At 35.1% G+C, this 72,089-nt stretch overlaps 3 protein-coding genes and 1 long non-coding RNA gene across 7 annotated transcripts in view; all 4 read left to right on the top strand.

The window, feature by feature from the left end:
- Positions 1-34,804: 34,804 nt before the first annotated feature.
- Positions 34,805-38,603, top strand: LOC112749996 (uncharacterized). Of its 2 annotated transcripts, none has more exons than XM_025798470.3 (9): positions 34,805-35,082; positions 35,734-36,089; positions 36,527-36,560; positions 36,972-37,181; positions 37,471-37,560; positions 37,735-37,800; positions 37,920-38,011; positions 38,104-38,151; positions 38,344-38,603. In XM_025798470.3, the coding sequence occupies exons 2-9, from the start codon at positions 35,761-35,763 to the stop codon at positions 38,459-38,461; spliced, it is 987 nt and encodes a 328-aa protein (XP_025654255.1). In that variant the 5' UTR covers positions 34,805-35,082; positions 35,734-35,760; the 3' UTR covers positions 38,462-38,603. The 2 variants fall into 2 exon arrangements, with proteins under 2 accessions (XP_025654255.1, XP_025654254.1); XM_025798469.3 differs by having other exon boundaries at positions 35,069-35,241.
- Positions 38,604-46,189: 7,586 nt separating this feature from the next.
- On the top strand, positions 46,190-48,191 carry LOC140179483 (uncharacterized). Of its 2 annotated transcripts, XR_011872962.1 has the most exons (3): positions 46,190-47,562; positions 47,747-47,823; positions 48,053-48,191. It is a non-coding gene; the product is annotated as an uncharacterized lncRNA (long non-coding RNA). The 2 variants fall into 2 exon arrangements; XR_011872961.1 differs by having other exon boundaries at positions 46,190-47,823.
- Positions 48,192-57,834: 9,643 nt separating this feature from the next.
- Positions 57,835-59,920, top strand: LOC140179482 (uncharacterized). The gene is made up of 3 exons (XM_072218382.1): positions 57,835-58,323; positions 58,411-58,537; positions 59,657-59,920. Exons 1-3 carry the CDS (start codon positions 57,857-57,859, stop codon positions 59,804-59,806), a joined length of 744 nt encoding a protein of 247 aa, XP_072074483.1. The 5' UTR covers positions 57,835-57,856; the 3' UTR covers positions 59,807-59,920.
- A 9,838-nt stretch (positions 59,921-69,758) lies between these two features.
- LOC112749995 (ATP-citrate synthase alpha chain protein 1) overlaps positions 69,759-72,089 on the top strand; it is a 4,244-nt gene continuing 1,913 nt past the window's right edge. Inside the window, exons 1-8 of one of the 2 annotated variants that reach the window (XM_025798468.3) lie at positions 69,759-69,943; positions 70,436-70,546; positions 70,861-71,037; positions 71,153-71,314; positions 71,441-71,521; positions 71,635-71,686; positions 71,803-71,917; positions 72,031-72,089. The exon at positions 72,031-72,089 is cut by the window's right edge and continues 23 nt beyond it. In XM_025798468.3, coding sequence (XP_025654253.1) covers positions 70,448-70,546; positions 70,861-71,037; positions 71,153-71,314; positions 71,441-71,521; positions 71,635-71,686; positions 71,803-71,917; positions 72,031-72,089 — 745 coding nt within the window. In that variant the 5' untranslated portion in view covers positions 69,759-69,943; positions 70,436-70,447. Of the gene's footprint in view, positions 70,193-70,435; positions 70,547-70,860; positions 71,038-71,152; positions 71,315-71,440; positions 71,522-71,634; positions 71,687-71,802; positions 71,918-72,030 lie in introns of both variants that reach the window. The other variant, XM_025798467.3, reaches the window with a different exon arrangement.

Here is a 72,089-nt window from a genome sequence, read left to right as displayed (position 1 = left end):
GTATGGTGGCGCTACTCCACTAGTGCTGCTCCAGTTCACAACCCTTCCTTAACTAACTTGGATTGCACTCTTTCAATCCCTTTTTTCTCAAACACTTATCATTCGATTTAAACTCTTGTTAGAAAAAAGAAGAAACAAAATGATAACAATAATTGGTTCAAAACTCAACTCAATTCTGTTGAGTCAACTTGTTAGGCTTTATTTAGTCATTATATTAAAATAATGTTAAGATTGTAACCTCAAGTTGTTGAACATGACAACAATTCAAGACAACTAATTACAATGATCATAACAGGGTTTAGTTTTACAAAAGGGAAACTCTCCTAGAAATAGCAATTAGCATTAGCATATCCACCAGAAATGAAAGCATAGACTGTAGTGAATAGTTGCCATGCTCTTCACTTTTTTCAAAATAGATTACGCTTTGACCTAACCTTAACAATGATTTTGGTCCCTGATAGGCCCACTTATTGACCTAATTTCCATCAAAGCTAGCCCAAGAAGAACCCTAATTTTCATTATTGTTTGACCATAAATGCTTTTGATGAACAATCCAAATGATTGAGTGTACATGTTCTAATAAGTATCTTTGGGAGCTCATCTTGTGTGTTCCCTTGCACAGTTTTCATTTTATCAAATGTATGGTATAAATGATCACTACCTACTTTACATATTATTTACTCTTTTCTGAAAAAGGTCGCATTGAAATATGAATTGGTGCTGTGTATTTACTTTCAAGTATTCATTGTATTTGCCATTTAATCTTAATAATTTGATTGCATTCTTTTCATGATAGATGTGATTTTTAGTTTAGGCTAATCATTTGTTTGATTACATTGAAAATTTAAAATTATTCCTTTTTTTCTTGATTTTTTGTAGATTCTACTCTCTAATAAGTGTTAGTAGTTTGTATGAAGGTTTGAAAATATGCCTAGGAAACCGCACTACAACTGTATCCCCGATGCTGGCACTGCTGACAAAACTCAGCATATCAATGCTCAGACGTCCGAAAAAAAAAAGATCATTCCGTCCACTGCGTATTGAAACACGACTAGCTCCATCAACTCAGAAAGATGCTGGTGAAGCTTCCGCACGACGCACAGAGACTGAACATGTTGCTGAGCCTGCCTAAATATCTTCGGAGGATGAAGATTATGATCCCGAGGTTGATGAGGTTGAGTCATGGGATGACCATGTTGATAACTTATATGCCGAAGAAGCACCTGTACACCGTAACAAGCCCAATAGTCGAAAGGATACGGATTATTGGAGTGTTGTTGTAAGCGATAAATTTTTTTCCTGCAGTCTTGATTATTTAATTATAATTGGATGACTTTGGTATTCTATTTAATTTTTAGGCAACGATAATGCAACTAGACCTTGTAATTTGTTTCTTAGATGATGGTGTCACAAGAACGATGAAATTGAGCATCAAGGAGGCTATAGTATTTTCTCCTAATAGGCAAATTATTCTGGAATTTAATACATAGTTGTAACCTATCGGTCAAGCAACTGGATTATTAAGTGGGTTTTTAGGGAGTTTGGGTGCTGACTTTCAACATTTTTCCATTAATAAAGAGAGTTGGAAGACAATGGACAATGCTCTAAAGGAACATGCATACGACACAGTTAAGGTATAATGTTAAATTTTATAGCTTATTATGTTATGTACAATTAGATCTATATGTCCTTATTTTTCCTTTTGTTGACATGCATCGCATTATGTCTCAAATTTTTAGCAGACTTTTTGGTATAAAGAGGATGGCAACAAGGAAAAAAAGCGGGTAATGATTCAAAGGCTAGGAAATATCTGGAAGGAAGCAAGAAATAACTTATTTCACAAGTTTTATGACGAGACAGAGTTTAGAAAAAAATGCAAGCGTAAACCATCAGGAATAAATGCACAGTAGTGGAAATGATTCCTTTAATATCGTTTGAAGGCCTCTACGAAGGTAATTAACATTGAATTGGCACTCTATTTAGTGTTGCAATTTTAAACATTCTGAATACCTGAATAAAATGATTGATTGAAGGTGATAGAATTAAAAAGCCAAAAAACCAATCCAATAAGTTTCTAACCCTAAAAAAAATACCGGGGCACTATTAAGGTGTCATTAAGTTCTAAAATTCATTGCATGGTCAACTGTATTTGTGTCTTTATTTATGGAAAAAGTGTAGACAAAATGCTCTAAATCGGTCGAAGCAACTTTATACACATACTGAGGCTCTAAGACAATGGCAAGGCTAAAGGATGAAGAGATAATTATGTGTGTATTATCTTTCATATATTTTTTGTGGTTTGTGATATTCTTTTGTAACATGTATGATTGTGTAAATATTTAATGTGGTTATAGGAGAAAAAATAGCAAAGGCGCATTGGTAGAGGAGAGATATTTATTATGACTCATAAAAAAAGGATGGCTCGTATATGAATGTTCATGCACATGTTATTGGAGTAAGTATTGGTTAATAATGATTTACATCTCTTGTTCTATTCATGTTACTAACTTCAAAATCACAATAACCCAACTCTGGTATGTCTGTAGGAAGCGATTGCGAATATCGAGAGCCTAGATGGTTTCTCGAAGGAGATTTCACTTACTGATTCGCTTGCACAAGTCCTTGGAAAGAAGCATTCAGAACAAGTTTGGGGGTTAGGTTTCGGACCATGTCCAATCGAAATTATTCGTAATACTACACAACAATTGAACTTTGGAGTGCAAATTGAGGAGTATCAGAGGAAGATTACAGAATTGAAGGCAGCAGCAGCAGAACAAAAGGCAGAGATCACATAATTGAAGGCAACAATAGCAAAACATAAGGCAAGGAAGCAGAAGAGAAGGCAAAGAGACAGACCATGGAGAATCTGGTAAGATACATAATCCAATAGCAAGGAGACACTTTGCCACCTGAAATTGGTGCACAACTGAAGTCTTTGGGGAGTGGAGCAAAATAGAAATCTTTTAACAATTTATTTTTTTTTGTTTCCTTTATGAACAGTGTACTTTGAGGACAAATTATTATTAACTATTTTATTTTGTGATCTATATGTATCGTTTGGAATATCTTAGCATTGTGTTTTACGTCAATTATGTTTTTTTTTACTATAATTACAAACATAATTAGTTAAATTAATACGTAATATTTTCAAGTTAAAAGATTTTTTAAATGTTGATTGTGATATGAACCCAAAATTCAAATAAACTATTTAAATGAAAAAAACGAAGTTTAGCGGCGGTTACTATTGAACGCTGCAAAATCCAACTTTTTAACTAAATTAAATAGCAGCGGTTACCTAACCGCCGCGAAAAGTGTCTCAAATCAGTCCTGGAAAACAACAGTAGTCGTTAACTGCCGCAAAATATTTTCGCTGCTAAAATCAATTTAGCAGCGGTTATTCCGGCAGTAAAAAAACTGCTGCTAAAGGTTTACCGGCGCCATTAGTTTCAACGGTCATTCAATCGTTGCTGTATATTTAGCAGCAGTCAAAAAACCGCCGCAATCCTAACTTTCAACCGCCGCTATCTGCCGCTCCTGTTGTAGTGAGACTTTTTTCTTGCTTTCGCCTCATGGTTGTCGCTGTCGTTATGTGCACCTTATTCTTCCTTATGTCTCAGGCAAGGATATTATATTCTTTTTCCTTCACTAAAGTTTTTTTCTATTAAATTTTTTTAGTAAGATTTTAATGAGACATAATTCTAAATGGACATCCAATAGGGAGATTAATCATTTCATTAAAATTTAACTACTGGCTGGATGAATAAACAATCGACCAAACGTTTGGGTCACTTTGTCAAATGGAATATATTTTTCGGGAGTTATTTTATCAAAAATAAATGTTGAGGTCCCTTTTGTGAAAAGCTAAATCTTTCGGATACCAAAATAACTATTTACTCTAATATAAAAGAAGAAAAAGATTTTTTATTGAACCAAAAAAAAATCTCAAATCAAAATGTGAGCTGAGTTGGGATTAAAGCATAAAATCATTACCATTACATTGTCCTCTATTCATCTACATTTTTTAAATTTCATTATGATTACAATGCTGATAAAAATGCACATGAGACTAAAACAAAATGCAAATGATGAAACTCAAGAGACATAAACTTATTTATGTGTCTATTGTTATGATATGGATGTTCATGGGTGACTGAATGTTTTAATGTTAGGAGGCTCGTATTATCAAGAGAGATTGTATTTAATGAGGATTGAAAAGAATGTCCATTGTGAGTGTATAAATAGAGTAGTGTGGTCTGAGGCAAGACACACAACAACAATATATAAAACACTCATCTCTCTCTTTATATATACGCTGCAACATATAATTAGCGTATATATATATATATATATATATATATATATATATATATATATATATATATATATATATATATATATATATATATATATATATATATATGAATCATCTCTATTATATTGAGATAATAATACTGGTGAATATTAATACTAGAGTCCTCAATTTATACTTCTTTATTTTATATTTATTTCATCTTTCTTATTTTTTATTTTACAATACGTTATTAACACTAGACTCTGATCAAAATTTAGGAAGACTCAAATAATAAATTTTCATTACGTCAAAACTCTCTTGTAACACTCTCACTATCAGAAGTCATGCTTCCGGCTGCGCTACTCTGATAGTAAGAAGTATTACGACTATTTTACATACTAAATATTAAAAAAAGGAGCCTATGACTCGACACTGTATCGCTGATTTCTTTGAAAACTGGAAGTAAATAACTTATCTTAAAAAAAACAAGCAGACATAGATTCATATACAAGACTTCTTACATAATATCTTATAATATATATATATATATATATATATATATATATATATATATATATATAACACAACTCATATCCCTCTTACAAAATTGTAATAACAAAGGCGAGGGAAGAAAATAATCTAATTAATACAATAACATATAAACCAAACGCAGTATAACTCTTCTTAATGCTTCTTCATCTGGTTCCTGAAAAGGTAAAACTGTAGGGGGGTGAGAACCTAACCACACGGTCTCACCACGGAGTTTCAAAGTTGTCATAAGAAGATATTCTATAAGAAAACTGTTTTCAAGCTCAGTGATTACCTTTGCCTTATGAATCTTTTAAAAACCAATAGGTAATCGTTCAAAACCTTTTCAAAGAAACAATGTTTATTCTTTTAGAAAGCCGAAACTTTTCCTTTCTTATAAGAAAATCTCAATCAGAAACCAACCACGCAATCAAACAACACAATCATTAATTCAGCACCAAAATTCATTCTCAAATGTAGCACGCCAGAACAACACACAGGCAAGACAGATAAGGAAAGCACAAGTAGGTAGCAGCTACAGCAAATAGTTCAAGTAGCAGTTAAGAACAGTTTAGCAATTAGGCAAACCAAAACAAGTTCAAACTCAAGCAAAGCATACAAAGCATATGATGCATGCCTGTTCTATGGCTGATGAGGCTCATCTGTCGGTTATCCTGCCAACCCGACACGTCTGAATTATCCTTAGACTGTCCCCCGACGTGCATCCCCAAGAGTCTATGCATAGTTTTTTCTCAGATAATCAATATTGCTCAATGGAGTAACATTCCCGGGAATTTATATAGTGCCTGGTCACACTTACGTCGTAGGGTCAACAGAGTATCGAGTTTTCAACCTGGTACACGTGGTGGCAAGCCATGGTACTTTATCCAGGGAACCTCGTATCTCAGATAATTCAAATTCATAAGCCATGTGAATAATTCAAAATTCATATCTCAACATTCTCAACATCATAATCATCCATCAATCCAAACCTTATTTCCAAAATTCATTCAAAAACCATATTTCAAAGAAAATCCTCATCATCCTTCTTTCCATTCCATCCTTTAACAATCCCAATTCAAAACATAATTCTTTCTCTGATAAATAAATCAATCTTAAAACATATAACGTTTAAGAACAAATCTTTTTAATTAATTACTTCAAATAAAACTTCCAATTTTATGAAATTTCGGCAGCATCTCCTCTAAAACTCGGACACTGCCACCCTTTTTCGGGTCCCATCCAAACTTTTCTCAAACCTTTTCTCAACCATTTCCAAATCTCAAACATTTTTCAGAGTTGAACCAGTTCCAATATCAAATTATTTTCAAATCAAACCAATTCCAACAATAAAACTCTTTTTAAAATCAAACCAGCTCAAGTGTTAAATCATTTATAAAAGCAGGCCGACTCAAAATCAAATCACTTTAACTCCAAACTAAGAAAAACCACTTTTCATAATACCCAAGTAAATGACTTTTCAAACCCATTTCTTATCAACAACTGTACATCACTCAAGCAATCAAACAACCACATCCACAAGACAAATATAATCACAGAAGTATATTTTTGCATCAATATCTATTTATAACAACAATGTAATATAAAATAAATTTTAAGAAAACCCCTAACTCAATTAGCTAAGACTATAAACTAAACACGTCACCGAAACTCTTTTCCTCTCGGCCCGACATTGGTGACAACCGCAACCGCAGCTCCATGGTTTCCGCACCCACAACAGTAACTTAAATTCACCAACGTACAGCAACCGGATCTCGATCCTAAAACATTAACGTCGCAGAATCTTAACATATAATGGAACAACGACTGACAAAGTTTGAAATTGAAATAAGGAATAGCTTACCGTACTAAGGAGCGACTAAACCGAATAGCCGCAACGACAACAATACTTGCTACAACAAACTGCTCAGAGCAAAGACGGCAGCAGTGGAATGGTGGCTCCGACGGTGACGTACAACAAAGCAACTCGTGATAAACAATCCCTAGCATAAAAAACTTCAACAACAACTCTTATAGTAACCAGGATTGACCAACAGTGAGGGAAAACCAGAACAGGGCTAGAGTTTACCAAGAAGGCCCGGGTTCTGACGACAGTTTTCGGCAACCACACCCGTAACAGTGCATCTTCCAATAGAACCAAATAGAGTGGCAATAACCTTCGAGCAACTCCGATGGGCTTCATCAACAGTGGTAAGAACGGCGGTCCCTATCACAAACAGCCTCAGCAATAACTCATGGGAATGGAGAATTTAACGAATAGAGAAGCTGAGGCAGGGTTAAAGCTTACCAATAGAGGATTCAGAGAAGCGGCGCTTTCCGGCAGCAGAGACGGCAGTGGGGCAGCCGCAGCTCCGATCGTAACTCCCAGCGGCGAGGAGCTCGGTAACGGTTTCTGACAGTCTGAACGATAGTGGCGACGGCATGGCGGTTTGGCGCTGATGGAAACTCGGCGGTGACGCAGCAGAGGCCCCCTCCTCCACTGGCTCTCGCACGGTTCACAGCGGCGATTCACAGCCCCAGCGACGGTGACTATGACGCGACGAGCAACTTCTTTCCCGCGGTGTCTGGCTCCCTTCATGCTTGACGGCGTTCGATGGCAACGAAGGCATGGCGACAACGCTGTGCAGTGGCGGTGCGTCGGCGGGCTAAACGTGGTTAGGTGTGGTCTTCTTCGTCCTCTTCTCACGGATCTCTCTTTTTGTTGCAGCTCCCTCATCCCCGGCACCCTCTTCCTCTCAGATCTCCTTCTCCCTTGCCAATAGTGGTGGCGGCGGTGGCGGTGACACCCACCGCGCTGCCTTCCTCTCCTTTCCCCTTCTCCCTTTCCTGCGTCTCCATTCCCCTCTCTTCCCTTTCTTTCCTCCTTTCTTTTCTTTCTTTAGTTTTTTCTAAAGCTGATAGTAATTGGGTTTTGGGGAAAAAAAGGTTAGTGGCGGCGTGTAACAGTAAGCAAGGAAAAGAAAGAAAATTAATGATGAGGTCAAAGAAGGGAATTGATATTCAAAAGAAGCATGCATAGTGAATCATGGTTTAATAGTTTATTAATCTTTATTTTCTCTTTAACAGTTTAAAGGTTAGTAGTCTTTTTGTTTAATACACATAGCATATAGTATTTATATTAGATATTTATTAGTTAAAATTTATATAAATATATAGAAGAAAACAATTTTGGTATCCGTTATCTTATTAAGGTAGAAAAATTATGATTTTGTTTAGTTAAGGTTTAATTTGAGAATTTGGGATTAAATTGGAATTTGATGATAATTTTAATAAAATTAGAGTATATCATATTAATTTGAAATCCAATTTAATCCCTTAAAATTACTTAAAAATATATTTAACTATCAATTTGCTAAACTTTATTATTTAAATATAGAAAATAATTCGATAATTATAAAATCAGATAAAACCTTAAATTACTTTAAACTCAATCCATCAAAATTTGTTTTAATTATCTTTAATAAAATAATTTCTGAGGTTAAGGCATGTAATGAATAAATAAATCAAAATTAGTTCTTAATAAGATTTTTTTGAAATTTCTGGATCTTACATACTACCCACCTTATAAAAAATTTTCGCTCTCGAAAATTGATACAAAATAAAAGAGATTTCATATCATTTCGCTCTTGAACTCATTTAAAGAAAATGTAAAAGTCCTCTATATATATATATATATATATATATATATATATATATATATATATATATATATATATATAGTTTCAAATACCAGGATTTTCATATGGCATAAAGGTATAAAGGGTATAAGTGTTATGCAAAATAGAAGTTACAAGATAGGCTTGATGTACAAGGTGATATGTTCCAAACATGTGATGGTAAAGCAAGGCGGCAAAAGGTTATAAAACAAGCCGGGGTTAAAACGATGTGCTTAACGTCCGCATACTAATCTCATACCAACTTCAGAGTCTTAACTATTTAAACTTCAGCATAACTTATCTCCACCATTCTCAACCGTACTTCATTGAACAATTCATCCAAAGGTTTTTAATTTTGTCAAACACTTTGCAATCCTTACTACTGATCATAAGTCCCACATCAACAGAACTCTTTCACGTAAAATAAGGTTTCACAACTCCCTGTGACGTCGTACACTTACAAGTTTCACCCTTTTGCGTTCACCAAATGTGTCCTAAAGGACTAATGTGTCGTTTACTAAGTCTATCGGTCGCACAAGATACCAAAACTAATCTCGAGTATACTCAAAAGGATAATAGACCATAGAAAAGAAAGAAAAGCGACAAGGACCGCGTTCGTGAGAAATTGGAAGAATGAATGAAATTGCAGGTAAACAAGGATATTCAAGCAATGAAGTTTACCAGAAAGAAATCAATTGACAACTTCAAGGATAGCCTTTGGATCAAAGAAATTCAATAGGATCAATAAAAAGAAAATCAGCGCATTAGTTTAAAACAAATCCAAGCTGAGTTGAAGAAGTATGAGATTTCATAGAAAATGAATGATTAAAGACTATGGTGACGCATTACTGCGAAACAACTTCAAATGATCACGAGGGTTTCATAGTTCGTGGAGAAATATGGAATCAATAGCCATGTTGCAAAAGTTTTAACATAGTCAGAAGTGTAACCAGTCAAGATATGCGTAAGGTATAAATGGCGAAGCAAGGGAATTTAAATTACATTTCAAGAAAAGAGAAGGAGGAACGATACATCAAATTGAGTGGCACAATTTAGAACACCTAAGCCAATACAATATAATAAAAGGGGTACTTTACATTTTCAAAGATTTAAGGGTCGGCATCATACCCGGAACAATTCCAATATTTTGTCAAAGAGTACAAAATTCATAAAGAGAAGTATAATGACAAGGATAGACGTTCTTAAGAATTCAAATAGCAGTTTACAAATAAGAGACGAACGTATGGAGAGATTAAAGAACTTTAATGGAGACGATGAGAAGAGAACGGTGCATTCGTTAGTATTAAATTCAAGCTAAATCAAAGTACAAGATTCACAAGGAAGTGACCAGAGTCAAGGACGTCATTTACAAAATCCAAAGGAATATGTAGGAACGCAATCAAATGAAAGGTCCACAAGGAATAGATAAACTTAAGAGGAAGATCATCTTATCTAGGAAAAAGAGAAGATATGAAATAAACAATTGAGGGAACTGAACAAAGTATAGATGTTTGCATTACCTCGAGACTCCGCGACTCCTTATAACCTCGTACACTTACCAAATTCGCTTTCTGCACGCACAAATCGCGTCCCTAAAAGCTAACATATAAGAAATACTAAACTTGAGAAGATTAAAAAAGACACAAATGGTATTTGCAAGAAATCAGGAGAATATTCAGGTTCACAGTTGAACCAGGATGGTACTTTGCAAGGATTTGAAAGAATACGTGAGATTATCAACAGACAAGTGTATATATAAGCAATGAAGTGTAGTGTAAAGGGAGTTAATTCGAAAGCTTAAGAAGGAATTCTGAATCAAAGAGCTTCGACATGGGCAATAATAGGAAAGAGAGTACAACAATTTAGAACAACTTCAAATTGAACCTAAGGGAATTGGTTCATCTTTTTTTTTTTTTGAAGAAAGTATATAAATACAATATTTTTCAAAAAAACTAAACAAAGGTAAATATTATATTATACTAGATCAAATTCAAATTAAAATGATTTGTGTGAAGTTTATTAATGAAAATTAACTGAAATGAAAATAGAAATCTTGCTTTAGAAAATTTGAAGAGTTCGTAGATACATAATTAAGTAAATATATATGTATATGCATAAAAATTCGAATAATGTTGCAAGAGAATCAAATTATGTTCAAATGAGAAAATCTAACATAAAGTATTCTTGTAAAGATAAACAAAGACTAAGTAGTACTTTTAGATAAAAGCATGTGGTAACTATATAAGGAAATTATTTATTCTTTATAGGAAAATACTTATAAAATCAAAGGTTGTCGTATTCAGAATTCAAATAATGGTTACAATCAAAATCAAACAGAAAAAGAACCAAAATGGAACTATTTTCAAAAGAGATTCCAAGGTAAGAGTTGTAGAAAAAAACTACTAGAATTGATACATTTTATCAAAACAAGGTAAGTTTTTATTATTTTTACGAAGAAACACAAAACCAAATATTGTAATCCGAGCAGGATACACAATAGTTGCAAAACACGAAACAGGAGAAATAAATCGCATAATTAGTTTACTACGAATCGCGACTCTTAGAATTTCTAATGATTTAGGAATCAAGGATTATACGTTGCACTAAAACTAATTCGAGATCAAATCAACAAATACCAAATTTATGAACAGTGTTAAGGTTAAATGTTTCTTAAAGATTCAAGCAACAATTAGGAACATAATCAAACAAGGATATATATATATGAACGACAAGACATGGTAGAAAAATATCCAAAACACATTCCAAAAAGAAATCAAGAACTAGGGATTCCAATACAATTGATAAAGAAGAAGATAACATCAAGCACGAGCAAAGGTTATACGTCGAAACAGAACTAATCTCTAGAACTTAGTTTCTAACGTTCCCAAAACCCGCAACTCGCGTTATCTATAACTCGCATATCGTCTATGATAACCCATTAGTGCTTACATATACATAATTCACTAATGTTAAGCCGGCCAAACTTAATACCAGGAATTATGCAATGCATGACTAAAGGCATTAATCAATAGACCGTCATGTGCATAAAGCTCTAATTCTCGTTATTTAAACAAGACCTACTACATGACAGAATCTCAGAGTATGCAATTGAAGCATAATCAGTCCATTACCAAGGCTCTACAGGAAGGACCGCTCTGATACCAAAATGTAACACTCTCACTATCAGAAGTCACGCTTCCGGCTGCGCTACTCTGATAGCAAGAAGTATTACGACTATTTTACATACTAAATATTAAAAATAGGAGCCTGTGACTCGACACTGTATCGCTGATTTCTTTGAAAACTGGAAGTAAATACCTTATCTTAAAAAAAACAAGCAGACATAGATTCATATACAAGACTTCTTACATAATATCTTATAATTCAATATATATATATATATATATATATATAACATACAACTCCTATCCCTCTTACAAAATTGTAATAACAAAGGCGAGGGAAGAAAATAATCTAATTAATACAATAACATATAAACCAAACGCAGTATAACTCTTCTTAATGCTTCTTCATCCGGTTCCTGAAAAGGTAAAACTGTAGGGGGGTGAGAACCTAACCACACGGTCTCACCACGGAGTTTCAAAGTTGTCATAAGAAGATATTCTATAAGAAAACTGTTTTCAAGCTCAGTGATTACCTTTGCCTTATGAATCTTTTAAAAACCAATAGGTAATCGTTCAAAACCTTTTCAAAGAAACAATGTTTATTCTTTTAGAAATCCGAAACCTTTCTTTTCTTATAAGAAAATTTCAATCAGAAACCAACCACGCAATCAAACAACACAATCATTAATTCAGCACCAAAATTCATTCTCAAATGTAGCACGCCAGAACAAACACAGGCAAGACAGATAAGGAAAGCACAAGTAGGTAGCAGCTACAGCAAATAGTTCAAGTAGCAGTTAAGAACAGTTTAGCAATTAGGTAAACCAAAACAAGTTCAAACTCAAGCAAAGCATACAAATGCATATGATGCATGCCTGTCCTATGGCTGATGAGGCTCATCTGTTGGTTATCCAGCCAACCCGACAAGTCTGAATTGTCCTTAGACTGTCCCCCGACGTGCATCCCCAAGAGTCTATGCATAGTTTTTTCTCAAATAATCAATATTGCTCAATGGGGGTAACATTCTCGGGAATTTATATAGTGCCCGGTCACACTTACGTCGTAGGGTCAACAGAGTATCGAGTTTTCAACCTGGTACACGTGGTGGCAAGCCATGGTACTTTATCCAGGGAACCTCGTATCTCAAATAATTCAAATTCATAAGCCATGTGAATAATTCAAAATTCATATCTCAACATTCTCAACATCATAATCATCCATCAATCCAAACCTTATTTCCAAAATTCATTCAAAAACCATATTTCAAAGAAAATCCTCATCATCCTTCTTTCCATTCCATCCTTTAACAATCCCAATTCAAAACATAATTCTTTCTCTGATAAATAAATCAATCTTAAAACATATAATGTTTAAGAACAAATCTTTTTAATTAAGTACTTCAAATAAAACTTCCAATTTTATGAAATTTCGGCAGTATCTTCTCTAAAACTCGGACACTGCCACCCTTTTTCGGGTCCCATCCAAACTTTTCTCAAACCTTTTCTCAACCATTTCCAAATCTCAAACATTTTCAGAGTTGAACCAGTTCCAATATCAAATTATTTTCAAATCAAACCAATTCCAACAATAAAACTCTTTTTAAAATCAAACCAGCTCAAGTGTTAAATCATTTATAAAATCAGACCGACTCAAATTCAAATCGCTTTAACTCCAAACTAAGAAAAACCACTTTTCATAATACCCAAGTAAATAACTTTTCAAACCCATTTCTTATCAACAACCGTACATCACTCAAGCAATCAAACAACCACATCCACAAGACAAATATAATCACAGAAGTATATTTTTGCATCAATATCTATTTATAACAACTCTGTAATATAAAATAAATTTTAAGAAAACCCCTACCTCAGTTAGCTGAGACTATAAACTAAACACATCACCGAAACTCTTTTCCTCTCGGCTCGACATTGGTGACAACCGCAACCGCAGCTCCATGGTTTTCGCACCCACAACAGTAACTTAAATTCACCAACGTACAGCAATCGGATCTCGATCCTAAAACATTAACGTCGCAGAATCTTAACATATAATGGAACAACGACTGACAAAGTTTGAAATTGAAATAAGGAATAGCTCACCGTACTAAAGAGGAGCGACTAAACCGAACAGCCGCAACGACAACAATACTTGCTACAACAAACTACTCAGAGAAAAAACGGCAGCAGTGGAATGGTGGCTCCGAGGGCGACGTACAACAAAGCAACTCGTGATAAACAATCCCTAGCATAAACAACTTCGGCAACAACTCTTCTAGTAACCAGGATTGACCGACAGTGAGGGAAAACCAGAACAGGGCTAGAGTTTACCAAGAAGGCCCGGGTTCCGACGACAGTTTTTGGCAACCACACCCGCAACAGTGCATCTTCCAATAGAACCAAATAGAGAGGCAATAACCTTCGAGCAACTCCGATGGGCTTCATCAGCAGTGGTAAGAACGGAGGTCCCTATCACAAACAGCCTCAGCAATAACTCATGGGAATGGAGAATTTAATGAATAGAGAAGCTGAGGCAGGGTTAGAGCTTACCAATAGAGGATTCAGAGAAGCGGCGGTTTCCGGCAGCAGAGGTGGCGGTGGGGCAGCCGCAACTCCGATGGTAACTCCCAACGGCGAGGAGCTTGGTAACGGTTTCCGACAGTCTGAACGATAACGGCGACGGCATGGCGGTTCGGCGCTGATGGAAACTCGACGGTGTGATAGCAAGATGAATCGTTGTCGGTAAGGAATTTCTCTTATAGAAATAAGAATTTCGTTGTAAGCATAGCTCCAAACCAACAAACAACTCTCGCATCAAATTAAATTTTAGTTTGTCACAAAGAACAATCCCCAATGAAAATTTACCGGAGTATTTCGGACTCCGAGTCGTCTCCCTAGGAACCAACGGAGTGCATATGTATTGACTATAGAGGGGGAAAAGGGGGTTTTGTTTATGAGATGGCAAGAAAATAAGTAAATTGAGCGAGTAAGTAAAGAAAGCAAATTAAAGAACTCTTGGCTAAGAATTGGGTACTTAAGATCACAATCCTAGTTAATACCAATTATCGACAATTATGAGAGGCCAACCCATTAAGTCTACTTCTCGAAGCCTTAAGCACGTAACATTTACTCCTAGACTGGAAGTATGTCAAATAGGCCTAATCACATCCACCCATAAGTCCTAACCTCCCCACCAATTGGTTTAGTAGTGGATTAGCGTCAATGGGCTTCAAATTGATCACACAGGGTTCTCAAATTACCAATTCCATGGTATCCAAAACTCAAGATCACTTAAGTCCCTTGGCCTAGACCAAGAGTTGACAAAAATACTCAAAAACTGAAGAAAACATTTCATCAAACACCTAGAGTGCAATAAAAATTGACATCATAACTTGCAAGAATACTAAAATCTACCACTATTGATTGCAAGAAAAGTAAACTCACAGCTCAAATCAACATCAATTAAAGAGACATCAACATTAAAATTGCATTAAATGTAAACAAATCCAACATGAGATCATGAATGTAAAAGAGAGCATAAAAGTAAAATTAATGCTACAAAATCATGAGAATCAAGGAGTAGAAGTAAGAGATCATAAAAGAAATGAGATGATAACATGTAATTAAACCTAATTCTAGAAGAGATTAACCTAACCTAATTCTAGAGAGAAGAGTGAGCTTCTCTCTCTAGAAACTAACCTACATAATGCTATACCTACAACTAATTACTCCCCCCTTTTGCTTGGACTTCAATTTTGCATGAAATACACTCAGAAACAAGTTGGATTTGGGCTTGGGTAGCTCAGAAATCGCCCCCAGCGTTTTGCCATTAAGTGGGCCAAGTACGAGTGTTGGCGCGTGCGCGTTGATTGGCAAATCCCCATCCGCGCGGAAGCGGCATGTACGCGTGCGCGTCCTTGTGAGAGACCACTTTTGCGCGTGCGTGCTTTGTACACGTGCGCGTCCATTGGTTCCTTCCAAATCTTTGTTTCTTCATGCATTCTCCTCTTTGCATGCTTTTTTCCTCATTTTTTTCATCCGATAATTGCCTAATGAACCTGAAATTACTTAACAAACACATGAAGGCATCGAATGCAATTAAGGTGAGTTAAAATCACCAATTTAAGGCCTAAAAAGCATGTTTTTACAATTAAGTATAATTTAAGGGAGAATTACAAAACCATGCTATTTCATTGAATAAATGTGGGAAAAAGTGGATAAATTCCCCAAAATAAGCACAAAATAATCCACAAAATCGGGGTTTATCAAATCTCCCCACACTTAAACTAAGCATGTCCTCATGCTAAAATCAAGAAAGAAGCAAAGGGTATCACATTTATTCAATGCAAGCTACTAACTAAATGCAATCTATTTATGTGCAAGTTATCTACATGAATGCAATGGCTCAGTCAAAACAAGTCAATTTCCAAGAGTACACATGTAAGCACAAGGGCTAAGGTATTGGCAATCAAGCAAACCACAATTGGATTGAATCATTGAAAGAGTTCACAAACTTGCAAGAGGAGATTATTAAGGGTGGAAACATGTAATTGAGCGATCGAACCCTCACCGGTATGTATCCGCTCTAAGCACTCAAGTGTATGGGGTTGATTCACTCAATTCTCCTCTAATCATGCTTTCCAAGATTTGTTTTTCATCTAACAATCAACAATTAATTTATGCATGCATACAAATATCATGAGGGCTTTCCCATGGGTTGTAATGGGGCTAGGGTCAAGGTATGATGCATATAGTCAAGTGAGCTAGAGATTTGAATCTTTGATTAACTTAAACTTCCCACCTAACCTATGACAACCTATACAATTCTAAACAAATCTAACTACTGATTCTTCACTTTTTCGCATACTCATGCATTCTATTTTAAACACCACACATATGCATTGATTATTATTGAACCTTGAACCTTGGGGCATTTTGTGCCCTTTTTATTTCAATTCTTTTTCTTTCTTTTTCTATATATATATATATAAATTTTTTTTATAAAGTATATATACAAGTACTAATGCATATGGTTTTACATTTGATTAATACATGAGTATATACCCAATTCCCAAAATTTTTCAATAAAAATATAAACACACTTTTATCTCTATCCAATGTTCCCAACTCTCCCAAAATCAAATAATGAACACTCTCACTAGCTTAAGCTAATCAAAGATCCAAACAAGGGACATTTATTGTTTTTCATTTAGGCTTGTAATGTGCTACAATTAAGAACAAGTGGGTTAAGCGTAGGCTCAAAATTGGCTAACAATGGAAGATAAAAGGTAGGCTATTTGGGTAAGTGAGCTAATTGAACAATGGCCTCAATCATATAAATGCATGTATACGCAAATAATGGACATAAAGAATCAAACAAATCAAAGATTACAATCATAGAGAGAGAATAATTCACACAAGAATGAAAATAAGTGGTTATATATGATGTAACCACACGATTAGGCTCAAATCTCACATGCTTGTGTTCTTTGCTCAAAACATGATCCACAAAGTGTATACTTCAAGCAAGTTCTAAAAATTTTTTAACCAATTGGGGTGGTGCCCTAAAAATGAGTTTCTTGGAAATTTCATCATATTGATTGAGCTTATTCTAATGCAAAATTGTGATTTAGAAATTTTTTTTTTAAAAATTCTCCTAATTTACCCCTTTTTCAATCAAAACACATTTCTTATATAAAAAGGGTCAACTAGACTTTCAGTAATCCATTAATTTTCTAATCACAATCAACAACTAAGATGCGAAATATATATATCTATACTAAAAGTGTGCAACAACCAAAATAAGAGTATCTACAAAAGCATAAATATGTACAGCAATCCCAAAATGATCTAAAACGTAAAGTGCGAAATAAAACAAAATAGAGTAGCAGCGAATAGAAATAAAAGTCTGAAAGTTCACCATATAGGTGCAAACACCGGTCACGAACGGTGACCTCCCCACACTTTAGGATTGAGCATCATCCTCGATGCTACTACTGAAGCTCGGGATGGGGGTCAACAATCGCATCAGGCTGTGGCTCATGCTCAGGCTCGGGCTGTGGGACTGGAGTGGCACTGGCTGTGGCTCCGGAATGTCGTGCTGGACCTCAGGAGTCTGCTGGACCTCGGTGGTAGTCTGCATCACTGGTGGTGCCTCCTGCTGTGTCGGCTCCGCACCATGCTCCTCCTCCTGATCCTGCTCATCAGAGGCGGAAGACTCTGGAAGTGGAGGGAGCTCGATACCCTGTGATGCAGCCGCCTGGTCTAAGCGGTCGAGGCATCGCATAACACGACGCTCGAAGCGCTCCATGAAATGAAGAAGGTGCTGCACTAACAGATATGTCGGCTCAGGTGCTGATGGTGGTGCAGGTGCTGCTGTGGAAGAAGAGGGTCCAGCTGCTGTGGAGGGTGAAGGTCTAGCTGCCTCGACTACCGCTCTAGCTCGAGAACGGCGGCTAGTCGGGGGCTTCTCGTGCACCCATATACCCCAGGGAATAGTAACTTCCTTGTCATCGTCATTTGGAGGTGGTGGTGTCACGTCATCGTCCTCCCACGGGACATCAGCTAGCTCAGCTAAGCTAGTAACCAGTGTCGGGAACGGTAGCAAGCCGTGAATATGAGCTCTCCACATGCTATGCCTAATCAACCGGGGAAATACACCTCCTTCTCCTCCATGACACACCCAATCAAAACTAGCATATCCATCGGAATCTCTGAAAAGTGAGTGGTAGGAAAGACATAGTGGGCAAATATCTGCTGCCAGGTCTTAGCCTCCCTAGTCAGATATGCAAATAGCATGCCCTTGGGCTTTGTGTTGCTCGAATCCATCACCCAGGAAGCATCTGGTGTAGCAATCACGCGCCTCATAGTCAAAAGTCATGGAGAGGAGAGCTACTTCTGCCTGCTGGTAAGCACAAGTCTCAGGAGTACCAACTCTGCAGAGCAGTGCATCCCTCAAGGCATCCTCAGTGATCATAATCTCTCTACCCCTCAAGTGTACTGAATCCAAGCCTTGTCGGAAGAAGTTACAGTAAAATTCCTTGACCCACGAGATGTTAATCCGTCCCAAGTCTCTATCGACGAAATCCAATCCCAACTCAGAAATACGGGCATTTATGGCACGCCTCACATCATTGGGAAGATTCAGCTTCTTCTCAATGTTCAGCTTTATCTTTGCATAACGAGAAAGGCGTAGTTCGCAGTAGAGGTTTGGAAACTTGGTTGGATCAGTGGATGGAAGCAACTGATTTTCTTTTTCCTCATCATTTAGCGGATTCTTAGCATAGTTAGCATATGGTGAGGGTGTAGAGGTCTTAGAGTGCTTCCTCTTTTTGGAAGTAGTGGCTATAGCCTTTCCTTTATCCGACATCCTGAAAACATAGATAATATAATATAAGCCTATAGCCAAGTAGATACAAAGCACTCAAAGCAAAGCATATTCATGAAGTGAATAAGGAAAGAGGATTTCTTGGAACGTAAGAAACAGAATATAAAATTCAAACCAGACTTCAAACCAAGAATTAAAACCATGTTTTGCACATCCTTCGTTAATTGAGTTCAGAAAGCACCATATCCAAAAGAATGACAAAAAGAGTTAGTTGAAAACCAAAAGGAGTTAGTTGGTTAAATGAGTTAGAGTTAGAAATTAGTTTGAAAATCAGTGATATGGTAATAATCATCTCAATCTGAAAGGAATGCATAAACCAATGTTGTAAGCACGTTCACAATCATGAGTTGCAACAAGTCATTGATGATGAAATATGATATAGCTAGAAAACAGCTAATATGAAACAAACCATCAATCAATGTAAGGATCACTAGTAATGTCGGTGAAATCAGAATCTTGAGAAACAAGTAAATCAAACATATTTACCACTAACTTTAGCAATGCATACAAGTCACAAGTTCAAATGTGAATTGGAAACCTCATGGTCTATGTGACTTAATGAGACTATGTATGAACATAATGAACTATTTGGTCACATAGATGAGAATATTCAAACTTGTGTGTCTATTGCAAAACATGCACAAAATTTTAAGAAAATCACAAGTGATGGTCAATTGGAAAATTCATTCAAACCATTCAATGCCTAGACGCAAACCATCATGCATCACAAGCAAGGAGTTTAAGCAAGACCAAAACTTGTCCCTAAGGATTTTCCAAAACCATTTAAGCAACAAAATTCTAATTGAACAGAAATCATCAACTAGAATTTGTTACACCTAACCAACAAGGTTAATTTTAAGTTTATGGTTGAGAAAAATTTGGCAGCAATTCAGCAGCATATTGGCTAATCCCCAAATTCAGACAGACAAAGCAGATTCCATATGAATTCAACAACAATTAAGAACACAAAACCATACGTGAGTTCATATGGAGGTAGCAACCAGTCAATAGTTCAGCAACAAAACAATTCAAACAGCACAGAGGGCAAAAGCAGTTGCTTCAATCAACATTTTCTTCACCAATCCATCACAAATAAGCAGCATTATCAGAGTACATGAACACAGGGCAATGCAGCAAAATAGAGCAATTTCATATAGCAACAGAAATTCAAACAATGCATAAATCCACTACTTAGCCCAGATTCGCTAACCACCTAAATCAAACTAAACTAACTAACTACGCTAATTCTAACTACACTAACGTAATTAACAATAAGCAGTAAAATGAAGCAAAACAGGGGAGGTATGGAACCTGGTTGCAGAGACAGAGAAGAAGCAGAACGGGGAAGAAGAAGGTGAAGTGGAGTAGTGAGATGGAGAACCGGTCACAATGGCGGCTACGATGGCGCTGGTTGCGCAGAGGCAGTGAGAAGCAGAGAGCAGAGGGGCAGTGAAAGAGAAAGGAAAGAAAAGTGAGAGAAGAGGGAAAGACGGCGCGGTGATGGTAGTCGGCGGCGGCGACGGGATTGGAGTGCTCGCCGGAGGTGAGGTGGTTACTGGGAGAAGTTTGATGATGGAGGGGGGGTTGAATGGTGGGAGAAGGAAAATGGAACGTTGGGGATGGAAATGGTGTGATGCGTGAATGCGCTAGGGTTTCGCGTCTCTGGGGTAAGTGAAAATTCGAATCCACGCGTGCGCGTATGGTGCGCGTTCGCGTGGGTGGGCGAAATGGAAGAACGGCGCGAAAGCTTAATGCGCGCTTGCGCGTAGATGAAGGGATCGGAATGGGCGCGGACGCGCAAGGTGCGCGTCGGCGCGGATGTGCTGGGCTGCAGGCACAAAAGAGGCCCAGAGTTGGCACAACTCTCGGGTTTTTTGGCCTGGATGATGCCAAAATGCATCGACGCGCGCGCGCACTATGCGCGTTCACGTGGATGGCTTGAGCTTATTGGGTGGGCGCGGAGGCGTGAAGTACGCCAACGCGTGAACAGCGAAACAGGGAGTGACGCGGACGCGTACAGCGTGCGTCCGCGTGGGTTGAGGCATAGAGTTGGCCCAAAAGTGGCGCAACTCTCTGATTTTTGGCCCAGGAAACTAAAATATGCAGTCGACGCACGCGCTCACTTTGCGCTTGCGCGTGGCTTGCTTTTTGCTTTTTTTTTTTTTTTGCTTTTTTTTATTATTATGAGCGTCAAAAGACCTCATAACTTTCCATCCTTCTCTAAAACTCTAGCTAAGGTGTAAGATTAAGCACATTTTGAGACATAGGGGCATTTTCAAACAACTTGAGAAAACTTGCAATTCAAGCAAAAACTCAATTCGAAAATAAATTCATCCCTTATTAAAGCATAGAATGCATAAACACCTTAGTAAACAAAGGAAAATATACCAAGAGGTAAAGAAACTATATACAATGGAACCCAATTCATTCATTCATTATATCTACAGGAGAATGGAAAGAGTTTACCATGGTGGGGTGTCTCCCACCAAGCACTTTTAGTTTAAGTCCTTAAGTTGGACATTGGGAGGCTCCTCGTTAAGGTGGCTTATGCTTGTACCCATCCTTGAACCTCCAAAAGTGCTTGTCCTTCAATCGGTTGTCAGAAGTTCCAACCTTCTTCATTAAGCTTTGGTGAGGTTCTTTCCAAGACGTGAGCTCCCGAGAAAGATTATCATAGGATAATCCAGGATCCCATATCTTGTCCTCGCACCCATCTTCTAGTTGATTATCTTGACTTTGTCCGGGCAACGAGAAAATAGAATTCTCATGGAAGCACCACACTACTCTCCTAGACCCATTTAGTTCAGCATTACACCAATCTATGCTCTCTAATTCCGAGCTTCCCACCATAATGAGCCTAGATTTAGAACGCCAACCACTAAACATCCTCCTCTTCCGCTTGATTCCACAAAGCGCCCTGAGTTGGCCATCCGTTTCAAGCAAACCATACTCAAGTGGGATAACACAGCTGCGAGTTAGAAGTTTTACCACTCAAATGGAGGATCGGATGACGAACTAGGTAGAGGAATTCCCAAAGATCGTGATAAAGCATGCTCTAATCCCGTCCATCCCCTTCTAGAGGTTTCCACCACTTGGTGAGGTTCTTCAAGTTCCCCCTCATGCCAAGCCTCCTCAAGTTCACTTTCCTCTTCACCAATTTCTTCTATTTCTTTCTCATCGCTCTCATCGTAGATAGGAGGTCTAGTGAAGTCTACTTCATCATCAAGTCTAAGCAAATTGGGGAAGGATTCTTCAAACTCAAAAGGATCATATGTTGATTCGGAATCATCATAGGTAGGAGGGTTTGTTGCTTGGAGCACTTCTTCCAGTTCTTCACTTGCATTAGGCTTTGGAGGTTGCAAGCTCTCTTCAACTTTGCTTTCCAATGTACTGGGGGAGGGTTCAACAGGATCGTTAAGGGAGTTGATCGAAGTGGGCAAAAAATCATTAGAGATGGAATCCACTTCTTTATCAATTTCCTTTAACTCATTGTTTACTCCTGCGACATTGCTCTTTTCTTTGATATTCCCTCCACATTCCTTTGAGGAAGTTTCCTCAACTCGGGATTCCTTTATGTACTCAACATATCCTAAACATCCATCCACCACTTCCTTTTGTTCGCTAATCTCTATCTTCTCTTCTTGTTGCGGTTCTTGATTCAATTCTTCTTCCTCACCATGGAGTTCCATGTTCATATCCTTGCTAAGCTCCGGGGTTGCTTCTCCGCATCCAACAATGGAAGTACTTATGGCGCATGAGCTTAGGTGAGATGTTAGGTGACCCACGGCTTCTATTATGCCGGCCACCCTTACTCTTAACTCCTTGAACTTGGTTTCATCTTCCTCTTGTCGCCTTAAAATACGAGATTCAAGGTCTCTCAGTTCTAACATGAAGGCTTCATCAGGAGATGGGGTTGGAAGAGAAAATTCATCAGTTAGGGAAAAATTGTTATAATCGGAAGGTAGTTCATGTTGGTGAAGTTTTTGAGGTGGTGTATGTGGAATTTGTGGTTCTTGAGAGTATTGGTATTGGGATGGTGGTTGTTCTACATGTAGTTCTAATGGTGGTTGATATGGTGTGTATAAGTTATGGTCATATGGAGGCGAATGATGGTATGAGGCTTGTGAGTATGACGTGTGGCTATGTTGAGGATATGTCTCATAGGCATATGGTGGTAGTTCTTGGAAGTCACAAGGAAATTCACCATAGCTAGTGAATTGATATGCATCATAGAACGGCTCTTCTTCATAGTGCATTGGTGGAGGTTGTTGCCATGGAGGTTGATCAAGTGTTTGAGGCTCCTCCCACCTTTGATCTCCAGTTCCTTGATGTACATCCTCATTGAAGCTCTCATCTCCTACAACATAGTTTGAGCTACACTCATAGCCAAAGTGAGAATTCATAATGATGTGGAAAATAAAAACAAAGAGCGATAAGAAATGAAGAAGACTAAATCCTAAAATTAGCAAAAATCAACAAATAAACCAAAGATAAAGCTATTCACAATATTTACAATAGTCAATAACATAGCACCATTGGCTCCCCGGCAACGGCGCCATTAATTTGATAGCAAGATGAATCGTTGTCGGTAAGGAATTTCTCTTATAGAAATAAGAATTTCGTTGTAAGCATAGCTCCAAACCAACAAACAACTCTCGCATCAAATTAAATTTTAGGTTGTCACAAAGAACAATCCCCAATGAAAATTTACCAGAGTATTTCAGACTCCGGTTCGTCTCCCTAGGAACCAACGGAGTGCATATGTATTGACTATAGAGGGGAAAAAGGGGGTTTTGTTTATGAGATGGCAATAAAATAAGTAAATTGAGCGAGTAAGTAAAGAAAGCAAATTAAAGAACTATTGGCTAAGAATTGGGTACTTAAGATCACAATCCTAGTTAATACCAATTATCGACAATTATGAGAGGCCAACCCATTAAGTCTACTTCTCGAAGCCTTAAGTACGTAACATTTACTCCTAGACTGGAAGTATGTCAAATAGGCCTAATCACATCCACCCATAAGTCCTAACCTCCCCACCAATTGGTTTAGTAGTGGATTAGCGTCAATGGGCTTCAAATTGATCACACAGGGTTCTCAAATTACCAATTCCATGGTATCCAAAACTCAAGATCACTTAAGTCCCTTGGCCTAGACCAAGAGTTGACAAAACTACTCAAAAACTGAAGAAAACATTTCATCAAACACCTAGAGTGCAATAAAAATTGACATCATAACTTGCAAGGATACTAAAATCTACCACTATTGATTGCAAGAAAAGTAAACTCACAGCTCAAATCAACATCAATTAAAGAGACATCAACATTAAAATTGCATTAAATGTAAACAAATCCAACATGAGATCATGAATGTAAAAGAGAGCATAAAAGTAAAATTAACGCTACAAAATCATGAGAATCAAGGAGTAGAAGTAAGAGATCATAAAAGAAATGAGATGATAACATGTAATTAAACCTAATTCTAGAAGAGATTAACCTAACCTAATTCTAGAGAGAAGAGGGAGCTTCTCTCTCTAGAAACTAACCTACATAATGCTATACCTACAACTAATTACTCCCCCATTTTGCTTGGACTTCAATTCTGCATGAAATACACTCAGAAACAAGTTGGATTTGGGCTTGGGCAGCTCAGAAATCGCCCCCAGCGTTTTGCCATTAAGTGGGCCAAGTACGAGTGTTGGTGCGTGCGCGCCATGTGCACGTGCACGTTGATTGGCAAATCCCCATCCGCGCGGAAGCGGCATATACGCGTGCGCGTCCTTGTGAGAGACCACTTTTGCGCGTGCGCGCTTTGTACGCGTGCGCGTCCATTGGTTCCTTCCAAATCTTTGTTTCTTCATGCATTCTCCTCTTTGCATGCTTTTCTCCTCATTTCTTCCATCCGATAATTTCCTAATGAACCTGAAATTACTTAACAAACACATCAAGGCATCGAATGGAATTAAGGTGGGTTAAAATCACCAATTTAAGGCCTAAAAAGCATGTTTTTACAATTAAGTATAATTTAAGGGAGAATTACAAAACCATGCTATTTCATTGAATAAATGTGGGAAAAAGTGGATAAATCCCCCAAAATAAGCACAAAATAAACCACAAAATCGGGGTTTATCACGGTGACGCAGCAGAGGCCCCCTCCTCCACTGGCTCTCGCGCGGTTCACAGTGGCGATTCACAGCCCCAGCGACAGTGACTATGACGCGACGAGCAACTTCTTCCCCGCAGTGTATGGCTCCCTTCGTGCTTGATGGCGTTCGATGGCAACGAAGGCATGGCGACAACGCTGTGCAGTGGCGGCGCGTCGGCGGGCTAAACGTGGTTAGGTGTGGTCTTCTTTGTCCTCTTCTCGCGGATCTCTCTTTCTGTTGCAGCTCCCTCATCCCCGGCACCCTCTTCCTCTCAGATCTCCTTCTCCCTTGCCAATAGCGGCGGCGGCGGTGGCGGTGACACCCACCGCGTCGCCTTCCTCTCCTTTCCCCTTCTACCTTTCCTGCGTCTCCCTTCCCCTCTCTTCCCTTTCTTTCCTCCTTTCTTTTCTTTCTTTAGTTTTTTCTAAAGCTTATAGTAATTGGGTTTTGGGAAAAAAAAAGGTTAGTGGCGGTGTGTAACAGTAAGCAAGGAAAAGAAAGAAAATTAATGATGAGGTCAAAAAAGGGAATTGATATTCAAAAGAAGCATGCATAGTGAATCATGGTTTAATAGTTTATTAATCTTTATTTTCTCTTTAACAGTTTAAAGGTTAGTAGTCTTTTTGTTTAATACACATAGCATATAGTATTTATATTAGATATTTATTAGTTAAAATTTATATAAATATATAGAAGAAAACAATTTTGGTATCCGTTATCTTATTAAGGTAGAAAAATTAGGATTTTGTTTAGTTAAGGTTTAATTTGAGAATTTGGGATTAAATTGGAATTTGATGATAATTTTAATAAAATTAGAGTATATCATATTAATTTAAAATCCAATTTAATCCCTTAAAATTACTTAAAAATATATTTAACTATCAATTTGCTAAACTTTATTATTTAAATATAGAAAATAATTCGATAATTATAAAATCAGATAAAACCTTAAATTACTTTAAACTCAATCCATCAAAATTTGTTTTAATTATCTTTAATAAAATAATTTCTGAGGTTAAGGCATGTAATGAATAAATAAATCAAAATTAGTTCTTAATAAGATTTTTTTGAAATTTCTGGATCTTACATCTCTCATCTTGAATTTAATGCTCTTGATATATCTGGAAACAACTACTTATCATGGATATTAGATACCAAAATTCATCTTGATTCAATAGATCTTGGAGATACCATTAAGGCTGAAAATAAACATCCCAGAAGGATAAAGTCAAAGCCATGATCTTCCTTCATCGTCATCTTGACGAAGAATTGAAAAATGAATATCTCACACTAAAAGATCCTGCAGATCTGTAGAAGAAACTTAAAGAAAGGTATAATCATCAAAAGACAGTGATATGTCCTCAAGCCTGATATGAGTGGACACATTTGTGTCTACATGATTTTAAATCCATAAATAAATACAATTCAACAATATTTCGAATTATCTTACGAATGAAATTATGTGGGAAAAAGATAACTAATAATAACATGTTAGAGAAAACTTTTTCGACATTCCATGCCTTAAATGTGCTCCTGCAACAACAGTATCAAGAAAAAAAATTTTAAAAAATATTCTAAACTAATTTTTTACTTTCTTGTCGCTGAACGAAACAATGAATTGCATTTAAAAAATCATGAAGCACGCCCAACCAGCGCTGCCCCATTTCTTGAAACAAATATAGCAAATTATAACCAGAAAAGAGGTAAATGACAAGGCTTTGGTAAGAAGAAAAATTATGAAAGGAAGAAAAATTATGTTTATAAGAAAGAATCTCACTAGAAGTGGAATAAAAAAAGAAATAATGGGCAAAATAAATCAACAAAGGATAAATATTTCCGTTGTAGTGGAAAAGGGTCATTGGTCACGTATCTATCGTACTCCAAAGCACTTAGTTGATCTTTATCAAGTATCCTTAAAAAAATTTGACAAAGGAAAGGAGACAAATTTTGTTTCAACAGATGTTGCTGAAAATTACACCACTCATTATGAAGTATCTGATTTCTTTGAGGATCTTGAAGAAAATGTTGGTCATTTAATCAATGATAGAAAAATTTAATATTTGGGTTCGTTAAGTACTTATGTAAATAAATAATGTAAGAAACTTCTTGTTAAGTTTTATTTCCTATATATTTGAATTTCAAGTATGATGTATATAAATAATGTTTAATAAAATATTAATGTTTATGTTGAAGAATTTCAAAATCACTAAATGTGTCAAATTTTATAACAACAACAACAACAACAACAACAACAATAATAATAATAATAATAATAATTTATTTTTATGTATAATGCTTCTTAGAAAAATAATTCCAATCAGGAATACAATATTATTGCGCATGTACTTTTACTCATTTTATTATTATTATTTGTTTTTGAAAAAAATAGTAAGGACATATAATGAAGATGTTTGCCTTGTGGATAGTACAAGTTTACATACCATTCTCAAAAATAATATATATTTTACTCATCTTATACCAAAAGAATAATGTGTTAATACCATTATTGGCTCAGACAATGTGATAAAAGACTCCAGAAGAGCTATAATTTTGTTTTCTCATAATAAATAATGCACTATTGTCTACTAAGTCTATAAGAAGGAAAAGTATAGGTAAACAATGAGAACATTAAATAATGTGAATAATGTATATGTCGGATATTCAATTCAATAGGTATATAGATGATTATGTTCATTATTTTTAATTGGATGGTTATTTCTTTTGATTCGATTTACTCATGCACAGTTAACAATGACTAGAAGTTCAATTCACTAGGTGTGTGCAGATGGTTATCCTAATGTTAAGGTTTAGTAGGTAATTTGGGAGTGGAGTATTTTTTTTTTACTTTATTGGGTCAATTCTAGAGCCATTGTTCACATTGTTTACAAAAGTCATTGTCTACCTAGCAAAACCGCTCTAAAAAACTTGTTAAGCTTCAAAGATATTTGCCGAAATAGATATCGTATTGAAATAATGAATAAGAAAAATCACGAGTACTTATGTATCACAACTCATGATTTAAATTAAAAGGTTATATTAGAAAAATTACCCTCACTTTCTTCTGGGTTATATTATACTAAAATAAGTGCAATTGAATCACATGCCATTGTAAATCAGAAGTTTACTAGCCCAAATAAATTCATAATTTGGCATGATCGATTTGGGCATCCTGGAACAATCATGATGCAAAAATTTATTGAAAATCCTCATGGACATTCACTAAAGAACCAGAAGATTTTTAAATCTAATGAATTTTGTTGTGCTACATGTTTTCAAGGAAAGCTAATTTTAAGGTCATTATCAGTAAAGATTGGATTTGAGTCTCTTGAATTCCTAGAAAGGATTCAAAGCGATATATGTGGACCTATTCATCCACTATGTGAATATTTTAGATATTTTATCGTCCTATTAGACGCATCTTCAAGATGGTCATATGTATGTTTATTATCTTCTCGCAACCTGGCGTTTGCGAGATTACTTACTCAAATTATTCGATTAAAAGCACAGTTTTTAGAAAATTCAATCAAGACAATTCATCTTGATAATGCTGGTGAATTCACCTCTCAAGCTTTCAATGCTTATTGTATGGCCAATGGTATAAGTGTTGAACACCCAGAAGCTCATATCATACACAAAATGGACTAGCAGAGTCACTTATTGAAGGACTCCAATTGATTGCTAGACCTTTATTTATGAGGAAAAATCTCCCAATCTCTTATTGGGGCATGCCATTTTATATGTTGCAATACTTATTCGCTTAAGGATAACAAGTTACCATCAATTTTCTCCTCTACAATTAGTTTTTGGCTAGCAGCCAAATATTTCCCATTTGAGAATATTTAGGTGTGCAATATATGTTCTAATTGCCCTACCTTCTCGCACCAAAATGGGACCTAAAGAAAATTGGAGATTTATGTGGGATATGATTTTCCCTCTATAGTGAGGTATCTTGAGATACAAAAAGGAGATATGTTTAAAGCTCGATTTACAGATTGTCATTTTAATGAATCAATGTTTCTAAAATTGGAGAAGAGAATAAGCCACTTGAGAAAGAACTTAATTGGAGTGCATCATCATTAATGTATCTAGACCCACGACCAGAAAAAATGTGAACTAGAAGTTCAAAAGATTATACATTTGCAAATAATAGCAAATAAACTGTCTAATGTATTTTCTGATACAAAAAGGATAACTAAATCCTATATACCAGCTGAAAAATACCCCAATTCGAATTGATGTCCCAGTCAAACAAATGGCCACCGAAACAAATTCACGTCAGAAGTGTAGTAGGCTTGTTGGTTCCAAAGACAAAAATCCTAGAAAAGGAAAAGAGGTAAATACTATTCCTATTGAAAAAGATAAAGACATAGTAAAGACACCTGCAGTTGTCCAAAATTTTGATATAATTTTAACGGCAAAAGATGTTCAGGTACCTAAAAATTCTGAAAATTATAAAAATGATGAGATATTGATAAATTATGTCTTTACAGGAGAAAAATAGAACTAAAATAAAACAATTGTCAATGAAATATTTGCATATAATGTGGTATTACACATCATACATGAAAGTAAGGATATTGAGTCAAGAATAGTTGAAGAATGTCAACAAAGAAATGATTGGCCAAAATGGGAAGAAGCTATGAAGGCTGAGTTAGACTCACTTGCAAAACGTAAAGTCTTTAGACCTGTAGTATATACACCAGAAGATGTAAAATCTGTTGGATATAGAGGGGTATTGTGAGAAAACGAAATGAGAAAAATGAAGTTGTATGCTACGAAACTCGACTTGTGGCACAAGGTTTTTCACAAAGGTCCGGTTAGATTATGAAAAAACATATTCCCCTGTAGTAGATGCAATAGCATTGCGTTATTTGATGAGTTTATCTGCATACCATAAATTACATGTGCATCTAATGGATGTGGTGATAACTTATTTATACGGATCATTAGATTGTCATATCTATATGAAAATCCCTGAAGGACTAAAGATATCTAAACCATCTAATGAATATTTGGAGGGGTTACACTCAGTTAGATTGCAAAGATTTTTATATGTTCTAAAGCAATCTGGATGAATGTGGTATAATCGTCTTACTGCATATCTGGTCAAAAACGGATTCAAGAATGATGATATCTTTCCATGTATTTTCATAAAGAAATATGTATTTGGATTCATTATAATTACTGTGTAGGTTAATGATTTAAATATCACTAGAACCCCTGATCCCAACAATTATAAAAGCTCTAAAGGAAGAGTTTGAGATGAAAGATCTTAGAAAGACTAAATTTTGTCTCGACCTGCAGATCAAGCATACAAACAATGAAAGTTTTATTCATCAAACAACATATATAAAAAAGATCTTGAAGAGATTTTATATAGATAAGTCACACCCATTAAGTACCCCAATGATTGTAAGGTCTTTGGATATGGAAAATGATCAATTCCGTCTTAAAGAAGAAAATGAAAATATCCTTGGTCCTAAAGTACCATATCTCAGTGTCATTGGAACACTAATGTATTTTGCTAATAATACACGACCTGACATATCATTTGCCATGAATTTACTAGTAAGGTATAGTTCCCCTCCAACCAAAAGACATTGAAATGGAATCAAACAAATCTTTCGATATCTTCATAGAGCAGTTGATATGAGACTGTTTTATCCATATGAATCCAAGTCACTATTAGTTTGCTATGCTGATGCAAGATACTTGTTTGATCCACACAAAAGAAGATCTCAAATAGGATACCTATTCACATATGGTGATACAGCTATATCATGGAGGTCCATGAAACAGATGATAGTAGTAATATTCTTTAGTCATGCTGAAATACTAGCAATACATGAAGTAAGTTGCAAGTGCTTTTGCCTTAAGAGTTTAATCCAGTATATTCTATCATCATGTGGATTGACTGATAGAAAAATAGCTCCAACTGTTCTATTTGAAGATAATACTACATTACTCAACTTAAGGATGGATACATCAAAGATGATAGAACAAAGCATATTTAGACTAAATCCCTATAATGGTCCCCGAGATTGACGCCGTGCACCAAAATTGTCCCTGAGATGCCAATTGCACCAATTACGTCCTTGAGATTGGAAAATTTGCACCATAGTGGTCCCTGACCCGTTTTCCGTTAACGGCGCGCTGACGTGGCTTGATGACGTGGATTTTTGGTGACACATGTCACCTCATGGTTTGGCCACGTGTAACGATATGATGATGTGTCGGTCAACGACACGTGGCAAGCTGACATGGATGGGTATGCCACGTGTCACAATGCTATTTTGCCACGTGTCAGATTATGCCACGTGTCGCAATGCTATTTGTCCACGTGTCATTCACGATGTCATCGTTACATGTGCACCAAATTGATCCCTTACTTTGCATCTAATGACTCATTTTAGTCCCTGAAATTGAATATCGTGCACCAAATTAGTCCCTTCATCAGTTTTTTCTCATTTTTTTTATAAATTTAAAATTTTTAATATTTTTTTATACACTAATTTTAATTATATTTTTTATTATACATATTTTATAATAAATTTTTTAATTAATAATGTTAACTTGTATCATTGGTGTACATGTTAACTAAAACCAAAACTTTATTATTGCCTCTTGTGTTTATTTGTATCTGTTTTAATATTGTTCAAGTCATAGTTATAATAAGTACTTATATTAATTAATAGTGTAATATATGAAAAAGCCGCCTAACAAGTTATAGATAAAATGAATTATTATAATCGACAGTATAAATCTATCTTATTAATTTAGTGAGAAGTTAATTATATAGAAAATCGGACATTCTTAAAATGGATGGGAATAATAAATTTATATTAGTTAATAAGTGTCTTATCAAGTATTCCTAAAATATTTATTAAAGTGTTAAATATTAAAAAAATTGTATTAAGGAATATTATTAGGCAACTACTCCCATGAAAATACCAAAAACATCTTCTCATGATGATCCTTGTTTAAAAAGTGTAACTTATTTATTTAGCAACACTTTAAATAAAGGTAACACTTTTACTTCAAATAAAATCAAGCCCTACAATCTATCATCCAATGGTCAAAATGATGTATCTTCACATGAAGATAATCATTAAATCTTCATTGGAGTAGATACCATATTATTAAACTCTTAACTTACACTCTTTATTAAATCAATATCAATATGTCACATAATTATTTTAATAAAATATTGTAGAAAAAAATTGTATAATTAAAACTAATATTTTAAAAATATTTTATAAAAACACTTGTATTTAAATAACTTGTGAAAAGATAAAATTAAAATTAGTGTATTCAAATATATAATGAGAATTTTAAATTTATAAAAAAATGAGAAAAAACTGATGAAGGGACTAATTTGGTGCACGATATTCAATTTCAGGGACTAAAATGAGTCATTAGATGCAAAGTAAGGGACCAATTTGGTGCACATGTAACGATGACATCGTGGATGACACGTGGACAAATAGCATTGCGACACGTGGCATAATCTGACACGTGGCAAAATAGCATTGTGACACGTGGCATACCCATCTATGTCAGCTTGCCACGTGTCGTTGACCGACACATCATCATATCGTTACACGTGGCCAAACCATGAGGTGACACGTGTCACCAAAAATCCACGTCATCAAGCCACGTCAGCGCGCCGTTAACGGAAAATGGGTCAGGGACCACTATGGTGCAAAATTTCCAATCTCAGGAACGTAATTGGTGCAATTGGAATCTCAGGGACAATTTTGGTGCACGGTGTCAATCTCGAGGACCATTATGGGAATTTAGTCAGCATATTTACCTCAAATTCTTCTTCACTCATGACCTTCAAAATCAAGGAATAATTGATGTCCAACAGATCCGCTCAAGAGATAATCTGGCAGATTTATTTACAAAATCCTCCTTTAAAAGATTGGTACATCAGATTAGGATGTGCCGATCTCGAGATATTAAATAATATTAAAAGGGGGGGAGGTTGTGCTCTTTTCCCTGGTCAGGTTTTTGTCCCTATTGAATTTTTTTTGACAAGATTTTTAACGAGGCAATCTCATCATAAAGGATATTATACTCTTTTTCCTTCATTAAATTTTTTTTCCATTGAATTTTTTTAGTAAGGTTTTAATGAAACATAATCCTAAATGGACATCCAAAGAAAAGATTAGTAATTTCATTAAAATTTAACCGTTGACTGGATGAATAAACTATTGACCAAACGTTTAGGTCACTGTCAATTGAAATATATTTTTCAAGAGTTATTTTATTAAAAATAAACGTTGAGATCTATTTTGTAAAAAGTTGAATCTTTCTATACCAAAATGACTATTTACTTTAATATATATATAAAAAAAGTTTTTTTATAGAAAAAAAACCATCTCAAATTAGAATGTGTGTTGAGTTGGGATTAAAACATAAAATCATTACTATTATATTGTCCTCTATCCATCTACATTTCCTAAATTTTATTATGATGACAATGCTGATAAAAATGCCCGTAAGACTAAAACAAAATACCAAAAATAAAACTTAAGAGACGTAAATTTATTTATGTGTTTATTACTGTGATATGAATGTCTATAAACGGTTGAATGTTCTAAGGTTACGAGACTCATATTATCAAGAGAGATTGCATTTAATTTAATGAAATTTAAAAAGAATGTCTATTGTAATTTGTAAGTGTATAAATAAAGTAATGTAATTTAAGACAAGACACATAATAATAATAATAATAATATATAAAAATACTCTTCTTTCTCTTTAACATTACAGCATATAATTAATGAATATATATATATCAATCATTTCTATTATATTAAGATAATAATATTAATAAATATTAATATTAAAATTTTTTATTTATATTTATATTTTATATTTATTTTTTCTTCTTTATTTATCTATTTTACCATATCTATGTCTTTTAATTTTGTTTTATTTTTGACGTGGTGTTTTCAATCCTTACATACGGTGATTTCGTGGCAGTTTGTTGTTCACTAGAAATAACAAGTTCAAGTATGTGTTCTCCATTGTCGCCATCCCCACACGGCACACCCAAACGCCAACCAACCAAACTTTCAACACGTAACCATTTCTTTCTTTTTCTCTATTTTTGGTATATTAAAGTTTGTTAAAAAAATTTTAAAATTATTTTTAAATTTTATTTTATTTTAATTTTGTCTTAAAAATTTTTTATTTATATCAAATATATTATTAATGACTAATTTTTAAAAAAAAATTAGAATTAATTTAATAACAATTGTACGAAAATAATTTTTAACACAAATAAATTAAACATAATTATTATATATTATTATCAAATTGGTTCTAAATTTTTTCAAAATTTAACTGTTAAAAATATATTTAATATAAATTTAAAATTTTTAAAATAAAATTAAAACAAAATAAAATCTAAGATTATTTTTAAAATTTTTAACAAATTTTTGAGACAAAAAATATACTTTATTTAATTTTACTTTTCATCTTATGTGTATGTATCAATTATTCATAAATAATATTGAGAATCTTAATTTATTTTCTTAATTATTTTTTAATATTTAAATGAATAAAAATAATATAAAAAATTAATTATTGTTGTAATATTTTTTATTATCAATTATTAATATCAAACTCTAAACTATAAACTAATCAGAAGAATTTTATAATTAAATATAAAGTCGAAACCAAACTCTAATGAAATAAGAATCATTTGACAAATCGCAACCCACTGACAAAAAGGTCACACGATCGTTAATTATTTTATCCATTTTTATTAAGTAATTTTCCGGTTATTAATGGAGCACACGAAAGGCGTGTTCTTTATTCTTCTCTTCTGAATCAAAGGGGAAGAACCGAAGGACCTAAGCATCTTCTTTGATCACTGGATTGGATTCCTGCACCCTCTTACTTCTACACTTCTCATAAGTGAGTGCTGCTGCTGTTTACTCCTTTCTTTCTATTCTCGATTTTCAATTATCTTTGTTTTTCTTCATTTTCACAAGTTCTGAGCTTTTGTTGGTTTTGGTTAAAACCCATCTTGGGTTTCATTGGATTCTGAGATTGATGACCAAGCTTGTTATTCATGTATTGTTGGAACAGCTCTTCGTTTCTTTAGCATAATTGATAATTCTGTTTCTTGACTGGAATTTAGCTGTGATATGAGTTTGAATTGTTAATCTTCCAAATAATATCATCATATTTTATGAATGTTGAGGATGGACTTCGGTGATCTTTGTGTTTTTCTACCTCAAATTTGGGGTTTCTTTGGTGAATTATCATTATCTTCAAAAATGTACTAAGTTACTAAAGCAAATTTTTAGTTTTTTTTTTTATTAATGGTTTGTGTTTGTCTAATTGCTGTTACTTTGTCTTTCTTTCTCTCCTCAATTGTACACCAGAACATTAGTAGTATCTGTTAAAAAATTTTTCTTAACATTAACTTTTGTAGTTAAACTTTGTCAATCCTTCACTCATGTTGAGTGCATAGAGAGCTTTGTAGAATATGCTGGGAACGAGTGTTTTCTGATGCTGGTATAAATAACTCACAGTTTTCTTAACATGAACATTGATTGACAGGATCCTTCAGCCACTCTGCAACCTAGCATGGCAGAAGATACGAATACCTTAAGTTATTGGTTGAATTGGAGGTTCTTCCTCTGTGCACTATGGATTTTGGCTGCTATGGGCCTAGCATCGTTTTTGATATGGAGGTATGAAGAATTCAGAAAATCAAGGAATGAGAGGAGAGAAAGGCAGCGGCGGCGAGAAACGGCTGGCTCTCTGTACGAGGGTGAAGCGTGGAATACATGTCTTAAAGGAATACATCCTTCTTGGTTGCTTATTTACAGGATTGTGTCTTTTCTTGTGCTTCTGATTTTGCTCATTGTTAATGTGATTGTTGATGGAGGTGGCATATTTTACTTCTACACTCAGTAAGCTACATTACTTGTATATTCTATATTCTGCTCTTGTGTGGAACTGTTCAGTGATGGCTATTTAGATAGATTATTAAATTTATGCTTATGCTTTCCTGAACTTAAAAAGATAAGATGCCGAAGCCTCTTAGAATTAGCAAAATTTGCAGCTTACTTAGCAAAAAATGGTGCTTGTCTCTTTGGATGGTGAATACTATTGGACTCATAGTTGGTACTAAACTTTCTTGCATAGTTCATTTTCTTTTGAGGTCTCATATGTGCATGGTGAAGATTCTTCATTAAATTCGCAGTGCTTATGATGATATATTGCATGTATTGGGTTGTCAATACTCATGGGATAAAGAAGTATAGGTGGAAATGGATTAATTGTTATGAGTAACCTTTTCTTGGCTATACATATATGATGTTTCTTTTTTTTTTTTCTTTTTGGACAGGTGGACTTTCACTTTGGTCACCATTTACTTTGGGGTAATACTTCATAATGTCTAACTCAATAGCATTTCTTTGATCTGTCTGCTTTTACAGAAAAGGGAAGGGATGGTCAAGGGACTCGATCCAATGTTAAAATTTCTGCATGAATTTTTTTGTAAATTTTCACCAGTTATCAAATTCTTTCATGTGTTGTTGTCTAGCCCCCAACCTTCTTTATCAACAACCGAATTTCACATCAGGGTGAAAACTTACACGCAATCTAGTCATGTGAGATTTTCACAGGAGAGGATCTATTTCCAGAAGGGGGGTGTTGTTCTAGTCATCTTCAGAGTTCATATCCTCTCTAGATAAAATAATTGAACCTATAAGTCAACTATCTTTTTCAATGTTTTCAGTTCATATCTTCTAAAAGTGAGTAGTGACCTATGCTATCACTTTCTTTTTCAGCTTGCATCTTGTTTCTCCATATATGGATGTTGTTTCAACCACAACAAACTTGAGGTCAACACAGCAGATTCTGAACAAGGAACTTATTCGGCTCCTATACTTGATGGGGCGGTAGAGCGTAACCTGATCAAGAATTCACACACTGATCAGGAACCTCACACTTGGAATCCTGCTGGTGCATGGGGTTATATGTTTCAGATCATTTTTCAGGTATGTTGCTTTTTTTCCTCAATGATTTTGTTAACATAGATCTCTTCATGCATATACATTATTATTCATTTTTTGTTTTTACTATTCCAATGTCCCTGTTCTCTTTTACCTTTCAATATAACTGCATGTTTTTACCTTTTATCAACAAGTACTTTTATAGAAGGCTGAGATGCAATTTCTGCATTGCACTCGTGTGTTCTATTTGTTGTTGCCTTATGCATCCTGAAATTTATTTTCTTATTAATTGGGTAGAGGCATTCTATTGATTTTCATTTTCATTTATATATAGACTTCTGCAGGTGCTGTAATGCTCACCGACTTAGTATTCTGGCTCGTTATTTATCCGTTTATGACAGCCGCCGATTTTAGGCTGCACTTTGTAAGTGTTATCTATTTTGTTTTCAGTCTATCATTTATCCTTGTAAGTTATACATACGGGATTAAATGTTAAAATTATTAAGTCAATCAGGATTGAATATCAATGTTACTAGGGATCTGTTCTTCCAAGATATTTTCCTCTCTACTCAAGATTTATGCACTTGTCAATTTGCAGTTTGATGTTTGTATGCACTCTGTTAATGCTCTTTTCCTCCTCGGTGACACGGCATTAAATTGCATGGTGAGTTCTTGTTATTTTTTTTTCTGTTTCCACCCTGCATTTTTGGGTTCTGCAGTTTATAATTTTTGATTTAGTTAATCTTGTTCAAATTTACAACTATTTCTTCTGAATACATGCAGAGATTCCCAATGTTCCGGTTTGCATACTTCATCTTGTGGACTGGTATATTCGTGATTTTTCAGTGGATCATCCATGCTTGTGTTTCACTTTGGTAAAAATACGTATCCCAGCTTTCGATTTTTTGCATTTCGATCGACAAAATTTTCTGCTGTTGATTATTAATATATCTAACCTTTATTGCAGGTGGCCTTACCCATTCCTTGATTTGTCATCGCCATACGCACCCTTGTGGTATGTTCTTAATCTCAAGTTCTATTTCTCACCATCACTCAACCTTAAAATTTGTTGCCATAGTCTTAACTCTTTCATATGTGAGCATATCTCTATATTTCAAAAGCTACAACAATTTTCTTTTAATGATCTATTAAGTTGAATAACTTGCTAGCAATTTGGCATGAAGCCCTAATGTTGAGCTTTTTTTAGGTACTTTGCTGTGGGTGTCATGCACATTCCGTGCTATGGCGCCTTTGCTTTGGTCGTCCGGTTGAAGCACTTGTGGTTGTCAAGAACATTTCCGGAGACCTGTCAGTTTATCCGGTGATACTAAACTCCACTCTACTCCCATTCCATAATCCCCACAAAATTGTTCATGGGATCTTGTTATTTTTATTTTTTATTGTGGGGGATAGATACTTGTATGTAAGATTCAAGATTGAGTTTTCATATAAAAGTTCTCTTCTCTATTTTGTAAGCTCATCTTTATGTTGTCTTGCTTCTGTGTGAAATATTCCACCCAATCCATACGTTCATCAAATTAGAATAATTTTATTAATTAAAGGTGAAGGGGAGCTTTGGAGCAACGTTTAAGTTAATTCCGTGTGACTTTAAGATCACAGGTTCAAACTGTGGAATCAACCACTAAGCACTAGTGTAATTATCGAATTAGACTATTTGCAGGTACAAAACAAAGGTAAACTAACGCATTGTGAACTCTCGAGTTAGACTATTTTGTCTTACTTCACTTATGATGGTCATTGATATGGTATAATTAATAGTCATAATCCATAATAATCATAAATTGGTAAATAAAGAGGGCAGTGAAATGTATTGGCCAATTTGCTAAATCTAGTCAACCTAACGAAGGCTGCTATATATGGTTTGACCAGCTGCTTATTTGCCTCTCTACAAAGACTTTTTTGTGGTAGGTGATGTTTTGGTTATTTTCAGAATTTGACCCTTTTTATTTAGTTAAACAAAAAAACAAAGCTCTAATTCCTAAACCATCTATCATTAGTTATAGACTTTAAGTGGAGTCAATATCGGAGGTCAGTGTTAGACATGATATGAAATTAAGACAAAATCACACATTTCATATATGTTACCTACTTCAATAAAATTATCAAAAATATCTTTCCATGAAGTTATTTATTTAGTCACATTTTAAAAATGTGATTTATAGAAAAAATAATGATTTAAAGAGAACAACATAGAGCATCAGGGACCATGATCCATAACTTGGGTCTCCCACTCTCCCCATTGTAGAAAGCCACATCTGTGGATTCAAGAAAAAAGAAGAGTTGCCACTTCAGTTGTAGTTTATTATTGGCTTCCACCATGCCTCTAGTCTAAGGTATTGATTTCAACGTGGAGTAGCCTCCTTCAAACTTTTACCTCAATTATTTATCTTCTTCATAAATCAATAGTACCATTTTATATCAACAAGCATTTATTGTTTCTTATTAAATCAATAGTACCTTTTTCCTTTCTTGCGCCATGATAAATTTGTTGAAAACAATTGACACAGACCAAAATGTTCACCACATGTACTAGGTGTTATCCCATTTACATCATCTTTTTGTAATTTAATATATTTTTCATTCTCTCTTTTTTATTTTTTAAAAAAAGCTTTTATTGTTACTTTTTGTACATATTCAATTAAATATATTTTTTAGATTTAAAAATATACTAAAAACTAACAGTAAAATAAAAAGAAAAATGCATTATAGTAGTATGATATATTGATATTGATTCAACAACTAGCTGATAGATGGGACTCAAGAACAAACGGAGAAATTTTTATTTTAATTTATTTTATTTTTTTATTTTATGGAGATGATAACTATAATTGATCAACCTGGCTTAGCAACTTTGTTTGTTATAAACTTCATGAATAAGCAAGACACGCTTGACGCTTAATATATCAACAACGAAGGAAATATTTAAAAATAAAATAAAAAGTAGGAATAAATAAATTAAATGACAATATTACATTCATCATTGTCGTCCCATAGTCCCTTTGTCATTTCATATACCTTATGTAATCTAATGCTACTTTAATATTTTATTCGTGTTCACTTAATTCAGTATGTATTTTGTATTTCAACGTATACTTTATATCAGTAATTGATTTTGATGATTGATTTTAGTGTATATATAATATAATTGTATAAATTATATTTATGTATACAAATTTTAACAAATATAAATACAAACTATATATTTTGTGTGTAAACGAGTTATAACTCAAATGACATAATCTCCACATACTCATCTAAAATGTCGTGAATTTGAATCTCTGTATCTTTGGTAAAAAAAACTATATTTTGTGTAAATAAATTTTTATAAATTATTATTAATTAAACAATTTAAAATAATAATATTTATTAGACATATAGAATTACAGTTAAACAATGTGCATTTTTTAATTTTTCGTATGGGAATTTGGGTTGTGATAAATTTAAGGCAGATGTTACAGTTTCACCTAGTTTTGCATGAGTTTGCATGAGTTGAATTTAAGGGAATGTCTTTGGTGGAAAAAGTATAACCAAGACCTTGATGGACCAGGTAGGAAGATGTCAATTCAATGGCCAGGATGAATTCCGTACGGCAATTGTTGAAAATTATGTATTTTACCCAAAGTTTGATCAATTTGCAAATCGGTTTAGCTTGGTTTGGTTCGATTTGAGTTATAAGACCCGATTTATTAGTTTTTTGGATGAAATAAGCTACCTTTTTTTGTTCATTATGATCTCTGGAACATGGGCTACCCTCATCCCCCCAAAAAAATGTGCAAAACGAAACCCAGACCCCAAAAAGCACCCGTAATTATCGCCGACGTTCTAATGGTCGTCTTTCTCAGGGCACCGATGAAATGGAGACTAGATTTGGCGAGTCTTCGGCGCAACGGCGACCACTTAGGGAGAGCTCCATATGCTCAGCAACGAAATGCGTTGCCGCCATGAGGGTTCGAGGATGGATGATTGAATGGCGAAGGTGTTTGACGGTCTTCAACAGCGGCGACGACACGTAGTGAGCGTTGCAGATACTGAAAGGATGCGGAAAATGGGTCGGCGATGGGAGTTAGTAGACAAGACAACCGTTTCCAAGACACATCGACATGATGATGCTGCCATCACGCGAAATGGTGTTGCTAAGAAGAAGTTCGTAAGACGGTGGTGAAATAAGCGCCAGCGGTAATGGAGGTGGAAAGGAATATACAACACCCGCATGGAGGAGGGTGTTGTATTGGTTGGGAATCGGGTACTTGTTGGTTTATGTTCGGGTCCTTGTAATGGGCCTGGACCACTGGCGAAAAAAAAAGGCCGATACAACTTCATATTTTAATAATGTTACCCCAACCCTCCTGTACAGAACTAGTCAAGTAGCACTTCTACATGGACATGTATTTGGAAAAGCTTGATGGAGATGCAAATGTTGTTATGTTCAACCGTAACTTTTTTCAAGATTAACGTTAATGTGGGAGTTGGTGTATGAAAAATATCAATTTCACCAATTTGTCCCTTTTAAGTTTGTGTAATTACACGAAAGTTTGAAGGCATAGAATGCAGAGGATTAATAACGGAGAAACCTACTGAAGTAAAATAGTACTAGTTAGTGTAATGTAAGAAGAAGGTTGTAGATGGAATTCAGTTTGAGTGACTAAGGTGGGACGCGATTTAGGGCATAGCAGCAGCCATGAACATTGTACCCAAACAACACCCCTGCGACAGGTGGTTAATAGTAATAGTGTATCGAGAAACGTAGTACATTGTTTGAGCAGGAATGAGTAGATTAGGTAATGGAGTTCTCAAAAAGTGTTACACCAACATAATCCACAAAATACAAGTCTGATTAATAAGATGAGGATAGCAAAAATCAAGAGCTCCCAGCTTTGTTGCACCATTGGACCTACAGTACTATGACTGTCTCAGTTGAGATGACCTCGAAGATCCCTACACCTCCAGGATCGAATTTGCACAGGGTAGCAAAGTATGACCATCCTCCGGAGATGACTCCGAAGCTACCGTCACGTCTCCCACTAAATTTGGTGTAGGTGGCCTCCACCTCAATGTGACCATGTGCAAGGATGAGTGTGTGCCTCTGACCAATGAAATGGCTCAGATGAGGGACATTTGACTGATTGTAGCATAGCAACACATCATTAAAAGAGATAAACTACTGATGAAGACACGTACAAGAAAACTAATTGGTGCAGGTAAACAAATGCTGGGATAGTCGTATTTAAAGAACAGGTTGCATTTAAGTTGCCTTACCAACAGGTGGGAGGACAAGACACGGCTAGTGAGGTCCATGATAAAGAAGGGCCATTTGGTCTTGTGTTTTTCAGCTATCTCTTTCGCCTTTTCTGAGGAAGGATTATTGATACAGTGGGCACGCTGGTAAGTACCTTTCTTTTCGTACGGCGGTTCCTCGGACGGTTGGGGTTGGTATGTGTTTTTGCAGCCACCGAAGTCGAAGATATGTACCTGGAAGTCAGACTTGCCCTTGTGTTTGAAAAGAAGCATGGAGTCTAGATTTATTTGGTACGTCCGGTAGAACTCTGGCCAACCTCGGGTCAATGTGATGCTGCCATTTTGCTGTTCTTTCCAGAAGCACCGAAAGCTGATATCCCTTCCATCAGGAACCACCAGATTTATGTAGGGAGTCTTGTTCGGGATTTCGTCTGGACCGATTGGGAGGGCCCGCGAAAGAACAGGCAAGTATGGTCAACACATTGATCATTCAGTAAGTAATAACATTGGGTGTCTTGTGATGTACGGGTCAGGGGAGGTGCCTTACTAGTTTGAAGCAGGCGGGCCTTATGATTGGCTTCAGAAAATGCAGTCGCAGGTGTTGCTGGTTTCGTTGAGCGTCTGTTGCAGGTCGCTTGCCCTTGTTCCTGGAAGAAGACATGTTCACCTAATACAGAACAAATAACAACCTTGAAGGTGGTAATGTAGTTGAGGTGAAATAGTATGACAAACAACAACACACAATAGTGGAGCTTTGTTATTGGATTTTCAAATAGACAAATATTTGCACAGCACGCGAAACAAATTGAACGAACCGAAAACATCATTAGGATTTAAGGTTTCATCTGAGAAGGGAAAAAATGGAGCGAACAACAGAAAACATGCGCAGAAGCTTTGAAGCAGAAATTAAGAGGTTCTGGACTGAGTCATTTTTTCTGCGATTGCAACTCAGTGGGTCTACACAAGAATCGCGAAGTAAAGCAAACGGTCAAGCTCGTCATGGGAATAAGGAATGATAAATAACCATCAAGATTGCAGTTAAGTGAAACATGCAGAGAAGGTAGCAAACGCAAGATAGTGGATGCAAGGTAATTGTTCCACAAATAGTGCACCCCAAGGAAGGAGTGTCACCAATAAGACTTATTAGGGTTTTCCCTACGGTCAAAACAAAAGGTCCATGTAACAAGAGTCATGATGCAAGGGTCCTTTTTTTTTTGCAGGAAAAAACATACAGCATGTACCGACGAAGTTGGTGGTTGATGATATTAGTTTCACACAGTCCGATAGCGGGACTCCATGAAGAAATTAAGAGACGGACTAAATCAAAGCGGAGTAAGGGAATCGGAACAGATTACCTGGCTTGTCTTGGTGGTTGTGTTTGGATTGAAAAAACTTCGTCCGGGAGTCTTCCGGGAGACGTGTTGGTGGTTGGATGCAAAACGACGAAGGAGTAAGGGTGTCATGGTTTCGAAATTGAAGGCCACAAGTAATTTCAGTTAGTGTATGCGAAGAAAACTCCCAGCGTGTCTCTCTTTTAATTTTTCTTAGGTCACGGACCAGGGGACGTCCAAGGACATCAGAACCACCAGACTCGTTTCTGGTGGGTTTTTTGTTTTAATTTTTTTTAATGCCAAGGCATGAGAGCTGGGCCCGGGTGTAATGACATATATATATATATATATATATATATATATATATATATATACACACGTAATCATATTATATTATTTAGGATAACATAAATATGTATCTATATTTATATATATTATGTTGTATTTTTATATAATATGTTATAATATGTTATATTTATATATAATATGTTTGGTAACTTTCTATCAGAGCTGAGTTTTTTTTCTAATCTTTTTTCACATAATTCTTTTAAATCATCTGAAAAATATAATATAAATGTTAGATAACAGAATTATTTATATATCATGTGCTATAAGTATTATGGACGAAAAAGAAATAAACATTAATCTAAAGGTATATTTTATTATGAACTTCAAAATACAAGTATTTGAGATAAAAGAAAGATATAAATTGAAAAATTTTGTATTATCCAAATTTTCTAGATGTTTTATAGAATTAAAGATTAGTTTGAGATCTTACTGTTTATTTTAATCAAAGGAAACACAGTTGCATGCTTGGGCACATTTACTTCGCTCTATGTTATGTGATTTTTTCTCATACTATCAATAGATTTAAAAAAATCATTGTGGTTGCTGGATTTAACATGAAAGAATATATATTACATGAATGAAAACAAAATAAAAACATATATAAACTAGAGTACTTATGTTGTTTCCCATTTGATTGTTTGTACCTGATTAGAAAATATGTTAACTTCATGCAGGCAACCGTTGTTATCCTTCAACAAAGTTACCAAGGATTGAAAACTCAGCTACTTTTTATCAGGTTATGGGTGAATGGAATGGTTGGAAGGGCAATTGGTATAAATAGAATTATTTATTGTGTTGGTTTTTGTAAAACAGTGTGCTAGAGTCAAAATCACTCATTATAGTGGTTTCTATATCTGACACTATGATGGTGCCTATATTACATTGTTTGAATCAAAATCACTCATTATAGTGGTTTCTATATCTGACACTATGATGGTGTCTATATTACATTGTTTGAAAAGTGATTCATTTCACCGTCTTTCTCTTTTTTTATGCCATTCAATGGGTGTAACTTTGTACAATAAAAAATCCAAACATAATTGATGCTATCAATTACTAGCATTTTTTTTTGTGATTGATTCCAAGCATTTGTAATTGAGTAGGTACATATAATTTGTAGTACTTGTGCAAAAACATAAACAATATATGACTCAAATAATACAGTGACAAAATTCAATGCTCCAGTAGTTTAATATTTTTGGTATGGTCCATAGTAAATTATAATTTTGATTCTCACAAACTTTAATTTTTTAATAAAACAACCTTTAAAAAAAGGGGTATTTTAACTTTCCAAATATGATCTTAATTTAATAAAATATAACATTTTATTTTGTAAGTGAAAAATAATACATACATTTAATCCACTTTTTTATACGTTAGAATATTAGAAGATCCATTAAAGAATAAATATAAAAAATTATTCCCTATATCAAGAGTAATAATATATCAATATAATAGTATGGTATTGATTTAATTACATATGTCTTGATCCTAGTCAGTGCCAACTATGATCCACAATAAAATGAATGTCTGTATTAATGTCTTTCGCCTCTATCATGTCTGATCATATTTCCTACATACGCATCCATATCAATGAATCAATAGCTAATGACAATTTTGATTCAATTTGCTTTTTTTAATTCGAAAGTTTTATACCATTATTATAACTATATGTTTTCTTTAGAGTAAATTATGATTTTTATTCTCATAAAATTCAATTTATTGATAAAATAATCTTTGAAAAAAAGGGCATTTTGATTTTTTAAATGTGATCCTAATTTAATAAAATTTAAAAAAATTCACTTTGTAAGTGAAAAATAATTCATATATTTAATTTATTTGTTGGTTTGTTGATAAATTAGAAGATCTATTGAAGAGTAAATATAAAAAATTATTCCTTTAATCAAGTTTACATTTTTTATTATATTATAAAAATTATTCATAAGGCATATATAAAAAAATTATATTTAAAAAATTTTATATTTTATTGATTTTTTTCATCTCTAACAACATTAGAACCCATCACATTCCTTTTATTTTTGTATATTTTAAAAAATATTCAAAAGGCACATATAAAAAACCAAAAGCCAACGCCTCCCCCCTCCCCCCCGGGGCAAAAGAAAAAAGGAAACAAAAGCTAATCTAATGACCTTTCGTCATCTCTCTGTGATGTCTCACCTTACTCAACCAAAAAATTCTAACACCCAATTTTTCCAGAGTCAAACCCCATAACCTCCTAGCACATACGAAGCCGTCATCGACTACAGTGCATGCCGGCGCCTCCGATTCGTCTGACAGCAATGTCCCGGGCAACTTCTTTGCAAACAAACCTTTTTCTTGCCCTGTTGATAGATTGAGACTACAAACTTCGTGCCATTATCAACGGACTCGAGCATGCTCTAAATCATTAGAAAATCGAACAACAAGGTGAGGTTTTTCCCTAATAGTTGCACTCCCAACACACAATCTTTTATTCACTTTTTCTTCTTTTGCATGTCTTTTCTCTTTTGGTAGCTTTTCTTTCATTAATTTGATTAAGTGAAGTTTTGGGTTTTGAAAAGATTGAGTTCATAAGTTGATGTTTTGAGTGTGAATATGTGGAGTCCAAACATACTTTGTGACAAGGTGGAATCCTGATTTTTGAAATAAGTCATTTATGTTGTTACTATTATTATCACATTTTTGTTATTAAAAAGTTAAATTAATAAAAAGTTACCCTTATTCCTTTCTTTCTATCTGTTTGCAAAGAAAATAAAGAAATTTTTTAAACATTGTTCTCTCACCATGAGTGTTGTTGCATGTAGAAGTGATCACAAAAGATAGATATTACATTATTTGTGTCTACTATTAATGATTTTTTGTTATATGTATTGTAAACATACTGAGTGAAACATTGACCAAGTGATAAAGAATTCAGAATAAAATTTACTGCATACAAAGGACGGGTACACATTTAAATTAATATATGCTTTGTGCCTTTTTTTTAGTAACTATGTAAAAACAGATAAATTACATATAACCCAAATAATAAAATCTATCATAATAAATTAAATATCTATGATAAGTCTCTCTTTTTTTTTTAAGGTGATGTGTTGATTTTAGATATAATAATTTCTAAATATAGTGCCGATGTGGAAGATGAAATTGTGCTAATTGATCACCGTGACAATTGTATCAAGCTTAAAATGAAAATCCGATAAAGAAAAATCTGGATACCTTCACATGAGGTAGAAAAGTTATTTGCTTTCTATAACTTCAAAAGCATGGTGTGGATATACTTAATGTATGTCACAAGTGGAATATTTTTTATGCCTCCTGTGAATAAGCAAAATGATCCAATCTATGTGCATTTTTATGAATGTCATTATGTTAAAGATATTATTGGGATATATTTGTTAAAAGTTATTCAAGATAAGTTAGGGTTAAACTACTTTGATGCATTGGAGGATGTTGCTTATAGAAGATAATGTGATACATGGGAATATGAAAAGGTTAGAATTTACAATTTTTTTAATTATTGTTAATTTTGTACATGTTATATTTTAATTATCATATTTATTTTCAAATTTGTCTATAATTCATTGTATATTATTTTGTTATTTGCTTCTTCGGATGTCTGGCTTTTTTCATTATTTTTAAGTTTTTTTACCTTTTTTTTATTAATTGCACTTGTAGTCCTGGTGTGCAAAAAATTGTCAAAAACAATTCAAAAGAAAGTACTGTCCAGAATAGATCAACAACAAAAAAAGAGGGTATGTTAAATTTTTTCTGATTTAATATTATACTAGTGTTACATATGTTTTAATTTTGTCACTCTCGGTATAAACTAATTGGTAGTTAAGTTTGTTATAATCAAAATGTATTAGGTAGAAGAATTGCTTTGCATTTCAGAATATTTTGTATAACATCATCTTACATCTTTGATTGTTGTCATTTTTAGTTTGATGACATTTTTTTATTTGTTATCATTGAAATAAACAGCTATATTGTTCTACATCATTGCAAGACATTGACTAAGTATGATGTCAAGGCTGATCAATTTGTAAGTTTGTATAGTGATAGTTTCATACTTATTGGTTACTTTAATTTTTTTATGGAATTAATTGTTAGTTTTTTTTTACACAGTATATCCCGTATCACTTTGCTAAGTTACTACTTGATAGTAGACGATTAGAAAATTGAAAGTTTGTTGTTGAGGACTCAAAGATTACTACAAATTTTGGAATGAATGTGTTGAAAAGTAAACATAGAGAACGAGAATACAAAATTGGTCTTAAATGGAAAGATTTTGTGAAAATGCATAAACTTAAAACCAGATATTCATGTGTCTTTAGGATGGTTTCGAAAGAGGATCAACTGATTCGAGTTTCTATAACTAGAAAGTACTTATTTTGGTAGTTTGAAACTTTCTGGTGTTACTTTTGGATATGTATTACATTTTTGGAACCTAAATTATTCATGCTCTAAAATTTAAAATATATGCAGTGTGAGAACTTATTACTTAATCTATATATTTTTTTACTATATGGTATGAATAGTTGTTGTAAACAAATGTGAAGTATTTGACTATGTTTTTTCTTCTCTTTTATGGAAAATTAAATTATTATGGTATTTTTTTAACTATAATATTAATATCAGATATGATTCTTTGTCCAAGATATTTTGGGTATATTGAATAATTTCATTTTTTAATATGTTGATAAAATTGTAATTCCGTGCAAGTGCACGGGTCCTCACGCTAGTATACATAATATGTTATATTTATTTATAGTATTATATATATATATATATATATATATATATATATTATAATACTTTAATATTTTACTCTATTCTATTTTAGATATAGTGTCAATACAAAGAGCTTCTTTGTATCGAAATTTATGTTTCAATATTATCCTTAACGAGAGAGACTTATTATTAAAATAAATTGTCGTGTACAATTGTCAATTACTGTATAAAAAAACTGTTCCCCCAAGTTAAACAGCAATTTTATGGAAAGTAAGCCAACTTAAAGAATAAAAGTTGGCCAGTTTAAAAGAATTTTTTTTCTCAAAATTAGCGAACAATGGAAGGTTATATATTAAAATGATAAACAAAACATTAGGGCTGCGATAATGGTATGGTGGTAACCGATTGCGGTCGAAGTTATCAGACGAATAAACAGAGGTTGAGAATAATAGAAGGCAACATAATAGTGAAGGTGAGACAGTAGTACTTGTATAAGTAAAAAGAATGATAATGGAAAAAATTAGTGTATAATAGAAATGGATGATATTATCAAAATAAATTGTTAATAATTTCGAAATATTAATAAAATTAAATATACTTAAAGTCTTCAATAAACTGTAATCCACCCTCACACACTAACATCGGGACCGTTAAACCTGAAAACCCAAACTATAGTCACCATAACCTTAAGCGTAATCCATGAAGGCTAAAAACCAGAAACTAAAAGATACAACGCTAAGGCTGAGAACATATATTTTTAATTATTTATGTAATCTCCCATTTATAAACTCTGATATACCGACATGCACTAAGTCGTACTGTTAAAACCAAAACTGTTGGAATTCCTGAACATGAAACCTGAACTGTAATTACCATACTCGTAGCGGTAAGCCACAAAGACCCGACACGAAGAAACTAAAAGAAACAGCGCTTAGCCTAAACGAATGAACCTGGAACCCTAAACCCTCGAAATGTTTAATACGAATCATGAAACCTAAACACTCAAAACGAAATCATGCAACCGGAAAGCCGAACCATTCTAAGGCATAAACCCCGAGCGAGTGGGAGAACTACTAAGTGGGTTTGAGTTACAACCTCCTTCCTATTACCCACCTAATCCAGAGTGAGCGGAAGAACAACTACCACCGCTACTACCCATGTGGGTGCTTAAAATCTCAACCTAGAGCGTAGTCGATTAATCCACTACTGCTGCAACTACACAGGTATCAAGTGGGACGAACTTGAATAAGGTGGATCAGGTGGGACAAACCTGAATCCTTGCCACTACCCAAGTATCATATTCAAAATTTATTGTTACTTTCGTTATCATTTCAATTGTCTCATATTGCTTTAAAAGTGCGTAATTAAACCCAATAAGCTATCCAGTCGGATACCCTAAATTTCGAAATTGTAATCCCTGCTACCGTCAACCTTCATCTTTTATGTTATTTAGGTAAACTCCCATTTGTAAATTGTAATCCATCCACACCCAATAAAGCATATCTTTGACACCATACCTCAAAGACATTAACCAAGAAACATGCACTGTTAAGGCTATACCCCAACTGTCACCTGTGAAGACCAAACACGGAGAAACTAAAACCTAAACACTTGCTGAGGGTTCACTCTACCTGAGAACTGAAGCGCACTAACCCGTCAACCCCGGAACATTGACACGAATCCGTAATCCATGCTTCGGTAAACACTAGTCCGTATTCCCTGAAACGTTGAGCAGGAACCATACGGAAGCACAACGGTGAGCCCTGAGCCTTGATACTGGAATCCTGAGCCCGAAAACCCAAACCGTAACCCCTTAGGGTGTGTGTGGCAAACCCGTATGGAGAGAAAAAGCACGTTTAGACCAATTAAAGGCTTCAATTTCTGGTCTGACATACCTTCTTAATTCATCCGCCGCAGAACTTGCTTTGTATTTGAATTTACGTTTACATGGGACCACAGTACCTTAGTCATCCATTTAAGGCACCTAAAATAATAATAAAAATAAGATTATTGAGAGTATTTAAAAAGAGTTTTAACATATGTTGTGGTATGTTATTTTTAATAAAAATACTTAAAAATTTGTCAATTTTTATATGTTATGTTTAATTTGTAAAATAAATATTAATTTTTATTACAATAGTAAAAAATTATAATACACTAAAATAGAGTATTATAAAAAATCCCATATAAAAAATACTAAAAGAAGTATATAAAAATATTAAATAAACATACGAAGATAGTTTTATAATTTAATATTATATTTTCTTAGTTATAACTAATTATTACTTACAAAAATATACTTTCGGGGCCGAAGACCGTCGTTGCGGGGTTCCAGGTTACTGCTGCCAAGCCAGAAAGCAACGCTCAAAGGAGCAGAGAACAGAGCACATCTGCAGAATGCAACGTCGTCAACCTAATTGAGGGCCCCGACGAGGAATGAACAGTAAGAGCTGGTGGCGAGATCTGGTTCCAAGTTCCTACCTAGTTTTGCTGGGTACTGGAACGACAGGACCATCATGTTTGGGTTGATGCTCCACCAGGATCTTTGCATGGCATCACAGTTGACTCCCCAGACCAAGAACGTAGCGGCAACACATGTCCCGTCCTATAGCATGACCTATGCCAGCCCCACCACCTTCGGGAACATAGGACAAGTAAGTGAAACCGAGATGCTTTACTCTTGTCTGGCACAGAACGTCAACTACTACTGTTGTTACGACCTTATTTTTCTATTGTCTTATGACGCTATCCAAACCCTTTTTTGACAGGGCATGATTGGTTCCACCTTCTGAAGCGGGTCTAACATCATCAGATCCGGATCGGCAATTCCGTCTAAGTTCCTTAGAATAGGGGAAGTCCCCGACGACATGAAAACACCATCGAGAATGTGCAGGAACCCAAGACAACAGAATAGCCAAAGCAATGCATCCTCTATAGCAGTGATCTTTCCGTTGGTAAGGCCCATTTGCCCGGATAGTTCTGCGTTAAATCGTACTCAATCTGTACCAGACTTAACCCTGGACCCTAACCTTTTTTATTTCGTAGTACATACATGCCGGCTTCAAGTTAACTTGTCAGATGGGTTTCCCACTAGAGGCGGCCCAGGTGATTGCCTACATATTCGGCGACTCTATGAACCCTTAAAAGAGGCTGTTTCGTCGTGGGGATCGCAACCTGGATTGCGAGTCGTTCTCGTCGCTGCTACTTGGAAATGAACCGTCAACCTACGTACTGGAGCTGCTTGCGCTCAGGACCACGTGGACCTACTTACTACCTGGGAATGAACAGCTGAATTCGTCGTCTTCCTCAGCCCATGACACGTCCCATGATCTCTGCTTGCAGTACATTGTAACCTCGAATGAAACGCAAGTGCTCGTCCTCTTGGTGGACACAACTCTCACATTGCTGGCTAGCATCAGCACCTCCCGAAACAGTTCGAAAACCTCTCTTGTTTAAACCATCGCTGTGAACTGCTAAATGGCTTCGAGTTTTGTTTTTACTACAGGTTCACCGTATGCAGACCTGTAGTTTGCCACCAATTTTCTTCTTCACATGAATTCCAGGTAGTGTTGGAAGTACTCCACAAACTCCCTCAGATTGTACCCATTGTGTATAAATTTCCCAATCTGCATATTCAAAGCCTTGCACCTCGACGTTGTCTTCAATCCTACGAAGAATTTTCCCCGGATGTGCGCATTGGACCATGAATGCTTCCTTGCATACATATCAGCTATCCACGGGTGGTTCTCTAACCCGAACTTTGCCACGCTATCCATCCATATTCTCTCAAATTTATCAACCTCTAGATCGCTCATCAAGCATAGACAAAATTTTCGAAGAAAAACGGGCCGTCCAACTCTAGTAGTGGCATTCCTTAACAAGTGTCAGCTACACAACCTGTGATGTGCACTGGGAAAACTGTACTAACCACACTCTTCATGGCAAGATCCCCGTCTGTCATGACAGATTTTGGTTGTTTTCCTTTCATTGCCTCAAGAAATAACCGCAATAATCACACATAGATTTCTTCACTCTCGTTGCTCAAGATGGCGCAACCAAACACAACCGTACTCATATGATGGTCCACCTCTGAGAATATTACCAATGGGCACTTGTATTTGTTATGATCGTACCTTGCGTCAAACCCCAGGACATCCCCGAACACACTGTAGTCATAACGACTAGTACCATCACACCAGAAGAAATTTTCCAGCCTTTTCTCACCATCCAGAGAGTACTTCCAGAATATTCCACAATCGGTAGTCCTTAAAGTTGCCAAGAACTTCAACGCGGCCTAAGCATCTGTCGCGCCTGCCCGCCTTTGCTTCTCTATTGCATTATAGATGTCCTTTATCTCGAACCCAACAATCTCGAATCCCCCTTACTGATTAGCAAAGGCTCGGAATATCGTCGGCACTCGCAACCCAACTTTCCTCATCGAATTGATTTAGCGCAAATCACCTTCCTTGACTGTTCTGTATGACTGCATCAGACCCCTAAACTTCGCATCCAGCATGGGATGATTATGGTTATCACAAAATTGTTCAACAAACCATCGCCCACTGGTATCATCAACGTGCACCTTAATTCAAGCTTCACACCCGCATCGTGTGATCAGTCGATGATCTATCTTCCTCTCTCCCCGCTGCATGTGTTTCCCATCTCGCTCTCCTTCTGTTGAGCACACGAATATCTGCCAAATGATTTCACACTCCGCCCCCTGCTTTGTTCTGCGACCCACCTTTGACCACCTCACCGAGAATCCCTTTATGCGACCGTATTCGTTGTAGCAGTCATAAGCTGCCTGCAAGTTTATGAACTCAGTCGTTAGGATGTCCTTCGCTGTGAGGGCTGAAAATTTAGTTGCGCAAACAATACTATTCCGTCAACAATCCTCACTGATGCTTTTACATCTATGTCTGTATCTGCGGCGGACAAATTCATCGCTTCTGCTTCCTTTACCAGCACGGTTTCGCCGATCATCCCATCCCCCGCATCCTGCAACAAACAACATACGGCATCGGTGACAACAAGCGGTGGGCCACATCAACAAAAACCGGTCCACAGAAAATTCATAAAATGAGTAAAACACAACATGCGGTGTACGGACTCGGTCAAAATTAAATAAAAACTGTAGCTTCGCTCCACAAATCCATTCGCCTGTCACAGTTCAAATATCGCACTGAGTGAAAATTGGCATTATCAATCATAACTACAAACACGCAACTATATCCCACACCCCCTAAAATAATCCTGCACATAAGCCAGATCTAACTAAAATCTATTCAAGTATATCGACCAACCCCAATTTCGACAAACATTTTAATAAGTAACAATTCAAATTCGTCCGTGTGCCGCTCTAAACGACAACCTCTAAACATAAAAAACTTATAACTGTTGGAGACACGATGGAGGCACGGGCCCCCAATCGAAACCCATTTCTGGAGCATACCTCAACAACCTCCCCTGGCATTATCGAAAGGTAAATAACTCAGTAACATCGACACAACGTACCTGCAAATCTAGTTGTCCCGTGGGGTCCATTACCTTCCCTTATGGTAAACCTCAAGTTAGCCAGATCTCGATCTATGCTTCCGCGCCATTCAGTCAAGCGTTCTCTTCCGCCTTGAAGCACCGTCTCCGTCCACGTGGTCCAAACGAAGCTTCACAGTGACCCCAACACAACTTACACCTACCTATTAATGGAGCTTGGAACTTTCATTTAATAATGGATTCTCATCTCCTCCCTCCCTTTTTCCTTTTTTTTTTTTTGAAATTCATCCCCAACCGCTACTTTTACCTATTTGTGACCCCCCCATTTTTTCATTAATTCACTTTATTACCTGGTCCATCAAGGACCAGAAAATACTTTTTCTACTGAAGAAAGCTCCATTTAAGAAGATGATTGTCATGTTGGGAATTTAATTGGACCTCATATTTGATATCTTTCTCTAGTTATTCTCGTTCACCTGTTCCATACAGATGAAAAGAAAAAAAAAATACTCGAATTAGAAAAAAGAAAAATGGGGATCACTTAATGTAAACAAAGGGAAAAAGTAGCAGACCTCTGTTCCTTTTGAATTTATTTCATCAAAAGGCTAAAATAGTAGGATTTAGATTCTCTAAATTTTAAATTTCACTTTAGAAGATAAAGTGTGATCTTTTATCATTTATTTCATAGGTTGGATCAAGAAAAAATATGAGAGAGAAACTATTTAAAAGTGAAAGTTCACACTTTACTCTCTCAAGTGAAAATTCAAAATTTAGAGGATTCAAATTTAAAATAGTTGGGTATTTTGTAGTCGTTTATTAGTGAAAATCTTGTGATGAATTTATAATTTTTTTTAAAGAAAGTATCATGTATGTTTTTGTAAAAATTTTATGATGAATTTATAGATTCTTGAAAAAAAATACTTAATAAGTCATGGAAAAACTATAATAATAGATTTATAAATTTCCAACAAAATGATATAAAAAATAGAGAAAATAAATCGTATTTAACATTATATTTTTTTTAAAGAAAATACTAAGAGCAACTCTAATAAAATCAATTTTAGGTATCATTTTTTACTTCTATAGTAACTAAACTGATTTAAAATTAAAATTTGTATTGGATAAAATGATACTAGTATCAATAAGGATATACTATATTATTTTAAAGAAAGATAAATAAAATGCTACCACTTGTATAATTCATTAAATCCATGAAAAAACATTGTAATATTGTTATTGTAACGTTGTAACAAAGACTCAATCAAAATAAATCCAAATAAATAAGATGTAATTAGTTGTACTTCTATATTTTATTACTCTATTTCTTTATTATCTTCTTATCGATTTGGTAGAAAAATGAAGCTAATTTTTTATAATATGAAAAGCTTATTGGTGTTTTTAATGGAAATGGGTGCTTTTGGTGTATTGACAGATTGGTGGACATGTCAGATGGCAGCTTCAACACGTGGGGGAGTGCTGACTCAGCACGTGGGAGGCGTGTTGACGACGTGTCGCTCTCTTATTTGATGGCGATGCAATACGTGATCTGCGTGTTGAGTGCTCTCCCTATATAAGGCAAAGTTTGGTACCATTTTATTATAAAAAGAAGAGTTGTTTGAGTGTGTTTCTGGTGTGATGGAGGGTATTGCAAACCTGGTAGCGTATCACAATGGTGGGATTATACGGAATACTCATGAAGGAGTAAGCTTTGTCACTACAAGAAAATACGTATTTTTCGACGCAAAAAATCGACGGCTATCTCTGCCATCGATTTTTTTCGACGGTTTGCTGTCGATAATTTTAAAAAAAGAAATTTAAAAATAAAATAATAAAATCGACGGCTTTGTCGTCGATTTTTTTTACGCTGCATTAAACCTTTTTTACTATCATCATATTATCGATGAACCAGGGGTTGGAAATACTTTTATTTTAAAATCGACGAAAATAGCGCCTATTTTAATATTTAAAATATCGACAACATTTCCGTTGATAAATTTGAACGGTCCAGATTGCTTTCTAAAATCGAATAAATGGTGTAGATTTAATGTATAAAATAGACGAGAAAGTCGTTGCTTTTTTTCAAATTAAAATAGACAACACCACTGTCGATTTTTATTGCTGAAAACATCACCCCACGCCCACTTCCCGCCTCCAAGTTCAGAAACACAATTTTATCCCAAATTCCTCATCAACCCTCATTTTACCCCAAATTCACCAACCCTCATTCTCCACTGCCGGCGTCACGGTTGCGCCGCCGTCACGCTCTATTGTTGCCGTGTCGTTATCGCTCCCCACTTCGCTCCTCTTGCTCGCTCCGCTGCTGCCGCGCCGTCGGTGCTCATTTTCTCTGTTGCCGCCGTCGCTCCTCCTACCTTGGTCCTTCTCCGCTCTCTCTTAATCAAGCTCACAAGAAGCAGGTATCATTTCTGACTGTTACTGAACTCTTTACTGGTGTTATTCCTTATTTCGGTGTTCCGCTTAGCGTGGATTTGTTGCTTTTTTCTCCAAAGCCTGATATGCTTTTAGGTTAAGTCAACTCCTCCTTTTAGGTTTTGTTTTATGAATGATGGAATCGATGAATGAACTTGTTTGCAATTTGGTACTTGTTTTCGCAAGGAAAATGCTTCATAGCCAGAAATCTTATTAAATTTATAGGGTTCAGGATTATATGACAACATGTGATAGGAGCAGTTTTAATTTTCTAACCACTAATAATTTATAGGGGGTTCATTTGATAACTGTTGCTTTCAGAGGGGAAGGTTGTTAAGCTTTCACAAGAGTCCATTCATGTTGTTGTGCTTGGATTTTCTTCTGCGATTGTAATCGAGAAAGACATTAGGGAAGAATTCGTGTACAAAACTGTGAGTATCTGCCAAGAATGTTTAGTGGTTGCTATCCATTAAATCTGATTGTGTTCATAATTACTAGAACTAATGTGGTCTATGTATGTACTGTGTCGTTTCTTGTAGAAACATGAGCAAGATGTGTATGCAAGCAAATCTCACAAGAGACATGTTATCAAAGTTGGAACTATGATACGGTTTTCAGTCAAGAGCTAACATGCTGTTAATTCATTTCAAATGTGACTATATGTATTCAATCTAGAGTCCAGAAGAATTCATTTGAACACTATGCTAGTATGTTTGGTGCACTCTCCGTGCCTCTGTTTCTTTTTAGTATAATCTTATATTCATGCTCTAGATTCCAACTGGTGAAATATATTTATGTTAGGGAAAGACTATAGTAGCCATCTTGTACGATGGTTTTCTTATTTTGTTGCATACCTAAATAGATGCACTGATGAAACACTATTTCTAAATATTTTTGTATGAGTATTAACTTGCCAAACTCTTTTAACTGTTTAGCTGCATCCCTGTATCTGAACATAAATGTCCACATTCTTTTATCCTTTTCTTTTCTGCATCTGATTGAGCCTTTTCTTTTCTGCATATACAAGTTCATCTAGCATCTAATGCTTTTCTTTAATTTTCTGTTTTACCTTTTAATACAGTATTGAGAAGCAGCCCCCACATAAAAAAAATTTGAAAAGCTGGAATAAATATGGTTGATGGAGACGGAGATCGCGGTCGCCGTCGTGGTCGTGGCCGTGGCCGTGGCCGTGGCCGAAGACGAAAGGGGAGGCCTAGGCTTTCTACCGGTCACCCCCTTGACTTGCATGCAGATCCATACTCTCTCATTGGGTCATCATCCGACACGACTGCTCCGACCAATGGGAGACTGCCACCTATTGCTACTACTACCCCCTCCTGTCAGGAGCCTCAGATTCACATGATGCCTACTCCGGGTGTGCCAAGATCATGCACTCAACAAGCCAATGAACCTTCCAACACTGCCTCACATGGTGTGCAGAGTGATCCAGCTATTGGGGCTCCCAGTCGAGCAGGATCTTGTGGGGAAAGACAAACCACATCTAATAGTACCCAAGATGCTCAGGGTCAAGGAACATCCACTGCCACTGGTCACTCCAGCACAAGTGATCCCAAGCTTAGATATGATGGTGCCAAATGGTTTGTTATTTGCTTTAAATTTTATGAATAACATGTCTCATTTTTACTAAGTAATATGTCTTTATCATTTTTTTGTTTTTGATGTAGTTGGCACCCACCTAAGCCTGGATTGAAGCGTATTTCTCAGGTTTTTAAAGAAAACTACAACAAGCCTTGGCTGAGTTTTGATGAGGCAGATGATGATACTCGAAAAATATGGTGGACTGAGTGGAGGGTAAATTTTATCTACCTTATTTTACGTATTTTACAATATTATATATCATAGTATATTATACTACCTTCTTGCATCTACTTTGGCTTCTTGCATCTACCTTATGCAGTATGGCTTTAATCTATATACTGTCTCCTTAGCTTTACATTGTTCATTGTTCATTGTTCATTGCATCTACTTTGGTTATGGGAATATTCCATCCTTAACTGTTTCTATATAACTTATTAATAGTGATAACATACAAATTTGATTACTTCTGTATAACATAAGCATGCTCTTAGTTTAATTAAGCAATCTAATGTGGCCAAGCAATGGTAGCTTTATATATATGTGGACAAAGCAAAACCTACCAAACAATAAATTGTAGTCCTAATTGGTTGAACAACTGCATTTAGAAACAGACCAATCTGTTCAACTTCCAAGAAGAAGCAACTTCCTTATTAGTTTCTTTCCCATTAGACCTTGTTTATGTAGTACACCTTGTTTGTATATATAATTCAATGGTATTTTGTATATATATGTTGTAGTATATTTTTGTTGTGTCTCAGATCTGTGATTGTTTTCCATTAACCAATTATGGATACATTGACATCATTTTGGCAGAAGAAAAAAAGAAAAAGCTAACAAGCTCATTGGGGTTGTGTGAAGTTCAGACTTTATATTGTTTTGTTTTGCTGAGAAAGCAAAAAGTGCTAATTTCATAAAATTGCTTCATATATCTCCATTGAGTAACGATTTTTCATCTTTAATTCTTTATATATAACCCGAAAGATTTTATGCAGATTTCTATGCCTTCTTTTCTCCATAAGTTGTGAATAGAAGTTAGATGTGATTTTTATTGAAGATATGCATGGTATGATTAATAATTAGAGTTCAGGATATGATTGGTAACTAGTAAGAACTAAGAAAAGGTGTAGGCCTATCTTATTAAAATTTTGTTTAAAGGAATGGATTTAAAAGGAGTGGGGACAGCATGGAGTAGGTCAAACTCATTTTTCTTTGCATTGGACGGCCAAATTACAGAGTGTATTCACTCTTGCTAATATAACATTGTAAATTACAGCAAAATAAATTTGTATCTGTTCAGAGGCTAAATTTTATTTGTAATTTTTTTTAAAATAGAAATGCTTTGACATTATTGATACGGAAGAGGATGATATCTATCAAGCTGGAGGTTTAGGGCTGCCAAGCGCTTGCGAGGTATGCTTCATGCCATTCGCAAAAAAGGTGCCCGTCCATATTGGATCCCACCAGAAGTTCTTGGTGAATTGATGAGACGTTGGGACACTGATGCCTATAGACAATTACAGGTGAAAAATACAGCTGCCAGGAAATCGACTCGAGGTACTTCCCTTCACACTGCAGGAGGCACCACCTTTCTAGAAGCGAGGTTACACTTGGTAAGTTGCTTATAGAACCCTATTTTTTACTTAAAGACAATCTTTACTATGATATTTGCTATTCTGAAAATTTCTTAAGACCAAACAAGTAAGAAAAAACTTACAGCAATTCTAATGTGTTTGTTTACCTTATTTATTTCATTCATAATTTTGTTGATAATTTGGTTATGTGAGAATCTCTTTCCAAGTTGGCTATAGTTTATGAGGATCTTTATTTTCATTCTCTACCATATGGTTGAGTAGTGATTATGTGGCATGTTATCTTCTGAATTATTAGTTTTATTATGTGGCTCTAGTGAGGGATGAAGATAACATGCTCTTTTTCATGGTTGACTTACTTGACTTTTGCTTCACCCTCCCTCCACTTCAGACCTGGTTGGCACCCAACACAAATGCTCTATGATTCTATTCCATGCTTTTTAGTTTTTATTATTAGTTAACTGCTTTTTATTGTTATCTAAACAATGCAAAATTAAATAAAAAGTGTCAGTTGTTTCTCTCTTGAGTCTTGAATTAACAATTTAATATTAAACATTAGATTCGCCCTTTACAAAAACATGCACCCAAATTGGTCGGTCTCGATTCAGAATTTCACTATGTCGTTTTCTGCTTATGTTTAGATTCCCCCTATTATTTATTATATAGTACAAAGTTATTTATCTTTTCTTAAATAATGTGTCTAAACAAGAAAAACTGAACTCACATGGTTGGTTTAGTACAATACATCATCAATTGTACACTCATATTTGTTGATAATTTGTTTACATTATGTAGAATCATTCGCTTGGAAGACCATCACGTATGGATGAGTTTTTTAAGCACACTCATACTCGCAAAGAGGATAGGACTCAATGGGTTGATGAACACTCTCGAAAGACAAAGGTAACTTACCTTTATTCATTGTAACTATTTTGTTATCTAATTGTTATGCATTATTGATACTTATAGTAGTTTATCAATTATTTTTCTTTATTGTAGGATATATTTCAAGAGCGTATGTTTCAGGTTGAGCAAGAGCGGCATGCTGCTATAGAGGCTGGTGTAATTGATCCACCGCCTGTCTCTGAGGAAAGCATATGGATTGAGACAGTGGGTGAAAAATGAAGAGGTAGGGTATATGGCATGGGTGAGGTAAGGGACTCTTCCATAGTGCGACCTCGAGTTGATGGGCCAACCACGACCACCAGTATTGATGTTTTGGATCTTAGAGAACGAATCACAATACTCAATAGGGAAGTTGAACAACATGCCGCTAAATATAGAGAGCTTGAAGATCACTACCAAAGAGAGAAAAGAGAGTGGCAACAGACTGTTGAATCCTTGTGTGAGGATCTCAACACCAGTAACTCACAGATGGATCAATTTAGTCATCAGTTGAGCAGCTTGACTGAGTATGTGAGAGCTATAGGTCCTAGTAGTTCTGGATCACGTGTTCCCCCACCTCCTCCTTTTACTTTTCCAAACTCTCAGAAAAGCACAGCCCCAACCCCAGTCCCAACCCCAGCCCCAGGTAGAAAACTCCCACCTATTCTGCAGCGACCAGGACAACCACAGAATTCTCAAAAGGAGGATGATTCTGACGATTTTGATGACTCAGATGATTATTTAGATGAGTATGAGTAGGTTATTTAATTACTTTACTTTGAATATTTTGTATTATTAGTAGATTGCAATTTAAATGAATATAAGTCTAAGTTTAGTTATTTATCTTGTCTTGAGTCTTTATATTAGAGGGTTATTTATTATTTTGATAAGTTTGTAAACTCATTATCTAATATTTAGTATAAATTTTATTTTTATATTTAAAACTTTATTTGTCTTGTTATTTAATATTCTGTATAAATTTTATTTTTATATTTAAAAGTTCATTTATATTAACTGTTTACTATTTTTCAAATAAAAAAAAATTAAAACATATAACTATTAAAATCGACGGTAAAGTTATCGCTTTTAAAAGTTAAAATAGACACTAAATCGACGGCATATGTGTCGATTTTATTAAATCAAATATCGACAGCGCCTTTGTCAATTTTATTAAGCATGTTATAGACAAAGGCGTTATTGATTTTATTGAGTTAAATATCGACCCCAAGATCGTCGATTTTATTGAATCAGTTATCGACAAAGAAGACGTCGATTTTAAATAATAATATCGACGGCAGCATTGTCGATTTTAGTAAGAATGTAAAATTCTCACACCCATATTACAGACAGAAAAGATGTCGATTTTATTAAATTATTATCGACGGCTAAGCAAGCCGCCGATTTTATTAGAAGTTTGAAAAATCGACAAGCTTTATAGCGACCACCTTCACCGTCCATTTTACCGTCGAATTTTAATATTATCGACGGCCTAGCCGTCGATTTGGCCGTCGATTTTAACGATGTTTCTTGTAGTGTGTGTGTGAGAATCCATTTTTGTTTGTGGTCCCATGCACCATCATGTTCATGGAGCTTCAGAATGGTCTTTATCAAAGTATAGAGAATGATATGTTGAGGAGAGTGAGCAATATTCTGTACCAAAATTCCGTTATAGTTTTGATGGTCTAATACACTTTGATATTATACTGATCATTGACGAACTGAGTATACAGAATATGTTCCACATTCACCAGCAGACTCAGGTGCGATAGCCAAAGATTGAGCTGTATGTTGAGTTTGAAAATGTAGAGGCAGATAGGATTCAAAATGATTTAGATATAGAGGATGATAGAGTTGAAGTGTATGGAGGAATGAATAGTGATAGCGAAGAGGACTTCGAAGCTACTTATGAAGCCGGCGACGAAGATGAGGATGGTGATGTGGGAGGTGATGCAGCAATGGAGAATGTAGTGGTTCCTCCGACAGTTAGTCAACCGATGGACGTTCCACCTTTTATGCAGAACTTAGATCTTGATGCCATGCATGCATCGAAATTCTCCAAATATGCAAACATAGGTACGATGAGTGAATAATACATTTTTCTTAATTTATATTTTGGATGGATCAATGAGTGACGATTTCTATTTTCTGTAGGTGTTGCTGATCTTGAGGACGGGGAGTTCAGGGTCGGAATGGATTAAAGTTCTAAAAAGTCAGTCATCGCAGCAACAAGAAGTTACACTAACTCTAGAAGAGTCGACTACAATTTGTATGAGTCTAAGCTACAGATGTTCTATGCAAAATGCAAGACGTATAGGTGTGGATGTGACTATCTTATCCGAGCCAGTTTGATACGGAAAAAAAGTTGTTAGGAGATACTCAGATATAATGGTAGACACACGTGCACTATGGGAACGATTTCACAGGATCATTCCAAGTTGGACTCGAACACAGTTGCTGAGGCTATAAGGCCATTTGTTGAGACTTCGACCCATCCATCAAGGTGTAATCTATAATTGCAGAAGTTCAGTCAAGGTTCAACTACACCATCAGTTACCGAAAGGCTTGGTTGGCAAAGTAGAAGTCCATAGCCAAAGTTTTCAGTGATTGGAAAGATTCTTACCAAGCTTTACCATGGTGGTTCTCGGTTATGGTTCGGAAGATGCCTGCCTCAATTGTCCAAATAGAAACACGACCCCTGTACAACGAGAGTGAAGAGGCGGACGGTGTCAAGATACTTCACCGCGTATTTTAGAATTTCAATTCATGCATTAGAGCATTCAAGCATTGCAAGCCTCTAGTTCAGGTTGACGGTACACACCTTTACGAAAAATACAAATGTGTGCTTTTGGTTGCTGTTGTACAAGATGAGAACAAGAATATTTTGGCTATCGCTTTTGCCTTCATGGAGGGGAAGACTGCTGATGCATGACACTTTTTCTCAATAATTTACGAAGACATGTTGTTAAAAGAGACGGTGTGAGTATATAATCTCAGACCGACATGAGTCAATCCGGACAACAATAAATCGTTCCAGAGGTGATTGACAACCTCCAAGAACATAGTGGATGTTTTGTATTAGGAACAATGGTAACAACTTCTTAAACGCATTCAAAGTTCCACACTTGCAAAAACTTGTTGTCAACATAGGTATTAAGGACAATAGAGGAGTACAACATCAACTATAAGAGGTTGCAAGAGCGAGACGAGGCATATGCTTGGTGGTGCGATGCCATTGGACTTAGAAAGGATATTGGCATTTGACGAGTGATATCGATAGGGACACATGATGACAATCCTTGTCGAGTGTATTAATTCAGTGTTAAAGGGTGCTCGAAACCTCCCTGTGTTGGCGCTTGTCTGAGTAACATATTATCGGTTAAACGAGCTATTTACGCGGAAGAGTGCCAAGGCTCACGATCACAACCGTGTTGGATTTACTTTCTCTATATTTGCACAACAACAGATAGAAGCAAATATGCAATGTGCCGTGCACCGGTTTGATAGACGAAACGAGGTGTTTAAGGTGTGTGAAATGCCTAATGAAAAGGTGTTGGCAGTTGATCTTGCACGGCAGACGTGTGACTATGGGCACTTTCAGGTGGAACGACTACCATGTCGCCATGTTATTGCTTGCTGTGATAACCAGCGTCTTGATTGGCAGCTGTATGTGAACGATGTGTACAAGATGACAGAGGTTTGTAAGGTCTACAAATTTGAGTTTGTACCATTAGGCGATCCAGAGACATAGCCTACTTATTTAGGACTGACATTGGTCATTAATCCTGCCTTGCGGCGAACGTCAAAAGGTCGTCACAAATTGACCCAATACCTGAATGAAATGGATTCACGAGAAATGCGTGGTCCTCAGATATGCCGTCTCTATGATAGACAAGGTCATAGTCGGAGTCGATATCCTCAGCGTGCTGGACCGATTGGAGTAGGTGATGATGGTGGTTCCTAGCTCTTTGTTGGTCGTTGTGTCGTATGTTTAGGTTAATTTTATCATTTATTGTTTTTGAGGTTCGTCGTGTTTGTATTTTTAGGTTACTTTTATCAATTAATGTCTATGTGTGTCGTTGTGTTTGTATTATTAAGTTAGATGTTAACTTTTGTGAGTTATTACAGTTGACAGTTTTTGAGATGATAATTTCAAATTTGATACAATAGCCTTACAAAAGGTTAATTAACAATTACATTAACTTAATTCTGCGACCTTAACTTAAGTTCGATAAGCTAAACTTACGAATGATTAATTAAAAATTACATTAATATAATTACTAAACCCATGATTATTTCTTTCCAAGCATCCAATTAAATCCCTTGCCTATCATGCTCTGACCGAACCGCGACGGAGTAAACCTATCAGGTGGATTCCTTTCCGTTCGTAAGTTATATGAATCACCCCGAACTGAATCATCGACATTCGAGGTAGCCGACCCACCTGCCTCTGCTAGAGCAGATGCACCGGGGTTGTACTCCTCAACAACCTCATGCTCATTCACGTTCAACTCAAAAGTGCTCGGCCCAATAGGTGGTAGATTGAGACGAGCAATATCGAATACCATATGCGAAGCGATGAAACCACTTTGTTGGGAATCACACGACGCCCGCCTTGAAGTGCGACCAGAAGCAGACCCCTGTCGACCAGACTCTGGTGATGAAGGGATAGTACTTAAATTTGTAAAACGGCCCACACCAATATCAATCTATTGCTATATATGATCATCTCCATCCCCATCAACAGGAATCTGCTATGGGATCGATGGAAAGTCAACCCATTGCTGTCCGGGCTAAATGTGCTGTGTGAGATGAATCTGCTGGCTGGACTCTGACGACTGTGTTGACTGTGCCTACTGAGCTGACTATTACGGCTGTGACGGCTGGGCTCACCGTGGTTGCTGGATTGGTCGTGGTGGCTGTGCTGGTGGATGAGGTGGATGCTAAGGAACTTGCTCCGACAATCTTAGCATATGTCCGAACAAACCTATGTACCAATCACGGTACCCAGTCGATGGGTCTAAATTCTCAAGTTGGAAGGGGGTGCAGATCCCGCAACTAAGTGTTACGATGGTTGCCCCATTCCTCTATCCATCCTGCATGTAAAACTCTCCAGTCATGAAGCTGCACTCCGCAAAGAGTGATGCAATGCTCTTCTGGTAGAATGACTTTTGCTAGCTCCGGGGCGAGTTGCATACCCAAACGGACGCATCACTCAGTTCACATGGTGCCATTTGATACACTCGAACAACAATAACAGAGCAATGGTGTCACACGTCAAGGTGTCCATATAGCTTGTTGGGTATGATCAATTCTTCGTACGACCACCAGACAAATTGCAACATATTATTAGAAAATTAGAAACCTAATATTAATGTTGGATATTAACACACACAAAGCAAAAACATTAACCCTGTTCATGTAGTCTATTTCCCGCCTAAATGTTGTTGTGGTCTTCGATAATCACGCTGTGGATCGTGCGGAATGACTCCACCTACAACACATAGTATTGAAAAAATTTAAAATTGTGTCGTCGATCAAGTATGCATTGTCAATAGAATACACAACTAAAATACGAACTGTTACCTCCGAGCAACTGGTACGTCATCCGCTGGAAGGTACTGTATCGGAACGGGTGCAATACACGACATTCACTCCCATGCCCAAACAAACAAAAGATTAAGAGGGCTATCCATCTCCTTAGTATCATACTGTGATGCATGACACAGTGTCTTGTAAAGATGCGCGAGACATGCTGCCCCCAACTGTAGGTGTGGATCCTCTGAAAATCGTAGAGCAATGATAGATACTTTGCGTGAGCATATGCTATTGACTTATCCGCGAATAGGGTCGAACCCATCAAATAGAAAATCTGGCATCTGACATATCTATGAATAGAGTCCAAAGTGTTCAACGGCTCTGCGTCTCTGATACGGTGAACCCATGCCAACTTTATATAAGATTTGGAGGAACTACTGACAACGGGTTCGCTGCCAAAAGTTGCGATGCTTTGGCTCACCAAGAAATCATGATTGCTATCCGTCCAACCACTTACAACTTCTCCATCAATCGGTAAGCCAAATATATGAGCCACGTCCTCCAATGTAACGGTAACCTCACCCACCTGCAATACGTAGGTGTAAGTCTCCGGCCTCCACCTTTCTACAAGAGCAGATAGTAAAGGATAAAATCCTTCAATCACCCCAATTCTCGAAACGGGGTAGAATCTCATTGCTCGTAAGACGTCTTTTACCATCGGATTCCATGTCTCCGGCGAATCAAGTTTATAAACCATAAGATTCCTATTAGACTGGTACAACAAAAATATATTTATTCGTTAATTATACATTTTAGTTTAAATGAATAAAGATTATAACAAATAATTATTTATTAACTATACTACTTTACATAAGTAAAAAAATAAAATAAAAGATATTATATTATACTATTTATTTACTAATTTAAATAATCTAAATATGGTCATAAATAAAAAATAAAATAAAATATAATAATATTATTATCCTTGATAGTTATCATAACAAATAACCGAACAAAATTCTTTTTGATATTCATATTATTGTATACTTTTGTGAATAAAAAATATTCATTAATTCTTCAAGTTAACTAAATATAAATTAAAATAAAAATATATTGTGACAACAGAAAATTAAAATACAAGAACAAGAATTCGAAAAATAATAATATTTATGAAATCTATAGAAAAATAATCACAGTATAACAAAAGATTCAATAAATTTATACGACCATATTTATATTTTTCTTTATTTATTAATTACAAATATAAAATAAAATAATAATATACTAAAAAAATAAAAATATTATTTAAAAATAGTTTAATATTTATATTATTTATTAAATTTAATAATTACAAATTTAAATAGCATAATAATATTAAATACAAATAAAGATAATATTAAAATAATATGTTATATCATTATATGATACTATTAACACACACACAAAAATTAAAATTAATTAAAATTAAAAAAAATAAATTACAAAAAAAGTAAAATTTATCAACTTATATAGACCAGATAATTTAAATAATTGATAATATATTCTTCAGTTACCGTATAATTATATATTATTTTTTATTAATACAAACTGATAATTTTTTTTATGTATAATCATTTTTTTTAAACACACTATTAACACACTAATACACTACTAACCCTCTTCTTCTTCACTTTAGACTTCTCTCTCAAACTCATTTTCTTCAACTCAGATGCATCAAAGGGGGGAAGTTGGGCTCTATTTAAAGAGCTTCAGCCTGCATCGCTGGTTTTCGAAGGAAGGAAGTATCCTCTACATGCAGACCACCTCCAACACGCCTTTCCTGTATTAAAAGAACACTTGTAACTCCTCAAAAACGTGCGCGAATCCCTGCAAAAATTGGCTGTAGTCCTGACGCAACATGCTGCCACGATGTTGCGGGATGCTGCCACGATGCTGCTGACGCTGTTTCACCACGCTTCCCGTGTGTTGAGAGCTGCATCCACGAACCAGCAAAATATTCCAATGTTAATATTAGGCAAAAACACAATGTTACTCTCTATATGAAAAATAAATTCTAAAAAAATAATCCAAAATTCAATCATAATTTGTTTTTTCAATTATTTACAAAATTTTATTTTTTCTCCCCATTTAAATGCACAAAATTCTTTTTCCTTTCCAATTTTTTTTTCTAAATCCAATGAGACAAAATTTAAATACTCAAATTCCTTCTCAATTTCAAGCCCCATCCTATTTGTAAATTTTATTTTTTTTTCTCAAACAATGGAAGTTTATGATCACTTTCATTTTCATTTTCTACCCTATTTAATCCAACAGTCAAAAATATAAGTATATCATTTAATCTATTTTTTAATGTGTAATGTGTTTTTTTTAATGTTATGCTTAATTAAGTAATATTTTAAAATTTATTTTTATTAGTGTGTCTTTTAAACATGGTATATAATTATTAATTTTGTAATTTTATAATTTTATATTTTTATTTAGTTAAATTTTTATAATTTAATTAAAATAATTTAAAATAATTAAAAAAATTAAAAATTAAATTAAAATAAAAACAAACATTAGAGACTTAGAACACAACTGACAAATCTCAAATTGAGTTTTTAATCAAATTTTATAATATATAGCCTCCAAATACTTATGTAGTATTTTATGAGACCCAAAATAAATTAAACTAAAATCAAGCATCCAAAATACTCTAAAGGGTCAATATTTTTAGTAAAAAAGAGAGTTGCTTAATATTATTGCTTTAATGTAAGATAAAATATATATAAAAAATACTAGTTACTTAAAATTTAATTTTTCATTTTTCAATGACTATGAAAAATATTGGCTTGATTTTCATGCATCATTAAAATCAATTTATACTGTTACATCAGTAAAAATAATCAATTATCAAATTTATTATTTAAAAAATTATTTAAATATATAAATTTAATAAAATAATCATATAAAGATATTGTAAATGAATTAAAATTAAGAAAAATGATAATATTATTTTTTTCTATAATTTTTTACAAATATATAATGTAAAAAAATTATGTGAAAAGTGATATTATAAAAAATAGAATGAAAATATTATTTTTCTAAAGTTAATTCATAAATTCATCAGATTTTTTTAACAAATTAACTTATCGATAGTAATATCTCAAATTAGTTTCTCAAAAATTTTTTGTTGAATAATTTAATTTATAATAAATTTTAATTATTAAATTAATCCTTAACCTTTTATTTTGTTAGATAAGTTAATTCTTATATTAAAATTTAATAAGCTAGACAAATTAATTTATATTAAAGATATAAGAGTACATAAAATTTTTTATATCAATCTCTTTATATAAATATATACTATAATATAAAAAAAATTAACTTATCTAACAAAAAAATTTAAAATTAATTTAATAATTAAATTGACAACTAATTCAAACATATTACTCTATCTGAAAATAAATAACAAAGTTGTAGGATGAACTTAATAGCACGCCAGCAACAAGCAGCATAGTGTAGACAAACAATCCCAACCATTAAGGGACTTGGAACTTTGAAACAACGTTAAGTGGTTACGTTGGTCCAAGAAGGAGGAGAGGAAGAAGAAGAGGGGGTAGATTAGTAGGTAGGTACCACATGTTTATGTGTTGTTTGTTTGTTCCAATTTCTGAACTCTCTTTTACTATTTGGCTACCTTCTTCTCTAATTCACCAACCAACTACCCATCATTTTCTTTCCCATTTATTTTTCGCTCTCTTTTTTTCCGCTCTCTCTCTATATATATACACCCATCACACCCCTCTCATCATTCCTTCACCTCTCGGTTAGATCTAACTATCCACACCCACCTTTGTTGTTTCATCTCTCTGTTTTGGTAAATCCTAGATCTTCAATCTCCCCCTCTTTTTGTTTCTGTTTAATCTTAAAGCTTCGATTTTGATCCACTTTTTGAGGTCCCATTGAGCTCATTTCGAATTTGTTTGCATGACTTTTAATGGGATTTTGTTTTGCGGATTGGTAGCGCTTTTGGCAATTCAGATCTGTTTATAATGAATAATTCATAATTGGGTTGTTTTTCTGTTTTGGAATTTTTTGTGCTTTCGGTTTATTGAAATAGGTTGAGATAGAAATGGCGCGCAAGAAGATCAGAGAGTATGACTCCAAGAGATTGTTGAAGGAGCACTTTAAGAGACTCTCTGGCCGAGACTTGCAGATCAAGTCTGCACAAGTGAGTACTTTTATCTTTTGTGTGCAGAATCATGCAAGTTTTAGTTACAATGTGGATATGATGCATGATTTTGTTTAACTATATAGCTGAACCTACATCAATTCAAATTGGTTTAGTGGCAAATCAACATACTCTTAATTTGATTGTAATAGGAAATGTTTTAGTTGTGATTGAAGCTAGTTAATATGTTATGTGCATATAATGGGAAAAAGAAAATCATTTTTTCAGTGATAGTTACAATCATAAATGTGATTCGGTGTAGTGTGCATATCAAGGTTGGTTGAGTAATGATTTTGTTGTGGTTTGTGCCTCAGGTTACATCATCCACTGATTTCGCTGAGCTTCAAGAGAAGGAACCTTGGCTTTCATCTTCAAAATTGGTTGTGAAGCCTGATATGTTGTTCGGGAAGCGTGGCAAGAGTGGCTTGGTTGCCTTGAATTTGGATTTGGCACAAGTTGCTTCATTTGTGAAAGAGCGACTTGGAACCGAGGTGCTTTGCTCCTCTTCCCTCAAAACCTTTCATTTCTCTGTTGTCCTCAGTATTTTGGTTCCACTCTAGTGTTGATGCTTTTGGACTTTTGGTCATGTCTTTCTCTTATATATAGGTTGAGATGAGTGGTTGCAAAGGACCCATAACAACTTTCATTGTTGAACCTTTCGTCCCCCACAAAGAAGAGTTTTACCTTAACATTGTATCCGAGAGGCTTGGGAACAGCATAAGCTTTTCAGAATGTGGAGGAATTGAAATTGAAGAAAACTGGGATAAGGTAGTGCAATGCATATCCTTGACATTACAGATTAGACACTCGATATATTTTCTGTGATAAAAATCTTTCCTCATGATCCATAACATACACTTACAAAATGTTTTTTTTTTTTTTTATATATTTCAGGTTAAGACTGTATTTGTTCCAACTGGAGCGTCTTTCACATCTGAAACTATTGCCCCACTTGTTGCAACCCTTCCCTTGGAGGTAATTAAACACTTTATTTTATTTTATTTTTATATGAACATAATGTCTTGATTCGAGATGTAATTCTATTGAAATATGTGATTTAATACTCTTATGTAATTCTTTTCTTACAGATCAAGGGAGAAATTGAGGAATTTCTCAAGGTGGTTTTCAATATATTTCAAGGTATAGAATATACTGGATGGGATTGCATGATCAACTTTATTAACGTTTACATTTAAATTTAAATTTTCTAACCTCCCATTATTTGATTCACTTACTTTACTTTTCTTTTGTATTAGACCTGGATTTCACTTTCTTAGAGATGAACCCATTCACATTGGTTGATGGAAAGCCTTATCCTTTGGATATGAGAGGCGAACTAGACGACACTGCTGCTTTCAAGAACTTCAAGAAGTGGGTTCCTCCCCTTTAACGAATGCCAACTATTATGATCTAGGATAGGATCCTATATTTCTAATTTGAGGCATGGAGTTGATGGATAACATACCTCATCATATTTGTTGCAGATGGGGAGACATTGAATTCCCATTGCCATTTGGAAGGGTTATGAGTGCCACTGAAGCTT

The sequence above is a fragment of the Arachis hypogaea genome, chromosome 15 (assembly GCF_003086295.3).
Source record: "Arachis hypogaea cultivar Tifrunner chromosome 15, arahy.Tifrunner.gnm2.J5K5, whole genome shotgun sequence".
NCBI classification, from domain to species: domain Eukaryota; kingdom Viridiplantae; phylum Streptophyta; class Magnoliopsida; order Fabales; family Fabaceae; genus Arachis; species Arachis hypogaea.
The sequence above is the reverse complement of the archived record's forward strand: the minus strand, read 5'-3'. Positions and strand labels throughout refer to the sequence as shown.

Excerpts from the sequence above, each read along its gene's own strand:
- LOC112749996 (XM_025798469.3), top strand. The coding sequence starts at position 35,221 with ATGACCAAGCTTGTTATTCAT. Across the intron at positions 37,182-37,470 it reads TGTTTCAGATCATTTTTCAG|ACTTCTGCAGGTGCTGTAAT; the intron begins GTATGTTGCTTT and ends ATTTATATATAG. Across the intron at positions 37,561-37,734 it reads CCGATTTTAGGCTGCACTTT|TTTGATGTTTGTATGCACTC; the intron begins GTAAGTGTTATC and ends GTCAATTTGCAG.
- LOC140179482 (XM_072218382.1), top strand. The coding sequence starts at position 57,857 with ATGGTTGATGGAGACGGAGATCGCGGTCGCCGTCGTGGTCGTGGCCGT. Across the intron at positions 58,324-58,410 it reads AGATATGATGGTGCCAAATG|TTGGCACCCACCTAAGCCTG; the intron begins GTTTGTTATTTG and ends TTTTTGATGTAG. Across the intron at positions 58,538-59,656 it reads TATGGTGGACTGAGTGGAGG|AAATGCTTTGACATTATTGA; the intron begins GTAAATTTTATC and ends TTTTTAAAATAG.